This window comes from Acanthopagrus latus, chromosome 19, assembly GCF_904848185.1.
Source record: "Acanthopagrus latus isolate v.2019 chromosome 19, fAcaLat1.1, whole genome shotgun sequence".
Classification (NCBI taxonomy): domain Eukaryota; kingdom Metazoa; phylum Chordata; class Actinopteri; order Spariformes; family Sparidae; genus Acanthopagrus; species Acanthopagrus latus.
This window is the reverse complement of record NC_051057.1, coordinates 23073588-23144935: the sequence shown is the minus strand read 5'-3', so window position 1 is coordinate 23144935 and position 71348 is coordinate 23073588. Positions and strand designations below refer to the sequence as shown.

General features: G+C 46.2%; 3 protein-coding genes across 23 annotated transcripts in view; 1 reads left to right on the top strand and 2 right to left on the bottom strand.

Moving 5' to 3' along the window:
• The window catches only part of tnikb (TRAF2 and NCK interacting kinase b), a 41916-nt gene extending 12196 nt beyond the window's left edge, over positions 1-29720 (bottom strand). Inside the window, exons 1-22 of one of the 11 annotated variants that reach the window (XM_037080003.1) lie at positions 28544-29720; positions 24051-24116; positions 16518-16574; positions 16258-16383; positions 15292-15402; positions 15024-15114; positions 14614-14744; positions 13234-13288; positions 12209-12287; positions 11797-11972; positions 11623-11689; positions 11346-11544; positions 10321-10437; positions 8090-8287; positions 7119-7460; positions 5622-5786; positions 3956-4195; positions 2881-2987; positions 2412-2527; positions 2073-2164; positions 1298-1321; positions 3-184 (exon numbers count right to left, since the gene is read on the bottom strand). In XM_037080003.1, the coding sequence (XP_036935898.1) occupies positions 3-184; positions 1298-1321; positions 2073-2164; positions 2412-2527; positions 2881-2987; positions 3956-4195; positions 5622-5786; positions 7119-7460; positions 8090-8287; positions 10321-10437; positions 11346-11544; positions 11623-11689; positions 11797-11972; positions 12209-12287; positions 13234-13288; positions 14614-14744; positions 15024-15114; positions 15292-15402; positions 16258-16383; positions 16518-16574; positions 24051-24116; positions 28544-28651 (2849 nt within the window). In that variant the 5' untranslated portion in view covers positions 28652-29720. Of the gene's footprint in view, positions 1-2; positions 185-1297; positions 1322-2072; positions 2165-2411; positions 2528-2880; positions 2988-3955; positions 4196-5621; positions 5787-7118; positions 7461-8089; positions 8288-9268; positions 9356-10320; positions 10438-11345; positions 11545-11622; positions 11690-11796; positions 11973-12208; positions 12288-13233; positions 13289-14613; positions 14745-15023; positions 15115-15291; positions 15403-16257; positions 16384-16517; positions 16575-24050; positions 24117-28543 lie in introns of all 11 variants that reach the window. The other 10 variants (XM_037080010.1, XM_037079999.1, XM_037080001.1 and 7 more) reach the window with 10 other exon arrangements.
• Positions 29721-32777: 3057 nt separating this feature from the next.
• On the bottom strand, positions 32778-64645 carry pld1b (phospholipase D1b). 6 transcript variants are annotated; one of them, XM_037080038.1, is made up of 27 exons: positions 64524-64645; positions 48793-48963; positions 48555-48718; positions 47499-47641; positions 47195-47306; positions 47023-47088; positions 46858-46916; positions 46575-46667; positions 46341-46493; positions 46094-46243; positions 45351-45434; positions 44803-44884; positions 44607-44717; positions 44338-44520; positions 43315-43534; positions 42658-42750; positions 41474-41602; positions 41269-41387; positions 40715-40828; positions 40341-40451; positions 39883-39971; positions 39122-39235; positions 38663-38712; positions 37276-37410; positions 36348-36501; positions 35763-35880; positions 32778-35481 (listed from the first exon to the last, which is right to left on the bottom strand). In XM_037080038.1, the coding sequence occupies exons 2-27, from the start codon at positions 48929-48931 to the stop codon at positions 35257-35259; spliced, it is 3210 nt and encodes a 1069-aa protein (XP_036935933.1). In that variant the 5' UTR covers positions 48932-48963; positions 64524-64645; the 3' UTR covers positions 32778-35256. The 6 variants fall into 6 exon arrangements, with proteins under 6 accessions (XP_036935933.1, XP_036935928.1, XP_036935929.1 ...); XM_037080033.1 differs by lacking the exon at positions 42658-42750; XM_037080034.1 differs by lacking the exons at positions 42658-42750; positions 64524-64645 and adding an exon at positions 55447-55656.
• Positions 64646-70740: 6095 nt separating this feature from the next.
• The window catches only part of mynn (myoneurin), a 6742-nt gene continuing 6134 nt past the window's right edge, over positions 70741-71348 (top strand). For 2 of the 6 annotated variants that reach the window (XM_037080066.1, XM_037080064.1), the window contains exon 1: positions 70835-70970. The gene's annotated coding sequence lies outside the window, so the exon portion shown is untranslated. The other 4 variants (XM_037080063.1, XM_037080062.1, XM_037080065.1 and 1 more) reach the window with 4 other exon arrangements.

Here is a 71348-nt window from a genome sequence, read left to right as displayed (position 1 = left end):
ACATGATGCGCGGTATGTCGCTGACCGCCACGCTCCCGTCGTTAGCCCCGCCCTCTCCCTCCTCGTCCTCGCTGCTGTGAGAGTCCTCGCTGGACGACGAGTAGTCCGTCACTTTGACGGGCGGGCGGCTGGTTTCCTCGCCCTGCCGCAGCTCCCTCAGCTCTTTGGCCAGAGCCGTCAGGTCCTGTAATCAAAATAATCATCATCATCACAGATAACATCCTGTTCATAACGATGTGCGTCGTCATGATGAGTTCATCTAGTCGCCTTTTGATTATGTAATCGACTGATTTTGTTCTTTCTGAATAAAAGTTGTGGTTAAATATTCTCTCTCCACCTCCCTACACTCGTATTTTGAAGGTATCTTTATTTGCTCCCCCCCAAAAAGAGACAAAACACCCAGAAAACAAAACCTAAAGATTACATTTCTATAGATATCGCAGTAAAATCGTTAGTGTTAATTCATCTGGCTGCAGTAATCGTGTGGTGAAAGTCTACAGTGCTTACAAGGAATCATAATAATTATTACATTTAGGGGACAAACTTTAATAGAGTCTTTAATAGAGGTTTTTACATGATTTCTTTCAAGAAATAAAGGAAAAATCATGATGATGATCATCATGATGTGGGGAGGGAAGCAAGCAGTGCAGGGAGAAGAGGAAGAGGAGGAGGAGGAGGAGGAGGAAGGTCAGACGCCGTCATGCCTCGGTGCAGGAAGGCGAGAGGTCAAAGTTCAGCATCTGTGCGACATCTCACAGCAGAGAGAGGCTGAATGTGAGAGCTTAAGTGACAGGAAGCTGAGGAAATGAGGGTGATGGAGGGAGGAAGAGGAGGAAGGTTATCTTACCAACTCCTCCTGATGAGAGAGAGAGAGAGATGGAAATGAAACATGAGAGCAGAGATGTCTGACGTGACAACAGGAAGTCATGAAGAAGAAGACGTGACTCCTCCAGTAACTGATAACCATCGAGACGCGTGTGTGTCACTGTGTGAATCAGAGGAGAGTCGGTGCTGAACCAGAAGTTCTGGTCCGTTTGGTACATTTATACATCGTGCATGTGCAGGTTAACCAGGACTGTGTGTGAGTTGGTCGATTCTTTTGTGGACGATGTAACTGATTCGTGTGGGGACATAAATCAACTTGTGTGATGTGAGAAAGATCAGATAAATTCTTCTGAAGCATCGCAGACCTGCAGGTGATGAAACAGGTGAGCGTGAGTAAAAGTAAAACAAAGAGAGAGTTCATCAGGCGGTGGGGAGGCGGAGGAGAGGGAGGAGGAGGAGAAATGTCACTGACCTCGTCTACAGCTTTCTTATAGCTCTGATGGACGATGAGAGGAGGGATGGAAGAAGAGAGGATGAGAGGAGGAGAGTGGAGGTGAGCAGCAGCGTGGTTAGTTCAGAGAGAAGAAGAAGAAGAACTTCAGTTCTTCTGATCTCAGGTCAGCAGCTCGCAGCACTGACAGGAATCTGAACACATTCATCCCTGTGACGCTGCTCGGTGGTCAGAACAGTTCCTGGATCTGCTTCATGTATTCATGAGGCTCTTCTAGACTTTTCCAGACAATATCAGACTGAATGGCCCAAATTCTGACAGTCAAATGAGTCTGTGACGCTAAAACATACATAAATGAATCCACCGTTTTAGAGAAGCTTCTTTCACAACGTTAGCTTACAGGAAAACGTCTTTTTGGGTCAACGTTTCCTTTGACTCCACAGTCCCCCGACTGAACAACGTCTGCATCACTGCACACAGGATGAATGTGGTAACGGCTGTTTAACGGCAATGTAAAGAGCCAAAAATATTCAAAACAAAGTGTCCACTCAAACTGAACTGTGTGTTAAAGCTCATCAGAAGAACACGACCGTCACTTCAAGTAAAAGCACCAACACACGATCCTGTTAATGTCTCTGCTGATTAAACAGCAGAGACAATTCTAAACACTTTGTATCAGTTTATTTTTATGTTTGTATTAAAATTGTGAGTCTGCAAAGTGACTGAAACTTGTTAAATGCCTGAAGTAAAAACTAAAATGTGTGTGCGTGTGTGTGTGTGTGTGTGTGTGACTCACTGCAGGCCTGCTGGGTCGTGTCACCTCTCTGTTGTCGTCTTTGGTCTCGTGGGAAGAAAGTGTGGAGCTGTCTGTCTTCACGGCTGAGTTACCTGAACACACACACACGGACACACACGGACACACACACACACACACCATGAGGATATTTGACATTTATCAAACTAATTCTAAAGACTTTTGGAAAAGTGAAAACATTTTTGGAACGTCTGGACTTTTGAGGAGGGAGACATGAATAAATAAAAGTAATCTTCAGGAGTCAGGGAGTGTGTGCGTGGTTTGTGTGTGTGAGTGTGTGAGTGTGTGAGTGCGTGTGTGTGTGTGTGTGTGTGTGTGCACCTCGTTCGTTGGAGCCTCCCTGGGAGCTGGGCGTGCTGGAGCTGGAGGAACTGCCGCTGCTCGTCCTCTTCAGGGGCGTCTCCATGGAAACGTCAGTCCTCCGCAGGTCGGGGTTGCTACGGCAACACAAACACACATCCCAGTCTCATTCATGTGTGAAAAAAAAAAAAAAGCACCTGCGTTTCCACAGAGCTGTGTGTGTGTGTGTGTGTGTGTGTGTGTGTGTGTGGTTTGTTTCTGCCTCACCAGAACTAATTACATTATCAAACCTCAAACATTCAGACTTTAAGTAGCTTAATTATGTGCATATTCTCCATCTAACTTTATATAAATAAGTTAAATTAATTCAAATTCAATCAAAACATCAGGCAAACATGTTTTACTCAGTTATTAAGTTCAGGGGAACTGGACACAATGTGTTCGTTGTTCACTTCAAAGTGTGTGTGTGTGTGTGTGTGTGTGTGAGCACCTGGCCCGTATGAGGTGAGCTCCGGCCCGAGGTCCGAGGCCCGGTCCGTTTCCAGGAGAGTGCTTCCTGACCAGAGCAGGAGAGATGGAGGTCGTCCTCTGAGGAACCTGGACACGCGGGACAGAAGCGTCCGGGTCAGAACCTGAACGTGATTCTACACCAACACTGACGCTCACACAGACGTCTGACAGAGTCTCTTTTTATTGGCTCTCTGGTTTAGTTTCCTCTGGCCGGGACAGAAACACGGTGACGGTGTTGTTTCCACTGGGAGGAAGAATGTGATTAAATAATTTGAAGCCAGTTTTCGTTTCACTTTTATACTGAAAGCTTCTGATTCTTGTAACCATGCAAACTAAAACAAGACTCCACTTGCTGTTTCATTGGACCTTTAAGCGTTTAAACTTTAAACGTTACATGAGTCAGGAGACATCATGAGAGAGGCAGGTAGTGATAAGAAACGCATCACACATCTTCAGGCACACGTTGGATTTCATGATCTTGGTGGAACGAGTTTGTAAAATCTTCTTGACAACAATCGTTCATCACGTCAGCAGATTTAACTCTGAGAAGAGAGGAAGCAACAGCAACACCGTCGTCCAGCTGAGAGAGAGGAAGGTTTCTGTCTTAGAGACGCTTCAGACGGATTTATGATTTGTTTCTGGACTGATGTGGGTCACAGAGACACTGTTGGAGTTAGATTTACCTGATCACTTGTTTTAACTGATGAAAAATTAGCATCAGTGTGCTTCTGGATCACTGACAGCCGATTGAATTTCTAAAAAGTCAGCGAAGATTCACACATCAACAACCAGATCAGATTTTTTAGCAAAACTGCACTGAGGTTTTTGTCCGTTATTAACATGTGTTAGATCTTACTGGAGCTCGTGACCTTTGATCAGACGACAGCACATCATCTGTTTCTAATCAATAAATGGACAGAAACTAAACTTCACACAGACGAGAAAACAAAGACAGAATCAAGACAGAGAAAAGCTTCCAGCCACAGGAGTCAACACACACACACACACACACACACACACACTCGGACAACAACACGGGTCGGGCATGCAGAGACCTTCGGCGGCATGTCGTCGTCCTGCCGCAGCCACGAGCTGCGGTCCAGCTTGTCGAGGGGCGGCGCCAGGCGGGAGAGGGGCGGGGGAGGAGGGGTGTCGGAGGTGGGGTCGGAGTTCTGCCGGGGCATGGGAGGCCGGGAGGGGGAGGGCGACGCCGAGGTGGAGGAGACGCCGTGGGGGTCGTACAGAGACTGGGAGCCTGACAGACCGTGACTCTTCACCTGCACCAGGTGGGCCATCTGGACACACACACACACACACACACACACACACACACAGGCAGGAAACAAGCAGGGGGGAGGAGGAAGAGCCGGGTCAGGATTTGGGTTCAAACAATGTGATCAGGATGAGGGAGGACGAGCAGAGGAGGAGGAGGAGGAGGAGGAGGAGGAGCGAGAGGTGAGGAGAGTGATGAAGAGTGTCGGGCCTCAGGGTGCGTTCACAGCCGTCATGTTCACAAACCGACTGCTCGCTGCTGTGGTTCAGTGACAACTGTGACATTTCCGCCAACAACCCGGGAAATAAAAGTTCACGTCCTGCAGCGACAGAAAACTGTGTGTGTGTTGTAACAGAATGAAAACACACACACACACACACACACCTCCTGCCTCGTATCCTGCAGCTTCTTCTCGTCTTATTCACTGATACAAACATCTAAAATGAACCAGAACTCGCCCTGCGGATGGAGTAACGTCTGAGTGGTGAATCAGAAGCTGCAGCGTCATGCTCAGCTCCTCCTTCATCTCTCCCTCGTTACAGACGCTCTCAAGACGATTCAACTTCGTCACGTTGCAAAGAAACTCTCCCAAACACAAAGAAAAAACAGCATCACAGCTTCAGAGTCTGAGCAAACAGAGCTGGAACCCAAAGATCACCAGTACAGACTCCTGTCAGCATCCGTCCTGAGTAACCTGATTACAGCTCTGAGTCGGTCAGTTCTCACCTGACAGTGACGCTGACGCCGGGTCAGCCTATGATGATGTTTTTAAAACAAAGACAGAACTTCATGTCCAATATCTGCTGATTTTACAAGAAGGTCCAAATAATTAAGAACTTCACAGAGTTTATTAAGTTCTTCCTCAGGAAACAACTCACTTAATTGAGCGATTTTTCAAGGGACTCTGGTGAGTTTCTCCAGGAAGTAGCCTGGCAGCAATGATTTAGAAACAAAGATCGTTGAGTTTCTCCTCATCAAACAACTCTTAAAATCTGACGATATGTTCTTCTTCATGTTCTTCTTCTTCTTCTTCTTCTTGTTCTTCAGAGGACATCTGTTTGGATCTGGCTCTCACCACTTCTCTCTATGCTGACTGACGGGATCTGACATGTGACCTCAGTGCGTCTCGAGCACCTGATCAGCTGATCGTTTGACCGTCTGCTTTATCAGATGACAGGCTGCTGTTTCCGTCACCTCGGTGGAGCAGACGGACTGGAAGGATCCCGGCAGGATCAGTTCCCTCCTCAGCGACACTTCACCTCTGACACGGCACCAATCCACCTGTCCATGTCACGCTGCACCTCCCTGTCACCTGCCCACAACACCTACAGACACGACGTCTTCCAGCGAGAAGTCACGGCCTCGAGACCTTTGCTACTCTCACACCCTGAGGAATGTACACACACACAGACACACACACTGTCCACATGAAGACGCAGGACACACACCTGAGGTTCGACGGAGCGGTGCATGGGTGGAGTCCGGGCCTGCTGGATGCCTCCGCTGCTGAAGGACTCGGAGCGCGGCGGCAGCGACGGGTCCGAGATCCGGTTGGAGACCTTATGCTGCAACGCAGGAGAAGTCTGTCTGTTCATCTTATAATGCTCCTCCACCTGACACACACACACACACACACACACACACACACACACACACACACACCACAGTCACTCACAGTGTGTGTTTACGGTTTATTTAATGATGCTGATGATTCGTTTTGGTTTTCTGATTTTAGACGTGAACATTGTTTCTGTGCTCTTCTGGAGCATCGAGGAGGAAATCCTGCGAGGCCGAGGTGAGGGTATACCATCGCTACACAGCGTGTGTGTCTATGTGTGTGTGTCGCTGTGTGTGTGTTTCTATGTGTGTGTGTTTCCACGTGTGCTGTCCAGAGGGAGACGGACGGATTTAGCTTGAGCTGCCCTACATCAGTCCACCAGCAGCCACCAGAGGGCAGGCCTGGAGACATGGCCTAAATGTGTGTGTGTGTGTGTGTGTGTGTGTGTGTGTGTGTGTGTGTGTGTGTGTGTGTGTGTGTGTGTGTGTGCTCATGGCCTTAATTCAGTGTGATGAGTTCACATATGGAGCATTGACCTGCACTTTTACACTCACTGGATTCAGCATCTTAAAGAGGAAAAAGGACTCAAACGACCTGGAGTGAAAGAGTTAATGAAGCCTGTAAGTGAAGTTAGTTCTGATCCACCACCAGCACATGCAACAACACAGCCGCTCTCAACCCGTCTGTTCTGATGACTCTAAACCGAATCATCTCCAGAAGAAGTCCAGAGCGAGTTAATGTTCTTTCCTCTACAAGAAATGTCCGTCATCTCTTCTTCTGTGTTATATTAACGGTCGTAAAACCAGCAGGTTGAGAGCCGCTGCTGGGAAAAAAGTGACGAAGGGTCCAACAGATCATCCTGCAACACCTGGACAGAGTCAGTCACCTGTGAGACGCAAAGGGAGCGTTAATCATCCAGAAAATAAAGTGCAGAGGAGGAAACATGACGGGAGGTAAAGGGAGAAGAAGAAGCTGCTTCACAAATGTTCTGTGGGCTACAGAACTCCAGCTGACTCTCCATCAGCGTGGAGGGAGGAGAGGATGACTGACATTAGCATTTAGCATATTACTCGCTAATGTGCAGCCTCGCAGAGCCTCTCGCTCAACTTTGAATAAGAGAAGTGTAATATGAGTCAGTGCCGTTACACAGGAAGTGGGAGTTAGTGTCAGCTCTGGAGAGAAACTGAGTTGGAAGCAGCGACGGCGCCAGAAAGAGGAAATTAATGAAACGATCTCTGTGAGAAATGATAAAAGAGACGAGTCGACTGCCAGCCCAGAGTTAATGTGTGAGTCCGCCTGGTCAGAGACGTCAACATGTTAATAGAGGAAATCGTCTGCAGGATCAGACAGAAGAGGGAGTCGAGCCAATGTTCATCCTCCGACTGACCCGGCGGCCGGGGCTCCGACCCCTCGAGTCCGGGCTCCTGTCAGACCTCCTGCCGGGGCTCCTGTCTGAGCTCCTGTCTGAGCTCCTGCCGGGGCTCCGCCTCATCACCGGCTGGGAGGAGTTGGAGGCGTGTTCGGGGACGCAGGTGACGCGGATTCGAGGCACGTTCATGTGATCTCTGGACGGGCTGACGTGGGCCGGGTAGGAAGGGGGGCGGGCGCGTCGAGGTTTGTAACCGGGCAGTAGGAGCAGGTTGTCGAGGTTGATGTTTCGCGTCTCCCTGAAGGAGTGATACTTCTTGGGAGGGACACGAGGAGAGTTGCTCTGAGCTCGACGCATCACCTGGAGAGCAAGGTGAGTGTTTACGAGACAGCAGACACATCGACATGTTCACCACCAGCTGCACAGCCGTCATGAAGCTCCGCTCATCAGCTGACAACAGCTCAACACATCAGACACTTCAGACTTCCTGATTAGCACGCTAGCTAACACTGCTGCAGCCTAAACGTCTCATCAGACATTAAACCTTTATGTCCTCTAGTTGTTCAGCTGGCAGTTCAACAGTGGACCTTCAGGACAGCGAGAGGATCGTAATGAACATGAGACCTGAAAGAGATTCATTCCAAAACACTGAAGACGTTAAGAGTGATTCTGCTCATGTTGAAGCTGTTGTAAGATATTATAGCAGTGAACTCTGTTACAGACGATCGTTTCTGCAATGAAACACAGGAGGAATTCACATCTTTACGCTCCGGCTGCTGCACCTAAAACAACCAGGAAACATTCTGAGCTTCGTCTCCTGAGCAGACGACACCTGAGGGACGGAAACGTCACAGAGACAACGTGAACAAACACTCCGCTAACATCCAGCTGATCAGGACTCGTCATCGTGTCTGAGCTGAACTCCCTCTCTGCTGTCTGAAGGATCAGATGTTAACACTGCAGTGTGTGTGTCCGTGTCTGCAGTCTACCTCTTTGGCCCAGGCCGGCTTGTCGTTGCTGCTGGGCGCCTGGTCCTTGTAGTGGTACAGCTGCTTCTTGTCCTGCGGCGGTCGCGGCGGCTCCTGCTGCTGCTGCTGCAGCGACACCAGGTACGCTCGCTCCTGCTGCAGCTGCCTCTGCAGCCGCTCGGCCTGCCGCTGCTCCTCGATCTGCTTCCTCTTGTACTCCTGAAGCAGAGGAGAGACACGGGAAGAACCGAGCCGTGAGCGGGACTGAAGGTCCAGAGAACACGTCTCCATCTTAATCCAGCCGCCTTAAATCTACTCTATCGTCCACGTTTAGAAGACTAATATCAAGTGTTATGAGACGTTTTCACACTCTGGAGCAAAGCTTGATGAATGCCATCGACTGACCAGCTCGAGGGCTCCGTCTGAAACGGCCCTCACATCTTTCTCACACCGTGTCTTCAGGTCAGAGGTCGAGCAGCAGCTGACACTCAACAGCTCACCCAAAGATGATAATTCAGGTAAACAACTGAAGCAGCTGGAGACTTGATTTAAAATGTAAAAGACCAAACTCGTCTGCTGGAATCGTAGTTTCCAGAAGCTCAAAGATCACAAACTGATTTCACACCCGGTGACATGCAGTCGTCGAGCTCACGCAGCCTTTTCAGACGTGTGTTAACACTTTTAATGACTTCAACTTGAAAATGGGTGGAAATACCATAAAATCTGTTTGTGATCTCGGCGTCTCCTGCAGACTGTGATCACACCTGACGAGCTGTTTGGAGCCATTTCATGTTGTTTGGTTGTTTTTTCTGTTTTAAATCAAATCTGCAGCTGCTTCAGCTGTTGACACCAGACTTCATATCGTCAGAAGGAGGAGATGATGACTGAGTTTACTTTTTTGGGTGAACTGTTCCTTTAACTGTTTTTCTGATTCTGCCTCGTCGTCTGTCGGCTCGTTGCAACATCTGTGTGTAAATAACAAACGGGCTGAGACAGAACCGGTCCACGCCACGTGTCCTGGTACCGGTGCTGTTCTACACTCTGACACACACGAGCTCAGAGACGATTGTTCCGTCTCATTACTGAATCAGATCTTGTGTGTGTGCGTGTGTGTGTGTGTGCGTGTGTGCGTGCGTGTGTGTGTGCGTGTGTGTGTGTGTGTGTGTGTGTGTGCGTGCGTGTGTGTGTGTGTGGTGTTACCAGCAGTAAGGCCTGCTCCTGCAGGAGCTGCTGCTGCAGGATCTCCAGCTGCCTCTGCTCCTCCTCCAGCTGTCTACGGATATACTCCTAACCAATCAGCCCCCCAGGTCGGCGAGAGACGCAGCCAATCAGAGAGCGCCGAGGCAGGCGAGAAGCAAATTGGGAGCCCAGGCAACCAGTGACATCAGCAGCAGAGCAGGAAACAGGAGGAAGTGAAAGAGGAGGGCAGAGAAAAGTAGATTCATTGAAGAGGTGTGAAAGCAGGGATTTAGTCAGAAATAGACGAGCAGAGATAAAAAGAGAGCAGCAGCGGGGGGGCTGTAATCAGGAGAACAGGAAGACGCGCTTATGTTTGGAGGGATGACGTGAAAGATCAGCATGAAATCAGCTGTGCAGGAGGGAGACGGTCGTGTCGGAGAAGCAGAGCGTTAAAGGAGCGACGCACTGCAGGAAAAGTTGAGTGTCAGTCATGCAAAGTCTCCCGACTCCTCCGTTCAAACTACAGATGTGGGAGCGTCTACACTTCCTGTATCTCCTTAGAAACATGAGAAGACTGAATCCACCTGCAGCACCAACTTTTACTGCTTTTAGAAAACCTTAAACCACGAGGCAAAAGTTCAAAACTCATATTGTAATGTTTGTTTGTTTGTTTGTCTGGAGAATATTCTACTGGATCTTGACGTGGACTTAAAGGAGCCACTGAGACTCAGACAGAGAGGGAGGCTGGAATGTGGAGAAAAGGCGTGTTAGTGTCTCGTATCTGCAGAGAGTTTCTGATTTTCTCTCTTTGTTGCTGCTCGGGACGCTTTACCAACCCAACATGTGTCTATTTGACGTCCTGGGAATGAGACTCAACAATCAACTGTCTTTGTGGTGCGTTCAGGAGCAGCTGGGACAAATCCTACTGATTCTACCTTAAACTTTGATAGCCTTTGAATTCTACTAATATGACGTGAGCTTCAGTCATTGATCTGTGTTGTTGTTTGCCACGCCTCTCTGCGCGACACCTGCGGTGTGACGGTGCGTTCGAGGGCGACTCAGGTGTTTCCTACCTGTTCTCTCTCTGCGTGCCTCCTCTCCTCCTCCCGGCGCAGCTGCTCCATCTCCTCGTACCTCCTCCTCTGCTCTCGCTCCTGCTGCTTCCTCATCTCTCGCTCCCGACGTTGTTGCTGTAGGTGGAGGAGATGTCACACGACAACGCATCAGCTGTGTGTGTGTGTGTGTGTGTGTGTGTGTGTGTTTCCCTGGCGTTTGGATAAGTGCTCACCTCACAGGTGTGTTGGGGTTTTAAAATGGATGACAAGTCACTTTATAATCACAGCTGAGATGTTTTTCGGAGGCGTAAACAGCCGCGGGCTAAAACAGGCCGACAGTCATCCTGAGTGATCTGCCGTGATGCTCAGGTGTGTCTAACCTGCTCTCCTCTCAGCAGAGACTTTACAGAGAGGTGACATCATCCACGTACATCTGACAGCTGCTGCCTCACCTCACGTCACCTGTGTCTTCAACTTGAACTCACTCATAAACTCTGAGACTGCATGAGAGGAGATAACTCTCCATACCACCAGGTTTCCTTTCCTTTCCTTTCCTTTCCTTTCCTTTCCTTTCCTCTCCTCTCTCTGTATTCGTCATCTGAAAGAGGACCCAGAGGGTTCAGGTGAGTCGATGGTGTGTTTTGACACATGTTCACACCTTTTTCTCCTTTTAGCGATTGTAACCTGTACTGTGTCACCTCGTCCTCCGATTAACAGATAAAAGGAGAGAAGAGTTCCTGATTCTGGTGGAAAGTCTCAAAGGAAACACGTGAGCATTCAGTTGATTGAGGAGGTCGCACCGTGTCAGACTGATGCAGAGACGGTTCTGCTGTATTGTCCGTATTATTTTGTTCTTTCAGTTCTTAAAGGTGCAGGAAACAAATTGAACTCTATGAAGATGAGAGGTGGATGTTTCTGAATCATGACTGCAGACTGCTGCTGCTGTGGAGGGTTGTTTCCTCTCACGCAGCAGCAGAATATACGAGCTAGCTTGATGCTAGCTGTGATCATCGTGGTGTGTTCGAGTGCAAACCAGCAGCTACCTCCTCCAGCCGCCTCCTCTGCTCCTTCTGCTCCTCGATGCGTTTCTGCCTCTCGGCCAGCAGTTGGCGCTTGTGCTCCTCGTTCTGCTGCTGCTCCAGCTGCTGACGCCGGATCAGCTCCGACCGCTCCTTGTTGGCCAGCTGGAGGCGCAGGAAGTCCCGCCGCAGAGTGGACTCCCCGGGAATGTTGATGATGGAGCTGGAGGAGAACAGTTTCCTGGGGTCAGAGGTCACGGGCTGAGTTTTAAACGAAGAGTATCAGAGGTTGTGTTGTTACCTGGGCTCGCCAACATCCCGCTCCTCGTCCTCCTCCTCACTCCCGCTGTACTCGTACTCCGTCTCATCTGCAGGAAACACACAGACTTCAGGTTAACATCCACAGCCAGCCGAGCCTTCGTGCAGGTGTTTGCAGGTGTCAGGTGAGTGTGTGTGTGTGTGTGTGTGGTCTCACCTCTCTCGCCCCTCCTCTTCTTGGTGCGGTCGATGTGGTCCTTCAGCTGGATGCGGACCTGCCGCTCGTTGGGCAGGTCTCTGATGAACGGGTGCTTCAGGAGCTGCTCGGTGCTCGGCCGCTGGCTGTGGCTCTTCACCAGGCAGCTCTCTATGAACGACTGGAACTTCTTCGACCTGGACACACACACAACACACAACACACACAACACACACAACACACACACAACTTCCACGTTAAAGCAGCAGCTCACAACAGTGTGTGTCATCAGATTACTGCTGAATGAGGAGCAGAATCTGGGCTGGAGGAAGCGTGGGGTGATGCTGACACGGGATAATAACCACAGGACAGGTGTGTGTGTGTGTGTGTGTGTGTGTGTGTGTGTGTGTGTGTGTGTGCTTTCATGACTCACCACTTCTTTGACTTGAGTCTGGGGGCGGGATTTCTGGGGATGAGGAAGAGCGCTCTCATTGGATGCATGTCACACAGAGCTGAGGGGGAGAGGAAGAGGAGGAGACGTTAGAAAGAGAGAGGAGGAGAGGAGGAGAGAGGTGAGGAGAGGAGAGAGGAGAGGAGGAGAGAGGTGAGGAGAGAGGAGGAGAGAGGAGAGGAGGAGAGAGGAGGAGAGAGGAGAGGAGAGAGGAGGAGAGAGGTGAGGAGGAGAGAGGAGAGGAGAGGAGAGAGGAGGAGAGAGGAGAGGAGAGAGGAGAGGAGAGGAGAGAGGAGGAGAGAGGAGAGGAGAGAGGAGAGGAGAGGAGAGAGGTGAGGAGAGGAGAGGAGAGAGGAGAGAGGAGAGGAGAGGAGAGGAGAGAGGTGAGGAGGAGAGAGGAGGAGAGAGGTGAGGAGGAGAGAGGAGAGGAGAGGAGAGGAGGAGAGAGGAGGAGAGAGGAGAGAGGAGAGAGGAGGAGAGAGGAGAGGAGGAGAGAGGAGAGAGGAGAGGAGACCAATGAAATAAAGGTGAGGAAAGGACGAAAATGAAAGTGAAATTAAGGAAAGAAAAGAAAGGAAGTCAGTAAGAATGGTGAGGACAAGGGAGAGAGGAGACAAGAGGAAAGGAAGAAAAGGAAAGGAAAGGAAAGGAAGGAGGGAAGAGGAAATGAGAAAAAAAGGAAATTATGGAAAGGAAGGGGAAAGCAAGGAAATTAAAAAAGAAGAAGGAAAAGAAAATAAACAGAAAGAAAGGCAAGGGAAGGAGACAGTGAGAGGAAAGGAAACAGGAGATGAGTCAGGAAGGAAGGAGGAGAGATGACACAGCAGGATGAATAAATAAAGACGTTGAGAAAAGGAAATGAGACGATCAGAAAGGAAAGAACATAAAATGAAATTACAGGATGGGAAGAGACGAGGGGCATGATGAGGAAAGGAAAGGAAAGGAAAGGAAAGGAAAGGAAAGGAAAGGAAAGGAAAGGAAAGATGAGTCTGATGTTGGACACTTACGTGGCGCTCCCTCTGCCATCTCTATCGCCGTGATGCCGAGCGACCACAGATCACTCTGCAGGGACACAGACAGGAAGCTGAAAACTCTCACGTCCTCAACACGTTAGCGCCTGAACGCGTCACGGTCAGCGTTCGTGTTAAAAGATAAAAATACAGCCACAGAAATCATCCGCCTGCATATTCAAGCCAACAAACCGCTAATCAAAGTTGAGGTGAACGTGGCGGGATGAACTGAGTGTTTCCTGACACGTGAAGCTCCTGCAGGGTCGAGTTAACGGCGTCTGAACAGAGCGACGCATCCCGTCCTCCATTACTGCAGACTGCACACATTGTTTCCTCCGTCGGCTGTTTGTGCAGTCGTGTGGCAAATATCACGAGATTAAATGTCTCAAAAAAACAACAGATTTGATCATCGAAGCCTTTCACGGGTTTTTGAAGGTCAGCTGGTTTTCACAGCGACAACGTTTTGACTGTGTGATCGATGAGGAACTGAACTCTGGGAGCTCGACAAAAGCGATCTAATAAAAAAAACAGCAGCGATTGTATTTCTTTTAGCAGAGTCTTATTGTGTTGGGCCGTCGACAGAAAGCCCCTGACATTATTCTTCTTTATTTAATAAGTGCACTTTGTGTTAGATTCCTGAGCACGGCGAGGAAAGTGAAAAATGCTTCTGTTCTGGTCGCCTGATGAAGAAGGGCCAGCCGGTGACTAAAGATGGTGATAAAATATCTGAAACAGACAATTACAGGAAGGAGTTCACCCAAAAATAAAAGATTAATCATCCTCTCCTCCCCCGATGACGATGTGAAGTCAGTGGTTGTGTCTCAGTCCACAGAACAGTTCTGGAGCTTCACAGTAAAACAGAGTTCTGCTGAACCACTGAAGCAGCTGCAGACTTGATTTAAAACAGGAACAACATCAGACGTCTCGTCTGCAGACGCCCCGAGATACAAAACTGGTCTGAAAAAAGGTTCAACACCCTCCAGGTGCAGCTGAACTTGTGCTAACACACAGTGAAGAGCTCAGCTTAAAACAAACGACTTGGATCAGGCTGCATCGACCCGTTTTATGATTCTTTACATCTTAAATCAAGTCTCCAGCTCCTTCAGTTGTTCAGGAGAATGCTGCATCTCGCATTTTTGGGTTGAACTGTTCCTTTATCGTTCAATAAAACATGTGGTATCGACCCTGCAGCTCGACGGTGCAGCTGTTAGCCTCTTTTAGCTCGTTGTTTTGGTTCTCTGGCTGCACAAAGTTTCAGAAGTTTATAGTTCAGTATCTCACAGACGTCTAGTTTTAAACGAGCCGAGGAAATATGAAGTGTGTAATTTGGACACACACACACACACACACACACACACACACACACACACAGTGTACCTTGAAGTCATACGTGGCGTCGGGGTTCTCATCGCAGGCGATGACCTCCGGGGCCATCCAGTACGGCGTCCCGATGAACGTGTTCCTCCGTCCCACCGTGCGATCCAGCTGAGCGCTCACACCGAAGTCCACTGCACACACACACACACACACACACACACACACACACACGCGCACACACACGCGCGCACACACACACATACACAAAGAGTCAGACAATATAATCATGTATTAACTTGTGACGTTACACTCGTTCATTTTCTTTCGTCAAACCATATTTTTAGCTGCATAGTTTGCTCATCATCCGTGTGTGCGTGTGTGTGTGTGCATGTGTGTGCGTGTGTGTGTGTGTGTGTGTGTGTGCGTGTGTGTGCGTGGGTGTGTGTGCGTGTGTGTGCGTGCTCTCTCACCTAGCTTGACCTCGGCGTTCTCGGTCAGCAACACGTTCTGGCCCTTGATGTCTCGGTGAATGACCTTGTGCTGGTGCAGGTGGGTCAGACCCTGCAGACAGACACACGTGTGTTTATCAGTACCGGTACCGGACGAGTCCGACCGCACTGTGAGGACAAAACAACTGATCCAAGACAAACAGATCTCAAAAGTTTCTGTCGTCATTTCCTTGCATCAGTCACATCATGTCGCCGACACGATGAAGATGGTCTCAGCTGGTGTTCTCACCCTGAGGATCTCCCTGCAGACGTAGGCGATCCACTCCTCCTTCAGAGAGTTCCCTTTGGTGTTTTTGATCAGATCCGTTATCGAGCCGGCACCACAGAACTCCATCACCAGCTACAAACACACAGAAAACATCATTATTGTTCAGACTGTCACATGTTCTTCTTCTCTGCTGAACTCCAGGGGTCTCGATGTGCAGAACCGGACCGTCTGGAGGAGTAAACACCTGGAGTCTCATCTGGTTCTGATCCGGAGCCGTGAACACAGAGGACTTTGTAACTTGTGGGATTAAAAAGGTGATTTCTCTTCACTCCTGTTGATCAGCCTGACTGCAGCAGTGATCCGGAGCGGACCTCCACTGTCAGGTGGTTCTGTTCTGTTCTGTTCTGCTGACTGGAGCTGGAGGGGAAATGGACTTGACTTCATGAACGTAACGTTACAGAGAGGAGACAGACCAGAACCAGAACCAGAACCAAAGTCTCTGCTGAGTGCTGACTTCACTCAGAGCTTCACCTCAACTCTCTCATGTTCTAAAGAGTTCTTCTGGTTCTGTTGGGTCTGGTTCTCAGACTTCCTTCCTCTCTGACTCTCCTGAGGTTACAGACAGACGAGCAGATGAAACTCTGGAGGATTTCTCTGCTGGAACTTTGTTGGAAACATTTCGGATAATTTAGGACACAACTCGACACCAGATCCACTTATTGAGCTGTTAAATGTCAGGTGATTGTATCTACCAGCATTTATGTCCCTGTGTTTATTGTAAAGTTTATTGAAACATGCTAACGCTGCTTTTTATTCATGAACATAAAGCAGAAATCCACTCGGCTCTGTCGACAGTTACACAACTGAACCACAGCAGAGATCTGAACAGACGAGGAGAGATCAGAAGGTTGCGACACGAGTCCTGCGTGAGTCATTTTCTAAATAAAAGGTGTTACGTCGCTCTTGAGTTCGCAGACACGTACGTACCCACAGCTGGTCGTCCATCCCTGGAGGGTTCTTCTTGATGAAGGCTCCGTAGTAGGTCGCGATGTTCCTGTGGTGGCTGTACTTCTTCAGCATGTTGATCTCCGCTTTAATCTCCTCCTCCTCATCCTGGAACACACACACGACACAATACCAGTAAAATACTCAGGAATCAGGAGTTCAGAAGGAGGTGTGTGTGTGTGTGTGTGTGTGTGTGTGTGTGTGTGTGTGTGTGTGTGCGTGCGTGTGTGTGTGTCACTTACTCCTGTGACGTCCATGACCTTAATAGCAGCAAGCTGGCCTGTTTTGACATGGCGACCCTGAAAAACACAGAGGAGGATAAAAATGAGTCAAACGCTGGAAAAGGATTTATTTGGTTTAATGTGTGTGTGTGTGTGTGAGTGTGTGTGTGCTTGTAATTCTATCTTTGGATGGAGAGTCTTTACTTTAAATCATCATTTTGAGGAAACTTCTGCTTCATTAGGACATTTTTTGCTGTTCAGTTTAAAGGAACAGTTCGCCTCAAAAAAATGTAAATTCGCTCATTAGTGTCTCCGGCTTCTTCTTTTTTTTGGTTGTTTATCCGACTCTCCATCGGCGTGGAGGTGAGAAGGTGATGACTGAACTTCTCCTGTAAGGTTTAAGTATTGGGTTCTGCATTCAGTCCTGGCGGTCATGGTCCGGTCCGGTCCGGTCCAACTTCCCGTCCTCCGAAACTAAACTCAGTATCGCAGCTGTTAAAGCGAGAAAGTGGAAATTCACCCACCGCGCCACCAACAGCCCACCACCCCATCACACACACACACACACACACACACACACACACACACACACACCATCTCCTCATGGTAACCTAGCAACAGGGCTGCTGGCAGGTTGTTTAGTGAGGGCAACGAACGGGGGGTTGGAGGAGGCAAAGTGATGGCAGTGTGTGTGTGTGTGTGTGTGTGTGTGTGTGTGTGTGTGTGCGCGTGTGTGTGTACATGTGTGTGTTAGGAGGCCATGATATTTCACACTCTGGGTCATTTGCACACGCGAGCTGCTCAGACACACACACACACACACACACACACACTCTCACACTCGCAGCGTCTTGGTTACTCAGCGTTGCATCAGACACTGACTGTATCCGACAGGCTGAAACCACCTCAGAGGACGGAGAGTCTCTTGTTCCTCTTCACATCTTTGAGTCTGTCTCCCTCTTTGTCTGTCTCTCGTCTCCTTTTGTCTTTTCATATATCGCTCGCTCGCTCGCTCGCTCTCGTCCTCTCTCTTTGTGTCGGTCTTCAGTGTTTCTCTCAGTCGGTGGTGTTGCGACAGCAGGTATATGAGGGGACGTTAGAGGACGGATGAGCTGGAGGACAGAGTTGAAGCTTCGACGCTCGTCAGGTGTCTCTCAGGTGTAACAGTCACTCTGCATTCATGCTGTTGTATCAGTGAAATACATAAAGTTTGGTTTCTCAAAGCAGAACAACCACAGTTGAGCTCTGAAACGTCCCTGTTAGGTTTCACGATGCTCCAAATCTACAATGTAAACATCCATCAGTACTGACGGCCGAGACATTATTAGACTGTATCTCATCTGTATGTGTACAGATCAACAGATCATTGGTTTCATGCCCAGAAAAGTATCTGACAACAAAGAATACCTGCCTTCAAAAAACAACAAAAGAAGGAAGGTCAGTTTCTTACAGAGTTCAGCTGCTGAGATCTGTCCAGAGTGAACCCTCTTTACAAAGAAATCAATAAAGGATCTCTGAACTGATCACCCAACGCAGTGCAGCTGCAGGCTAACGCTAAGCTAGCTGAGGAAAGATCTCAAATCCTGCTTCTGATCTTCATGAAACACCTCAGACGCTGTCAGAGTTCCTGTCAGCTGATCATCAGCATCAACGCTAAGTCAGCCATGTCGTCATGATCTGATCTGACAGCTCAGTTCCATCAACAACAGGAATAAATAGACACTAGATTTATACTTTTCCTGCCTGAAAATATTTGAGGCTGTATTTACAATCCCACATTTCTATGACAATAACTAGTATGTTGAAGGTTCATTCAGGTCGTACTAGGTGCTGAAGATGTTTCACCTCTGAGCCTGAAACACCTGCTGTGTCTCAGTCCAGCGTCTGAATCCTTCAGAGGAGCATCTGAAGGCCAATTACATCACAATGCCACGTGAAGTCTGTCCCAGTCTGAAGGCTCCTCCAGAGGCTCCTTCTTCTCCCTGTTTCTGGAGGATGCACCGCTACGATCTTGTGGCCTCACATATCCCAAGAGTCTTTGCGTGGCCAAAAAAGAAGAACGCAAGAGAGAAAATGGCGACATCGCGTGGCGTAGATCGTCACTTCCACGATTTCTGCCGCCCAGGACTGCGAAAGTGATGATCTACGCCAAGCGATGTCGCCATTTTCTCTCTTGCTTTCTTCTTTTTTGGGTTCCTGGGATATGTGAGGCCACGAAGGATCGTAGCTGTGCGTCCTCCAGAAACAGGGAGAAGAAGGAGCCTCTGGAGGAGCTTCAGACTGGGACAGATTTTGCACGGCATTGTGACATAATTGGCGAAAGCAACTGACTGACATTTCTGTCAACCAACTAATCGATTCATCTGGTAAATAACTGACAGATGACTCAATGAGTTATTGTTAGTTGCAGCCCCGTGACTGATCGATGAAGAATCCTGGACGTTCTTCATCAGCCCATGTTCCACATTTGTGATGTGATAACTGAGTGAACCTGCTGCTCGGACCTTCAGGTTAAGTGTGTGTGTGGTGTCGGTGCGACTGCAGGACAAACGGCAGCGATCCACCGCGATGAAGCAATAAAAGGCGCGGCAGATAAAACAGCAGAGATGAGAGGAAGAGATACCGTCTCAGAGAGGCTCTTTGTTTTGCTATCTGTCTTCCTCCGACGCCGCCGGCCGGCCAAACAAATCTCCCAAAGGTGACACAGAGCTCCCAGTGTGTCAGAGTGTGTGTGTGTGTGTGTGTGTGTGTGTGTGTGTGTGTGTGTGTGTGTGTGTGTGTGAGTGTGTGTGAGAGAGAGAGAGATTATGGCAGAATCAAGATGGCATGAGGAAGCTGCATTAAAATACCACCTGAATCCACACATGCAGGGTGAGAGAGAGATAAAGATAGCGACAGAGCAAGAACAGAGGGAGGTGGCAGGTGAGGAGGAGGAGGAGGAGGAGGAGGATGACTGGAGATAGAAAGAGGGCAGAATATCCTTTTGAGGCAGCCTGAGGCGTAAAAACACACCTCAGGTCCTGCGTTCAGACAAGCCTCACATTCTTCACCTGAACACAAGCCTCAACAGAGAGAGGAACAGGCAACATACCGGCTTCTGTCACCGCCCTGTCAGGTTCAGAGAGCAGGGAGGCAACACACAAGATAACAAGAGTCTGTTGTTGTTGATATGTTACTGTGATAAAAATGTGTACTTCAACATATTTTGGGAGGTGACTGTATAAGGTTGAAAAGAGAAGCATTATTGTTTTATCTATGAACGGGTAGAAAATCACGTCTGGAGCTGCTCAGTGAGTCATACCCTTACTGGGGTTATGATTGTTTGGCTCGGCTAAGATTTGGGATTGATTAGCTAATTTCTCTCCATCTGATTAGGTGATTTAAATCTCTTGAGACCAGCATGATCAGACAGACTCTTATGTTAACGTTCGGTGTTCTTCCACACATCCCACAGTGAAACACTGCTCAGGTTCACACGGTGTAACTGTTTGGATTTAAGAAGAATCCTGAGCTCCATCAGAGCCATCTTTAAAAACATCTAATCTGAAGCTAAAAGTTTGATTCTGTTTCATCTGGAGAGCTTCCTCTCTCCTGTCTAGTGTAAAACTATGATGGTGTGTCCTGATCATTAAATTAACGTTATGATTAATAAAATATGGGATGACGGTTGCTGAAATAACACATCTGTCATCAGGATCCCCGTGTAGCAGAAACATAAGTACATATTTCTTCACAGCAGCTTAACCTGATTGATTAGATCAATTTAAATCTCTCGACAGGCCGACACAATAAGTCATCATCGACACTGTAATTGTTTCGACTAAAACAGCCAAATAAATCCTGAGCTCCATCAGAGCTGTTTTAGAAGTTCGATTCTGTTTCATCTGGAGAATTTCCTTCTTTTAGTTTTGCTTAAATGTGCAACAAAATGTATTCCAGTGGCATTACTGCATGTATAGAAACCTTTAAAATGAAGGAAGGCAGCCTCTCTTGTTTTTTAGATATCTATTTAAAGACATAAATAAACAATATACAGCTGTTTCTACTCGTCTCCTCGGTTGGTTTCATGTGATTATTTTGAATGATTTGTGCGGTTGAGTTGTGAACATATTGTGTAGCTCAAGGTCATTAAAAACAAGCATGATATCAGAAAAGCAAACTTGATTTTAATCCTGATTCTGTGGTTTTATGTATAGATATATTCTCAAAACACAAACCCAAGTAAACAAAAGGCAGCGACATCAGAACCTCAGAGAGACTCAGAGTATTTCTGCATTTGGAGCTAAATCAAACACTTCCGTCATGTGTTTGCATCTGATTCAGAGTAAAAGCCTCCAGCTGACAGGAATGTGATGAAAGTGAAGCCTGAATGAGGAAGGAGGCGTCGCTGGAGGGCTTTTAAACCAGATCTGTGCTTCACAGCCGACGCCTCAATGCCTCCAGCAAAAAAAAACCTAATCATCTCCAGCGCTGACAAATGAAGACTGTAAATGAAGTTATCATGTCATTCTTCTTGCACACGAACATGAAACCGTCTAGTTCTAAATCTTTATCTGGTCTATTGTTATCAAGACCATCCTGATGTCCGAACACGTCATCATACAGGGAATATTTCCTCTGTTTCAAGCACTCGTGTCTCTTAAACGAGAGAGAGTTTCAGAGACGACGCTCGCTCAGACTCTGCGTTTCAATCAGTGCAACAAATCCAATAAACTCGGCTTTGTAAGCGCCGATGAATCAAATCAGACGGCTGCCGCTGCCTCGTCGCGGGTCAGAGCTTCTATCTGAGCTTTAACACACGTGACACGTGACGTCAAATAAAACAAGAAGTCACAGGTTTGATTCGAAGCGTAACCCGCTGAGACGATCAGATTCCTGCAGTAAGATTAAAACGTCAAGCACATTTTTAACGCTTTCACGCTCTCAGAGAACTGACAGTCTTCCACCATCACTCAGATATTCCTCTTCTGCTGCCTGCTCGCCGTCTGTAACTGTGAAAGATTACTGAAAAAACAGGATCCAGGAGGAGAAGACGTCAGCAGCCCCGAGGGGACGGAAGCCATCCGAGAGCAGCTGGAAGACGTCGGCTGATGGGGACGAGTGAAAACGACTCAAGAAACCAGAGAATACGAAGTCTAACCACAGTTTTGCATTGAGGATGATGTTTGTACATTTTACAGTGGAAGATAATGACGAATGCTTTCTCTTACAGCTCGCATGGCTTCATGGAAATTTCCTGGAAGCAGCTGACATGTAATTGAGAATTTCTGATGAAGTTCCCTTGAAAAAAGAAAAAAAGAAATGATGTAATTTGGCGCTAAATATAGGCAAAATGGAGACACTCGCAATTAATGAATTTCAGTTCATTTCTAACGGAGCCTTGAGAGCCGAACGCTGAACAAGTCTGCTGACACGCAAAAATCTAACAAACCTCAACAACAGCCGTCGTCTTTATCAACACAGCGAGCACACGAGCTAGCTGGTTAGCATGCTAACGTCAGTGACATTTCTTAATGTTTTCAACAGAAACTCTCACATATAAACACCTTTAACATGAAGCATTTCTCCCTGTTAAGCACTTAACATGTTCAGACATCAATGAAAATCGACGTGTGTGTGTGTTTGTGTGTGTGTGACGCTTGTATTGATACGTTAATCCTGACTGGAGTACTTGATGTCTGATCGATCTGATCGGCCTGCTCCTCTCTGGTGATGCTACTGGACTCTGGATGAGAGTGGATCTCTCTCTCTGTCTGTGTTATTACATTATAACGCGAGGTCTTAATTTACCCACCATGCCTTGCGATCGACCACAGTTTGTGTTCATTTTGTTCCATCAATCATTTTTCGCTCAGAGAGGCGTCACCTTGTTGAAACAGCAGATCAATACCCAACATCCAGCAGCCGGGAGGACGAACGCGGAGGCTCAGTGTGTCTCTTTGTGTATCGACAGACGTGTGAGTGTGTTAATTGCAGTGAGAGAACACACACACACACACACACACACACACACACACACACACACACACACACACACACACACGCTCTGCTGGGTTGTTACAGTCTGCGTGGGCGTCTTCCGCTGCAGAACAAAGGAGAAAGTCGGTTGTAACTTCAGATTTGGTCAGAAATTAAACTGTGTGGTTTCTTGGAGCCGGAGCAGGAGGAGAGGATGGAGTGACTTCACACTGAGCCCACAAATCACAGCTTTTTTTTTTTTGTCCAACATCTCATGAGCAGCAGAGTCCAAAACACAGCATGTAGCGTCTGAAATGTCCGGTGGAGCTCAACCAATGCTTCATTTAACACACGAACCTCACGCTGTAGCGGCAGCACCAGGCTAACGGCGGCCTGCTCCTGCCTGTTTCAAGCTATTTACAGGTTCTATCATTTCACAATATGGCCGACATCCAAACCACAGGAGCTGCAATTTGTTTCTGCAGTTCTGACATCGAGTTTGTCACCACTTTGTGACAAACTCTCGCTCGCTGTCCAACTTCGTTTGACATACTGTCTCATCCCTCTGCTACACATCTGGCTCATGAGTCAGATGTGCGAACCTGTCGTGCTCATTGTTTTCTGTTCTGGGTATGAAAACCACTAATCCTCATGGCAAACAGAATCCAGCCAACGTTTTCCCCCCAGATCAACAACAGAGTTCAGGTTTCCTGTAAGACAAGATGCTCGGTTGTGAAATTGTGGTTTTGCTTTCAGGTCTAAAATAAAGTCTGAGCAACTAATCTGAAGTGTGTTGCTAATCCTTTGGAAACCATTTACAGCTGGAGTCCATCAATCCACAAGTACCAACACATCCTCGTACCTCAACGACAGGTCAGGTCCTCGTTGTAAACTGCTTCCACAGTCATCGTACGCTCGCCTCAGGCTGCAGGACGTCCTGAGCAGCTGAAGCAGAGATTCAACTGTTCAGCTTTTCTATTTTCAGTCTTCATCAGCACAGACGACTGACACAGAGCTTCATCACACAACAACAATCACCTGAAGATCGATATCAGCAAATCGTGTCGTCCCAGAGTTAAAGACACTTTCTGCAGACATTCCTGAGATGTTCACCAGAACGGGGCTGACGTGAGGTCACAGTGACATCTGACCACCAAATTATAATCAGTTCTTCCTTCAGTCCAGGTGGACACTGCTGCTGAATTTGAAAACATTCCCTCAAGATGGACCTGAGATATCGTGTTCAACAGGCGGATAATAAAGTCACGGCCACCGGCACACCTGTCGCGATCACCAGGTGAGATGAAGACGTTGAAGAAAATTAACTAATAATGTGAACATGGTTTATAGAAGTAAGTTTATTGGCATTCATTTTAAAAGGATTTATTTGTGTCTTAAGTCGTGAAAGGCCAAAGAGTGAAGAGATAATGATCAAAGTCAAACAACCCAAACTGTTTTATCTGTTCCTTACAGAATAAACTGGGTGTCACAGGACAGCATGTGATGTCAGTGAGGCTTGTTTGTGTTCATGTGTTCGTGTCTTCAGGAGCTTCACGAACACGTGGAAGCGAATGACGTGAAGATAACGAGTCTCACCTTGTAGACCTGCCCGTAGGTTCCATTTCCAACCAGTTCCACCAGCTCAAAGATACCAGCCGGGTCCTGAGAGGAGACAGACAGACAGAGAGTTAGTCAGGAGGAAACCAACTGGACTGAGCTGGACACCAGATGGATGTCGGACTTTGTATGTCTGGAATTTGACCTTCACACACACACAGACACACACACACACACTGGAGGGGTGAGCGAGCGCTGCATACCTGTGGTATTACTGTGTTAAAAGCCTCTCAGTATCACCACACTGTTATTACTCCTTCCACAGGTGAGCAGAGTGAGCAGCTGTGCTCCTCTGGACCCGAACAGAAACATCGACCTCACTTTGACTGAAACAACCAGCAATAATCTGGATTCATCAACATCAAGTCCACCAGTTTCTCACCAGCAGAGCGGCCGATGAAAGTGTTATTGTAGCATTAAAACAAGTGTTAAAAAGCTGCACATCCCAACAGTTCACACAGCTGCAGAGTGTCTCCCTGCACACTTTGTCCAATCAGGACAGAGAGCGCCACGAAGAGGCGGTGTCGTCTGCACACGGTCGGTTTATACAACCGAAAAACTCTGGAATAAAAGAACGAGGCAAAGAGAGCCGACGCAGGACAGAAGGAACGATCGCTCACTGCAAATCAGACAGGAAGTCAGCTAAACAGATAACAGCGCTCACTGCAGCGTGCTTTGTCTTTTACACTCCTGTTTTTAGACGGATTAAGCAAATATATGATTTGTTAATTTGTGAGATTTAAGGTGCACACAGAGGATAACAGTCAGGAGGTGCTAAAGATAAGCTAGCTTCAGATGCACACAAGTAGGCGGGGAAAAATCTGACCTGCTTCATATAAAAATTATAAAAACATCCAGAGTTCAGTCTCTCAAATGTGTCCAGAGTGACTCCTCTTCTCAAAGAAAACAATAAAGGATCTCTGGAGAAGAAAATAATCCCAACACCTCGTCACTTCCAGTCAGCTGATCGTCTTCCTGCACCAAGAAGTCAAGTGTCTGGAGGAGCTAGCTTAGCATTAGCTGCAGGCTAATGCTAAGCCAACTGTTTTGTCTAATTTGATTCAGAACTGTTTTTTTTCTTCTCCGTCTCACATCAGATCAGTTTGAGATAAAATCACAGCAGCTGAATCTTTTTTTGTGTCAAAACTATAAAAGTTCAGTCGTCTGTGTGTTTTTAAATCAGACGTGACCGCTGACAGTGACCGAGGAAAACCCCGACACAAGGCAAGTGTGGACGGTCGGAGGCCAGCAGGAGAATTCAAACACACACAAACAGGTAAAACACACACAAGACTACACACACACACACACACACAGGTGTCAAACTGCACACAAACACACAGCAGATAATCTAATCTTCACACTGATTAGAATTCAATAAATCTCCCAAAACAGATCAGCATCTTTAGGCATACGTGTGTGTGTGTGTGTGTGTGTGTGTGTGTGTGTGTGTGTGTGTGTGTGCAGACAGCGGGCCCCTGGAGAGCGTTATGGACTATTACAGCAGAGCCTCCTGACGGGGATTAGCTTAAAAAGCAGCGTTCCTTTTCACTCAAGGTCAAACAGAAGCACGTCTCATCCTGGAGGACCACACCTCACACACACACACACACACACACACACACACACACACACACACACACACACACCTGTGCCTGCTTATCCCCCTAACAACCGTAGGACCACACGCATTAGCAGGCGAGCAGCGGCGGAGACGAGGAGCTGATGCAGAATTTAACCTGTAACCTGCTGGAGGCTCGTTCATTAACATCAAGTACACAAACTCTGCATGAACTCACAATCAGAGCGCTGTCACACCTCAAACCTTCATTTACAGCTGATATAATACAGAAGACTTTTAAACTGCAGAAGACCTAAACAGTCACATCATTCAATCAGCTGGTTTATTTTGTCATTGTCACGTCGTTTCACTCCTCGACATCTTTAATTGGACTGAATTCAGTTCTGATTTGATTTATTCCTCATCTGTTTTCACGTCTACATGTTCCCGTATGTTCCAGCATCTGTGCACGGCGAGCTGATGAACCTAATTTCCCAGGTGGGATTAATAAAGTTGTCTCAATCTGAATCTGAGTCTGAGGACGCCTGACGCTTCCCCGCTCGGCACGCCTGAGCAAAACAGGCCACGCCCCCCCGGCAACCACGCAAAAAGTGACTGGCTGCACCTGATTGGATGAACATCGACACGGCGACTCATTTTTCAAAGTTTCTCGTCAACAGCTCAGCAAAATGTTCGCCAAGATTTCGTCTCGTCTCTCGTGACGCGCCCAGTGATTTCAAAATGTCCCTACAGGCTCTGGATGAGTTCTGGGCCCGTCCACCCGCCCGAGCCGCCACCTGAAGAGGTTCTGAAGCTTTAAAACAACATCCAGCCGTCTTTACTTCCTCTGATCAGACCTGAGTCACAGGAAGAAGCTGAAGCTGCTGTTTGTCTCTGAGGGATCGCTGCTTTCATCTGGAGAGGAACAAGAACTGTGATCCGTCCGTCCTCCTGCAGCGGTTCTGTATGCAGGGGACGGTTCTGTCGGAGCCTCGTCCTTCTGACATGTCGCGGCACATTTCCACTTCGGTGGTTTGAACAACACGAGCGCTGGTTTGTCGTTCGCGACCTGACTGATGGTCTCGCTGCTCCTGTTTCTGACCTGTTGCTGGACGTGTCGCTGTGACGACACACAGACAAGGTTTTAAATAAAAAGCACTCATTATCCTCCCGAGCGATGGAACGGGACATTAAGTCGCTCAGAATAAGGACACGGCCTCTCTAACAGCTATTAATAGTGTTGTCAGAGGATAAACCCTCCGTCTCTCTGACGCGCTGCAGAATATCCTGCCGCTGTCGAAGACGACGAGTCTGACAGGAGGCGCAGCGAGAAGAAGAAGGTGGAGACGGGTCAGGAGACACGAGGACGCCATCAGAGCGGATCATTAAGGACTGGACGCGCTGCAGAAGCAGGAAGTGTGTGTATGTGTGTGTGTGTGTGTGTGTGTGTGTGTGTGGTTGCGACAGGCTTTACGTCACGTTGAAATGTTTCCCCCCACAGCTCTCTGCTCGTCCTGGGTGACCTAATTTCTACTCGTCATGCTGCTGAGGGAGAGCAAGGATTCTCATTTTTACAAGAATCTGCCCTGATCTGTGTGTGTGTGTGTGTGTGTGTGTGTGTGAGAGAATCTGTAAAACACACACACACACACACACACACAGTCCCACCCGGTCGATCATGTCCAGACTTGATTGTTGCTCTGCAGGTACGACTGTGTTGCATAAGCAGCAGGAGAAATGTGGAAAAGAGAATCAGGCACTGTACACACACACACATTAACACACACACACAGAGTCACACACACACACAGAGTCACACACACACAGAGTGACACACACACACACACACACACACACACACACACACACACACACACACACAGAGTGACACACACACACACACACACACACACACACACAGAGTGACACACACACACACACACACACACACACACACACACACAGAGTGACACACACACACACACACACACACACACACACACACACACAGAGTGACACACACACACACGGTGTGTAGGTCTTGCTCTCCACCTTAAATCCAAATCAGTAACTTGGTTTCTCTGAATGTCCCTCACTCATACACACACACTCACACACGCTGACACACACACACACACACACACACACACATTCCTGCACTGTCTCCCTCTGCACACCACTCACTCAATCTCCGCGCACGTGCACGCGCGCAGACCCACAAACAGCCACTGCGATGCTGCTGTCGCCACAACATCACGAAATGGCGGAACTCGCTCCTGTTGCGGTTATCACGCTATTATTCACGGCGTGTGTGTGTGCGTGTGTGTGCGCGCGTGCACGTGCGTAGCCTCGGTATGTGTGTGATGTGTCTCTGACTGTGTGTGTGTGTGTGTGTGTGTGTGTGTTAGTGAGCAGGCAGCTTAACATCTGCCCCACATACTACAGACAGTGCGGCCTCTATTATGCCGTCGGACGCACGCGCGCGGTGCTGTGTGTGCACGCGCGCGGCGGCAGCAGCGGCTCGCGCTCAGGGCCTCATTACGTCACGTCCCAAATGTTGAGAGAAAAAATAAACATCAACAACAACAAGAGGAGACACACAGGACCCCGCGAGACCTCAGGCCCTCAATCACTGGCCGCTGTGCACGAGCACTACAGCCCACACACACACACACACAGAATGGCGTGCATGCGTGCATGCACGCGCACGCACAGCACCGGGCGGGCGGCAGCCAGATGAAGGCGCAGGGAGACGCATCCCTGCGCGATGGAGAGGAAGGAGAGGAAGGGGGGAGGAGAGGAGGAGGAGGAGGGTGGACAGGTGCTCAACAGCAACACATAGACACAGACACCACATGCACGTTCACACACACACACACACGCTGACACACACTCACGGGGAGACATTTACCCGTAGTGCAGACAGGTCTATCTCGTCCAGACTCCGCGCAGGGGAGTCGCTCGCCATGGTGCTCTCGGTGTGTGCGGGACTCAAGATGGAAGCTTCCTCAACGACCATCGACCGAGAGGTGCAGAGCGGCGCGGATGAACACACACAATCACTCCTCTAAAATAAAATAAAGCCCCCCACCCGCCCCGGCACCGAAACCCCGCGAACGATCCGAGCGCAGGCGACGACAAACGAGCTCCAGCAGCAGAAGACGGCGGTGTGCGCGCTGCTCCAGGTGCTACATGCTGCTCGGCTCCGTGGATCCGCCGCTACATGCCTCCACTTCCACCCGTCAGTGAGTGAGGACAGGACGGGGAGACGACTGAAGGAAGGGGGGGGGGGGAGACACGCGCGCACGCGCACAGAGAGATAAGGACAGAAAGGACAGGCGGCAGCAGAGAAGAGAGGACCGCAGCCGAGCGCACCGAGGGCGAACACGCTCCGTCCGTCCGTCTGTCGGTGAGGCGGAACAGCAGCGCGCTTCCCGGGAGTGGCCTGAGAGGAGGCTGCGCTACAGACAGAGACGCCCACAATGACACGCGCACACACACACACACACACACACACCTTCAGTCACACAGCTGTCTGCTCCTGTACGGCAGCTGACTGAGGACAAACCTGATGATCCGTCTGAGCTGCAGGTCACTGAGACATTTTAAAATATAAAACCATTTCCAACAACGCTGATGATGTAAATTGGCATCATACACATACAGACTGATTGATTTCACATCAGAAGGACACTTTAATTAACATTAAAGCAGAAACACATCTGAAAGAGGCCCAGTGAGCCTGGACCTGCTGCAGGAGGCCAGTACTTCACCAGGAGAGCATGTCTGATCCTCCAGGGCTGAAATATGGTTTTAATAAAGCTCCTGGTGAAGAACACGCCTGAGGTTAGTTATAATATGCTTTAAAATTCAAGTTTAAATCATAAGAGTATATAAAGTGTCTCTCTTGGTGTGATCTCTCTCACTGCTACGCTGACGACGTCCAAGTTTACGTCTCCAGCAGATCCGTCACCGAAACTCAAAGATCAATACTTTACTTTCACTCCCAACTAGTTTTCTCTTTATTTTTTTGTATTTCAGCAGATTATTTTCTGCCCTTGTTGCTGTTTGCCATCAAACACAAGTTCATAATGAAGAATCAAGTCAAATCAAATCAATCACGTGACTTTTCCAGCTTTTGATTTTAGTCTTGTTTCTTATATGAGGCTCTTTTCTTAACTTCAACATCAATATTGTTTTTCACTAACCACAAAACAACAAATTATCTGCATTTATATGGATCTAAGCTTTAGGAGCGTTCCACCTTAACTGTCCTCCAGGTTACGTCTCATTCTGAGGTCGACTCTTCTCCACTGGCAGGACGGCGGCGAGCGGAACAAGCTGCTGCTAACATGAGCTGTTCAAAAACTTTCTTTTTAGTAACTCTGTGTACACAAACAATGTTGTCAGTGCTGGTGTTCATGTGTAGAGACCCTGGTGATGCTACCAGCAGAGTTTCATGTTGTGTCCAGACTTCTTACTGTTTTAAAAACAGAGATTCTGATGCTATCGTGAAAGTGCCCGTAGCACTCCCACTGAAAATGAGTTTGACCTGAAAACAAAAATAAGGTAAATCTTAAAAGTGCCTCTTTCATCGTAACTATGCTTTTACACAAAGTTTTGACTCATATAATTCACAAATAAAGCCTCGGTTGCATTTTAGTGAGAGTTTCACCTTTAAGTAAAAAAGCAACACACCTGCTGAATCAGAGGTCGACCTCGAGGTCGTCTCATTGTAAATAACCTTCAAACTGTCTCTGCTAACACGCTCAGTGATGATATTAAAGACACGGCTCCTGGTGTTTGTAGGATGACGCTCCTCCTCTGGGCCCGACAGTCGCGCTGATGGTCGCTCAGCTGTTCACGTCCACTTTTATCTCCTTCCTGTTGTGAAATCTATGAATTTGATTTGTAATATTTGCGAGCGTGACCCACTGCACTGAAAACACACTCAACAAACTCACAGACAGAAAAATCTGCTGCTTCTGCGACTTGAATGGTTCTGATGGTGGTTCTGACAAACCCGGTGAATCTGGACCTGAACATCCATCCACAGGAGGCTTCTCTCCCACGACCAGGATTAAGCTTTACACATCAGAGCGTGCAGGAACAGATATTAAACGTGTTTTGGGGTTTTCACACGCCCTGCTGTCACTCTTTCCTACAACTGCTGACAGATTCTCATCACCTGAGATTATTGGAGCCAGCAGGTTCTGACTCACCTGCAGGACACGCCCAGAATCTCTTCTGAGGATCGTGTCTGTTACTGCAGAGTGAAACCATGACAAACTGCCAGCAGACGTGTTTTCTGCTTTAACATGTCATTATGAAGTTAATACAGATTGTGCTGTGTAATGTCTTCACAGTAATGACACCATCAGCGTCTATAAACTTCACTTTCACTGTTCTGTTCTGTTCTGTTCTGTTCGCCTCCGGGCACAAAATCTCCTGCGAAAATGAATGTGACAGTTGATCCAGTCCGACCGGCAGCTTGGCTCCACTCTCTACCTGTCTGCATGACTCAGACACTAAATTAACTAATGAACTTGTCCTCAGTTGCTGTCGTGACTCTGAGGAAAACAGAAAAGCGATTATACACGTAACAGTCACACGACCTGGAAACACCAGGACTGGAAACGTTGTGTTGCTGCAGCTGCTTCCAAAAAGCATTAAAATAAAAAGGTTGGATGTGTTTAAATCATCCTCGGCGTCCAGTAGACGAGCTGAGCGCTCGTAGAAAACAAAACACTTCTGCCAGGACACGTCAGCAGCAGCAGCCGTGTTTGTGGCGTCCACACCTGCTAATTTAATGCAAAACTTGATCGTGTCTAAACAAGCGGGTGCAAGAGAGCGTCAGACTCTGAGCCTACTGAACAGTAAAGATGCAACATAATAAATGTAAAGTAAACATTTCTGTGGTTTTGCAGAAACGTTCACTAGGAACATTTATTCTGCTGATCCAGCTGGAAAAATACAAACACAGACTGATGACACACAGTTTGAGGATCAGACTGCTGCAGCTTCAAGATTCACAAAAGACCCTAAAAACACAGATGAGGACGAGGAATCAGACTCTTGACAGTCTCAGATTCAGAGTTTGTGTCTGCGGCGCCGCCCGGTGGCACAAAGGAGGCCGGCAGGAGGGCGAGGAACCTGAGACGGGAGGTTTTCTGAGGACAAACCTGTTTTCATTCTCATCTGTGAGGAGGAGGAGGAGGGATGATGGCAGGTGGAGGTGTGATGAAGATGTGTTTCATTAACTCTGTTGGCCTCCATCTTGGCTCTGAGGCTTCGCTGAGCAAATCAAAGTGAAGTTAATTTTACTCTCACATGTTCGACAGCTGTCACAGCTGCTCAGTCAGGTGAGTCCTGGTCTGATGACTGTGTTGTTGATTCACATTTATCATCTTTAGTCCAACAACGCTGATAAAAACTTCATCTTCTTAAAGTCAAACTACAAGAACACAAGATATGTTACAGTCCTGATTATCTTGAAATGAAAAGCTGAAGTCACGATGCCTCACGATGCTTTTAATGACTTGTTAACACTTCATTTATTTACTCCATCATATCACAAGACACGAGGTGGTGCTGCAGATCACTGAAGGGGGTCGCCACGAGAATAAACAACAGTCTGTGTGCAAATAGTGCATTTTTATAGAGACACAGTGATTAAAGCCGGACAGAGAACAGAACGTCAGGGTGTCCACACCTCTGCAGCTCAGGTTCACCTGGGATGAATCCACGAGCAGTTAGTCAATAATCTTCAGATCATTTCTATCCACGTTGTCTGGTCGTGGATGTAAACACGCTGGTATTGCACAGAAAAGCACATTTAAAAAACAAACATTTTCTTCACGTGGAAGCTGCAAATATTCACTGAATTCATCCCCAAAGATCAGAAAACATGCAGAGGAGCTGGAGGTAGAAACACAGGGAGGTAGAGAGCCAGAAGAAGAAGAAGAAGAAGAAGAAGAAGAAGAAGAAGAAGAAGAAGAAGAAGAAGAAGAAGAAGAAGAAGAAGAAGAAGAAGAAGACATTTAAGGTCCCACTTTTTTCCATGACTAAGACGAGTAGAGAAGGTTCAGGTGGTGGACAGGCACGCTGTGGAGCATCAGGGACGTTCATGGCTTTAAAGGCAAACATTCATGCTTTTATCTGTTTTAATGGCAACGAGCTGCTGTCATGCTGTCAGGATACAGGATTCAAGAGTTACAGCACAGAACAGTGTCATGCAGATCACAGACCAACGAGGAAGACACTGAGGAACACTGACGCTGCGTTTCAGGAATATCAGAAAATGGGAAAATCCAGAGACAACTGATGATCTGATGTTGGAGTTACAATGCAGACCGTCGATTTGACGACTATCTGCACTCATCAGTATCTTTAACCTGCAGTAAACTGAGCTTTGGGCCACTTGGGGGCAGCAGAAACAAAGTCTTTTGATTTAAGGTGTCATGAGGTTACTGAGAGGATCAGAACCACTGAAGACACAAAACAGAAACTGAGTTCTGACTTTATTCTCATTATTTAGACTTTTTTTTTCTTCTAGAAAATAAGTCAGAACCGTCAAAATAAACATGCCAGAGGCCCGAATCCTCTTCTGAGGACTGACTGCACAACGCGATGGCTACAGAAAAATAAACATTTGTGTTTGAGATCGGTTCCCCAATAATTTTCACTTCCACTCTGCTCTTCATCACGAAGTCTACGAGGACGATCTGCGTCTCCATCACAGACGACATGACTGAGTAAAGTCTTGTTGTGCTCTGTGTTGTTGTTATTTGCGACTCTGAGGAAATCAGAAATGATCCAGTTGTCTTTGCAACACCAGCGCCAACAACAGAATAATTCAGAAGTTAGCATTCATGTAAAGATGTGTCTTTTAGTTTTAAAGCGCGTTGGTTTGTGTGTCAGCGCTGTTTCCAGGTGTAGCCGGACAAAAGCCTTTAAAAACTTCCTGAACTCCATCAGCTCAGAAGCCAACAGCAAACAGAGACACTGAGAGAAGAGCTGGTGAATTCAGAGGAGCGATTAGCAGCTAAAGAGGCAGATATTTACTTCAGGAGGTGGTGGAGACCAAAAGCGGAGCTAAAACATTCAAGAATGAGGTGAAAGAAAAAAAGTTCTGATCTGCGTCAAATCGTACTCACCAGCCAGAGAAAGACACCCGATTATTTTCACGTCCCTACACTGTTCCCTGAAAAATTAACAAAAGTATGGAAAGACATCCGATCTCGTAACATTAAAGAACGCGAGAAAAAGGTTCCAGGATCCGTCCCGTTACGCCAGAAGGTAAATGGGCTCCAATCTCATCTGAGACCGGTCGTCCATCCAAGTGTGGTGGAAATGTGTGTTTTCAGGTTGTTCTGCTGCACCCAACTAGCCAACAAACCGATTAGTGATGCTTTAAATGCACAGAAACATCCAGGAGCTGAAGACGTGACACTAAAACTTCACCTCACAAACCAAATACCGTCTGTTAATAATCAGCTTTCTTGAGAACTTCCCACCCTCTGACACTGAAACGCAGCATTGTAAAGAACTCATCATGCGTGAACGAGTAGTTCATAAACAGAGCGGCAGCGCTTCAGTCAAAGTCCGTCACTCCTCCTGGAAGGTGAATCACCTGTTCAGAACCTCGGGGACGTTCTGATGGAGCGCTGAACGAGCCCTGAAGTCCAGGTCACTTAAGGCGTCATGTAGAATCCACAGCATGAGGAATGTGAATGAGTGTTTCCGTCGTGTTTGGCACTTGTGATTTCTCGTTTTGACATAAATATTAAAAGCAGGAGTTCAGAGATATGATCCCGTCTTCTGCACCGCCGAGTCTTTAGTGTCTTTTTCTCTCCGCACAGAACAGTCAGAGCTGCGTTCGCCGGCCCGGGACGTTGCATAGTGTTTCTCTAGAGAATGAAGGAGCGAGCCGTTTAAAAATAAAGGAGAGTATCGAGCGATCGCTCGGTGGTGACGTCCATTTTAGTCTTTCTTTGTCTTGTAAACACGAGGCCGAGTGTGAGGCACTGAAGAGTTCAACGCTCCGGCTGCTGGTCGGCTGCCCTCCATGTTTGTATGTACATGAGTGTGTGTGTGTGTGTGTGTGTGTGTGTGTGTCCAGTGGCACTGCTGGTACAGAGGCTTTGCTCGCTGCCGCCATTTTGGAGGTCGCTCTGGACGCTAATGCTGCTAACAGAAGAGAGAACTGTCTCGTACTCCGGCAGAGGACACTAATGACTGGATTTACATTTTAGGGTGAACTGTTCCTTTAAGAACATCAGCTGATCCCGGCTGTTTCTACGTATTTTCATATGACAACTGAGATAAAAGTTTGGTTATTTGCATATTCCAACCACAGGTGCAGCTTTTATCTCCGCAGCTCTTTCAAACGAACTTCTCTGCTCTGATGTTTCACTCTGCAGTTCAGCACCGTGTTGTTGTTGTTGGTGAGACGTGGACTCTGAGGTTCTGTTCAGACGACATGTGACTACACAAGTCAGATATTATCATCAATATTATTATGTTTTTTGAAGGCTGTGCAGCAGTTTCCCTCCAACATGGCAGCAGCCGGGGCCTCCGCGCTCTGTCAGCCCTCCACATGCTGCCTGAGTGAGTCTCTCCGGCTCAGGTCCAGACCTCCATGGGCACCATGGCCTCCTTGGAGCCGATGGGAGGAAGCAGGTTCTGCTCGCACAGGAACTGGAGAGGAAACTGGACGAGGAAGCCGCGGATCTTCTTCAGCTCCTCGTGAGCCCGGGCCGGGTCCTCCTTGTCCAGGCCCTGCTTGGCGAGGTAGCCCTCCAGCTCCAGGATGTTACGGACGTCGCTGGACGGCAGACAGCGGAACACCTGAAGGACAGAGAGCGGGCGGGTCAGAGACAGAACCACGGCTTCATATCGAGAACTGGACCGGTCCTCTGTGGAGGATCTCTGAACATGAGCGGCAGAGTTTACAAGACGAGCTGGACGAAGTTCTGGTGAATTAAAATAGTTTGAGAGATAAACACAGTTCATATTTCATGATGTGACAGTAACATCACTCGTTATCATTTTTATTGTTGGAGTTATAAAAGGTTGCGACTAAACAACCCTGAAGTTCTGGAGCGTACGAGGTGAAACACCAGACTGACCCTCTGGTAAATGGTGGCGTTGCGGGCGCAGGTGGTCATCCACACCTCCTTGTAGAAGTGGTCGCTGACTGGATCGGACACGTCGATGGAGGGATCGGTGTGACCGCCCAGGATGGTCCTGATGGAGGGAGCGAGAGAGAGAGAGAGAGAGAGAACAGAAAGTGTGTGAAGCAACAACGACGGCACCAGAAAAAGGAAACGCCACATAAAATGCAGGAAATTGCGAGCTGTGATGTTTGGAAACGGGAAGCAGACGTGATGATGAAATGTACAGTTACTGGAAGAGTAAAGAAGAAGAGACGTGTGATGTTCTTCCCACTTTGTAAGGTTTTCAAACTGGGGTCTACGGACCAACAGAGGTCCCTGAGTGGGGTTTCAGCGGTCACCAGCAAGACGAGGAGGATCATTAACTTTGTTTTTTGTTGGAGCGACGAGAAAAGATTTTAGATTTAAGTCTTGATCACTGACTGCCTGTAAAGACTCTTTAATCTCCAAAAACCAGGTGAACTGTTCCTTTAAGTCAAACCTAAAAGTGCATTTCACACAGATGGAGGTTTAAAAACAACCAGCAGGAGGTTTCAGTACTTGAAGCACTCGAGCCGGAGCTGCAGGGCGTATTTCCCAGCCTGGTACTGCTGCCCGTCCATCACCGCCGTCACCATCTCCGAGTCCTCCACGATCACCGCCACCTCGCTGTCCCTCTTTCCCAGCATGCTCCGGTCGTTGATGTTGGCAGAACCTGCAGCGACACCAGGGAACGAGACGAGTCGGATCAGTTTGCACCAGCAGATGGAGCTGCAACACCAGATTTACTGGAGAACATAAGACACTCTGCAAGTGTTGTTCACAGAGGTGGGACCTTAAAAATACCATTTATCTGTATAACTTGCTGCAAAACTCACCACTTTCAAATTAAGAGCATTAAGTTTATGATTTATGTAAGTATGTGTATTTTTATGTCACCGTATAAAAAACATATGCAGAAACACATTTAATCTTATTGTAAAAAACTCAAATATGAAAGTGACGAGATGATGAAAGAGGAAATAAAAAAACCCTCTAATTAAAATGTCAAACTTTCTTTTACTCTGTTTCTCAACGAGTCGACACAGATCCTATAAAAAGGGAACAGCTGCTTTATGAGAAGCAGAGATCAAACCTTCAAACGTTCAGTTCACGAGCAGAAACACTGAAATTATGAGGTTTTAGAAAAACCTGAACCAGCGGAGAAAAAAAAAAAGATGTGGTTGCTTTAATCTGCAGCTCAGTGAAACCTCCCCACCGCCGACCGTCTCTCCGGTTTGTGATATTTTCTCGTCACTTTCCGTCTGTCAGCAGCTCTCGTTTCTTTTCTCCTCTATTATACATGTTCAGTCCGGCGTCGGGGGAATATTTCACTGTGTCCGTCATCTTTTTAATCTTGTAATGGAGAAACTCAAGCCGCTGCCTCGACACCGGCTGAGTGTACAGTACAGGTGAGAGAGAGCGACAGGCTGGAGGTGTGAGAGTTTACCGATGATGACGGTGTTGTCGTCGGCGATGAGCATCTTGCTGTGGACGTAGATGAGCTCGGTGACCAGCTTCCCCTCCAGGTCAGCGTGAGTCCTCAGACCGGCGATGGAGATGTAGTTGATCCACTGATCTCCCACTGGGAACGAGAAACAGCCGGTCAGAGAGTTCAGGGATCAAACAGCCTCCCTCTGTATTCACAGCTGACTACAGATCTGATATTAACGCAGTGAAACACGTAGAAACCAGCCGCGTGATTACAGACTTCTGTAAAAACACATAAAACCAGATGCAGATGTGCAGGTTTTGTTTCTGGCTCTTGTTGGTGTATGTGTGTGTGGTTTTGTGTGTGTGCATTTTGGGGTGAAACTGGGTCTCGGTTCGGTTCTGCTGAGCTTCAATGACAGACTGAAATAACCAGTTCCACATTTCAGCTTCCACATCTGGTTCATACGTACAGAGACGCAGCTCAAAAAGCTCTTTCGTGTATTTATGAACAAAAAATAAGATTCTTTAAAAGTGTTGTTCAGTGAGTTAGAACCTTACAAATGTTATTTCTCTTTAATAATATAGAAAACTCATGTAACATTTGGTATAAATACAATTTTAGACAGTCGTTAAATATTTTCAGTCCTTATAACTTACTTCAGAACAGAACTCTTTCAAATTAAGGGCGTGAACTTCATGGTTTTCTTTGTATTTTAAAGCCATGATTATTCTTTAGCTGTGTTTTCATATTTTTATTATGAGTGAGGTAAACAAGCCTTGAGGAGATAATTATTTTAACCTTTTAAAAGATTTCATCCTGGATGATTATCAGGTCTGATTTTGGATAATATGGAATCAAACTTCGAGACTTTCACGGCTCCGACCAAACTGCAAAAGTACCGTGAACATGTTGTCATCCGATACCAAATTTCAGTACTTGAGGAGAGAATCCATCCACTTCATTAATCATTTTCTCTCAGTGTTTGGGAAACATTTCTCCCTCTTTGTCTTTCTGTTATTTTCTCCAAGTCCTTGATGGAGTCACGTGGGAGGTCGTCCGGTGTGGTTGGGTTAGGATGTGACCCTGAATGTGACGCTGGGAAAAGATGCATGAGAAGTGACGGCTGCGACAGAGAAGGCCCAGCCGGACACAGATACTGAGCGAGCTGCAGGGAACTGTGACTGATTGTGACTGATTCAGGTGAAGTGAGAGGCCTGCAACTCCACTTTGGGAGACAGATGCCACACGAGGGAGAAAACGGTAAAACAAGATGTGAAAACTGTGAAAACAACTTCAGCAGGACGCTGTTACAACGTTCGCTTAGTTGGTGGTTTGGAAAAGTCAAAGGTTGGAGGCAGGTTTTGGTCTGAATACGATGTGACCGTGGTCGCCTCAGACTTACTCTCTCTCCGGAGCTGCGAGATGATGGCGTGGTCTCCTCTGTTCATGGTCCTGCAGGGAGCAGAGAGGCGGATCAGCTGCACAGCCACATTCCTCACAATACAAGCTGTGTGTCGCCGTGTTTGCACAGGGAGGGCCGAGTGTTTACTCAAGTATGCAGGATCGACAATGAATGTTGGCCTCAAAAGGAACGGCATGCACACACACACACACACACACACACACACACACACACACACACACACACACACACACACACACACACACACACACACACACACACACACACACACACGTACATGCTGTTCGTAGGTTTACAGCTCTGTGGTTAATCAGTTAAGGTGTGGCGTTAAGCTATGAGTGGATTTAACCCTCAACAAATAAACTCAAACAGCAGGTGGGTGCATTACAGCTTTCTCATCAAACACACAAACACACACACACACACACACACACTCACCTGTAGTTGAAGTGCATGACGGCCTGGATGGCGCTGCCTCCTCCAGTGTTGATGTCTCCTTCGAAGCCCGGCAGCAGAGGCGTCACCACGTACACTCGGTACCTCTTACCCTCCCTGAAGATTGGAAATCAGACGATGATGATGATGATGATGATGATGATGATGATGATCAGCAGACAAAAGTGTCCAAGTTACTGTCAATTTCCTAGCATTTGATCGTACAAGATGGTGGAGACGTACGCTTTGTGTAAAGTTAGCAGTGTTAGCTTTGTAGCTTAGCATCAGCTGTTCTTCACTGTAACACACTTCATGTTTCCTTGATATCAGCCTCCAGAGAAACTACTCGATTTACGACGGCAGCCCTGAGCTGTTTGTACAGGTCAGGTGTGTGTGTGTACCAATGTGTGTGTCCACGTGTGTGTCCGCGTGTGTGTCCTCTGATTGGCTCACACATCTCCGATGACAAAACTGAAGCAAATATTCCAATAAATCCTCACAGAGTCCAAAACAAACACGACTTATGGTGCGGAAGCAGTCTATCAGTCACACAGTACACACAGCAACAGGATGTGTGTGTGTGTGTGTGTGTTTCTGGGAACTCGTGTCAGTGTGTGTGATTGTTGTGTATGTTATTCTGTTGTGTATGTAGCTAAACACACACAGCAGCCCAGAAGTGTGTGTTCATTAAATATGTGGTAAAGTTTGTATATGTGTGTGTGTGTGTGTGTGTGTGTGTGTGTGTGTGTGTGTGTGTGTGTTACCTGTATGCTTTGATGATGCGTTCAGCGATGGCGTCTCCTATCTTGTTGAAAACGTGTCTGTTGTCTGCACAGCTGATGAAGAACTGATTCTGAAAGAACGACAAACAAACAAACACACAAACGTCTTTAACGATCAGGAGCTCTGATTTGTTTTCTATTCGCAGCCAAACAGAACAGAACAGAACAGAACAGAACAGAACAGAACAGAACTAGTCCGACTCCACGTGACGGGCAGAACTGGCCCTCGGTTTTGCATATTTACTAGGAAGCTGTAATCTCCCAGCTTCTGTGAACTACCCACCAGCTCTCCAACCTCCAAAGGATAGTTCCACCATCCTCCCTGTTGCTATGGTTACCTGGTTTTCGATTACCCGTTAAACAGCCGGATCAGAACCTTGTGTGAGGTGTTCTGATGTGTGATTTGTTAACATTCCCCCTCTGACACGCGGGTCAGTTACCTCGATGTAGACGAAGTGCTGGCTGTTCTCGATGACGTGCACGTAGGCGTTGTGGATCGACTCCTCGTGGTATTTGATGCCGGCCGACCAATCAGAGGCCGAGCGAAGGATCTGAGAGCAGACAGACGATTGGTCAAGAAGCTTTCACGGCATTCTGCATGTTTTCAGAAAGTTCAGTTTAGTCCTCATTACGTACGACATGCAGAATCTACAGTGTGAAGTATTTCAGTCAACTTTGTCCTGCAGTATGAACGCAGACTGAACGTCTTGTGTCTGACGCAGCAGCTCGACTGTGACTGATCAGGGACATTAACAGAATAAGGAAACATTTTATCACTTCCCATCCCGACACGTGAAGCTCAAACAGAACCAACCTGCACTTTGGCCGGGACGCAGTTTGGGACTTGGTATCGCTGCTCTCCGGCGGTGGTGTGAGACTTGGGCAGCAGACACGGGTACGACATGGAGCGGTACTTCGGCTTCACGAGCTGGTGAGAAAACAGAGAACAGAGATGAACACAGAGTCCCGTCAGCGCTGCATGAGGCTCCGGGTGTGTTATTCTTACTGATAAACGCTGAATATGAAAATGTTTTTAGGCATTTCTCTGGAGGAGCTTGAAAGAAAAGTCGCCTGCCAGCTAGTTTGAGAATCAATGAATCGTTTCAGTTATTTTTCTGGCTACAAATGTCAAGTATTTGCTGCTTTTCTTTGTTTTTTTAAGAACTGCAGATGAAAATACAGTCTGAAGACGCCACTTTGAGCTCTGGAATATCGTGATGACAGAGTCAGCATGACCGCTAACTGCTGCAGTGACAAGCTGCTGTTAGCCAAGTTAGCTAGCCGGTTAGCATGCTAACATCTCTGCAGCATGACACACAGAACTCTTTAACAGATCAGCATATCATCTGCTGCTGTGTGACCTCTGACCTTGGTGAAGTTCCACCGCTGGATGAAATGTCTCGCCACATCTCGAGCCGCCTTCCCATGAACCACGGAGGCGATGTCGTGCCAAGGCATTCTGGGAGTCGTGTGTCTGTCTATGAAATCTACAAAAAACCAGCAGGAGCGTGAGGATGATGGAGGACGTTAGATAACAACATTCCCCACTCGTGTGGAATCGCCGCTCGCTCACCATCGAATGGTTTGTCCAGCTGGATCCAGTCCTTGTGCACGAAGTTGCAGTAATCTTTTCCGTGCCAGAACCGCGTGTTCCCGAACAACTCTCCGACTCCCGTCTGCAGACTGCGAACAGAACCGCTTCCTGCAAACACACACGTGAGTATACAGTCATTTTAAAGTCAGGACGAGGCGACTGGAGGACACTGCAGTCGATCCAAACACCGTCCATGCACCGATACGTAGCAGCATCGTGGTGTGAAAATGAAGATGGAGGCTGAGAGCTGAAGCGTCTCCACCGGGCTTTACAGAACAGAACCATGCTGAGTTTGACAGTGATGGAGTGGTGTTTGGAAAAATGCTCTGACGGCACTTTTACAGGAATTAAACAGCAGCTGGAGGAGACGCAGAACTACAGTCAGCGAGGAAGCGGAACCCAACACACATTCTGATTGTTTTACTCACCTGAAACACGAGGAAACAAACTTTAATACTCTGATTTGAACAGCTGGATCGTGGAGACGGAGAGGTTTGTCTCTGAGTTTATAGCAGCGCTTGTTTTTCTCACGTTATCTCCGACACTTCCCGTCCGTCTCAACAGCAGGATCAACAGAGACGAGCTGGGCGAACACACAGCGGATCTCCTCAGGGCTGTTAAAGCCTCACACATCTGTTTTACTGCACAAGTCGTTTCTGTGAGCTCACAGAAATATCAGTTTGTTTTTAAAAAGGAGGGAAACGTGATTACAGGCTGCAGCATCTGATCAAATAAAACCTCAGGCCGGTCTGATGTGTGTAAGGCCACATGGCAGGCGGGTTGTTTCTTGGTACTGGTCCAGTTCAGCTAATCTGATCCTTGTTTTCCATTTCTGCTGCTTGTCAAATCAGTGTTTTAATGTTGAAGATCCAGAACTTCTGGAGGGATAAACACTCAGAGTCACATCAGACTCTGTTCTGATTGTTTTTCTAACTGTCAGGATTAAATCATGGATTTATCTTCACTCCTGTTTATCGACCTGACTGCAGCAGAGTCGACGCTTCCTGCTCCACATTTTCCAAACTGATCTTTTGTCTCATCGGAGGAAAAAAGAAGCTTCAAGACTCGCACACAGAGAAACAAAGGTTGTTCACTCCAGATCAGAACCACAGCAAAGCACTCTGGGAGACGGGGTTTCAACACTGCCGCCGCCACCGACTCACCAGCCTGACACTGGCCGACAGGAGAGGCCGTCCGGAGCTCGACCAGCCTGCTGGGGATCAGACTGTGCTGGCTGCTGATGCTGTTGGACCATCCTAAACACAACGGCCACAAACACTGAGACGGCAGCACACATCGAGGCTGTGGCTGCTTCACGAGGAGCTTTAAACACCAACGAGTCAGGACCAGAAAACACATTAGCTTCCATTAGCTGCTCTGCTATCGTTAGACTTTCACATCCGGATCAGTAAAAATCAACAGATGTTTGGTTTTATGTCATTTACATTTTCAGACTCTCATTTATAAAGATTTTTCACAACAACAGTTTGACTTCATCTCGGTGGCATTTGGCAGGAGAGGGTTTGTTTGTTACAAAGTTCAGTTTCTCAAATCTGTCCAGAGTGACACCTCTTCACAAACAAATCAATAAAGGATCTCTGACGCAGAAAATAAACTCAGCAGGTCTGGGATTGAAGCTACATGCTAACAGTGAGCTAACTATGCCATCTTTTAAGTGTTGTTGTTTATTTTATCCTTAAGTCGACTGTAAATACTGTGAGAATCACACAATCTGAATCTAAAGATCATTTTGATTGATACTGATTAAGAATCTAGCCGCACATCACTGTTCCATCATCAATAACATCTAAAGAACTCACTCTCGTCGCTCTCCAGGTCGCTGTCGCTGTCGGCGTGGGCGAGCCCGTGTTTCTGCAGGTGTCTCCTGATGCTGAACCTCGTCCTCTTTGTCCTCCCCTGTCCTTTCAGCTTGGGCTGGTCCAACGAGTCCGTCACCGTGAAGATTCCCTTCCCGTTGGTCTGAGGAGCGGCGCCGCGGCCGTTGGACGGGGACGCCATGTTGGCGGAGGCCGATCCAGCCTGAGGGGGAAGACAAGTCTTTTTAAAAATAAAACATCAACGTCTGTGTGAAAGAAAATCTGACGGTCGGTGTCAGGTGCTCTCTGTGTTTCATTTGCATCATCAGTGTGTAGAAATCAGACATTTTTAGCATTAGCGTCGTGATTAACAGCTCTTGTTTAAACGGTGTTATTGATGTCAGAGTGTTTTTGTAGATGCACTACAGGTGCAAGTCAAAATAAAAGCAAACGGAAAACACAGAAACAATAGAACATGTAGATGAAAATAAAGACTTTTAAAAACAAGTTTGTGTCCATTAAAATGATTCTTTACAAATTAAAATAAATCCAGCACAGTCAGTATCACAGGACCAAAACTGAATCTTTCACAGTTTTTTGATTAAAATCTGAAGGTTGGTCTGTTTTGTTCTTTGTGTCAATGATTTTTATAGAGAATTCAATGTTATTTCTAGAGTTTCTTCATCAACACAACACATGAAGGAGATTTTAATCCCTCAGTTCATTTAAAAAATGTAAAATCAAGGAAACATGAAGATATGTGATTTTTATCCGGGCGGCGCTGTGACGTTTGGGACGACATGTTCAACTGTTATTTACTCAAAACATGAACGAATCTGCCTGATTTTAAACCTTAAACACTTTCCTGCTCGAGCTGAAATTAAAGACCTAAACGGGGAGGCGGAGGGCAGAGAGGTGGTGCAGGTGGTGCAGGTGTCCTGTCCTCACTACATGTTGGACAACGATCAGGTGACACCAACAACGTCACTTCAGCTGTGTGTGTGTGTGTGTGTGTGTGTGTGTTACCTGCTCCATGTGTGACAGTGTGACACTCCCAACGTCCGTCAGCCGGTGCTCCCTGTCGTCCCAGCGACCGTACGCCAGGTCGATCCCACCGACGAAGGCCACCGATTGGTCGATGACGATGATCTTCTCGTGATGCGCCCACAGGTAGACGGCGGAGGAGACGTGGTCCGGGTGACGCATCACCTTCAGAAGGGAAACAGTCAAGCGTTCAGACAGGAAACGCGTCTCTACGTACGATCGGACGGGTGGAGGCGGAGCTGGGCGCTCACCTTGATGTTGGGGTGCAGGTGCAGCAGCGTTCTCTTGCTGTATCCTGAGTTGATGCCCAGCGCCAACTCCACCTCCTTGTACAGCATCACGAAGATCCGCACTCCTTGTTGCTGCAGGAAACGACACAGATACCGACAGTCAGTTCGAGCGGTTGGAGACTCGAAGAGATGAGTGAAGAAACAGTTTCCTGCTCACCGCTTTACGTCGCAGCACGTTGTCCAGGCGCCAGCGGTTGCCCTCGACAACAGGCCTCTTCAGGAAGATCTCTGGACTCAGCCTGCAGACAAACACACACACGAGACGTCATGACGTCCTGCTGATCTCCACTTCTGTTTCCTCTCTTTCATCCTTAAATACCAAACGTCTCTGTTGTTTTCTGCTTCGTCTTCTGTCGTCTTTACATCTTTCTACCAGACTTTACTCTCCTGTTTCTGACTGCAGGACTTTCAGTTGTAATGGAGTATTTTCTGACACGGTAAATCACTGAGAGAGACACACACACACTCTGCATGTAAATGTGTGTGTGTGTGTGTGTGTACTAGTGTGACAGTAGTCTGAGCCTCAGACTGTAACAGATCTGTTTGACCAGAAAACCTCCTGAGAGGTGACCGCCGACTGCACTCAGTGCACTCTGAACACACACACACACACACTCACACACACTTCATTATTATTCTGCCAGACCTCTTCTTAGTGCGATCGCATTTAAAGACACACAAACAACACACAAAACACACACTTACCACCAGTCTGTGATGAATATTTCCTCTTTGGCTTCTTCAAGAGCATCAGCAACGTCCTCCATGTATGTTTTCCCATTCACATACCTGTAAAAGACACACACACACACACACACACACACACGCACGCACACACACACACACGCAGGCACGCACACTTTTAGACAGCAGGAACACAAACAAACACTTCCTCCTCTCACTTTTCAATCAGTCCATCTTCTGTTCTTTCAATATGCTTTTTATAGTGGACCAGTCAGCTGCGCACACACACACACACACACACACACACACACACACACACACACACACACACACACACACACACACACACACACACACACACACACACACACACACACACACACACACACACACTCAGTCTGTCTGTCTCACAGACAGTATAGTGTTGCCCAGCAGGGAGACAGGTGATGAGCAGGTGAGGCTCACTTTCCCTCTCTTTGTGTCAGATTACTCCAGCGAGAGACACACACACACACAAACGCACACTTACACACACGCACACACACACAAACACACTCTCTGCCAACTGGACCGGGCCTCGTCTAGACTTTTTTACTGACATCTGGCTCCGATGTTCAGCTCTAATTAGCTTCGGTTTAACAGGCGGGAGGTTTTCCTCGTTGACACACATTATCAGAGGGTCACTTCACAACTCCCAATAAATAACACCTGAAAACATCGACAGCTGCTGGATGTGGATGGTGTCGGCTGGTTGCCGTGGTTACCATTTGGCAGGGATGTTCACTTCCTGCCTGGCGAAGGATCCGAAGCGGTGGTCGGTGAGGAAGGCCGAGCCGTGCTTCTGGACGAAGCCCTCGATGGCCTGACCCCACCAGCGGGCGTGTCTGTAGCTGCTGCACTTCAGCACCAACGACCTGCAGACACACACACACACACACACACACACACACGTCAAAGGGGAAAGGTTGTGTGTTGTAGGTAACATCTGTGTGAAGGACGAGCGTCACTCACCTGGACAGGCTGTCGATGCGGACGCCATGTTTGGTCTCCGTGTCTTTGGAGTCCATCTTGATGTTGAACTCTTTGTCCACCAGCATCACGAAGGAGATGGCGCCCGAGTCGGGCTTCATGTACAGCAGGAACGAGTCCTTCACCACCAGCCAGCTGCACAGAGACACAACACGGTCAGAACTTTAGGAAAACCTCCTCCCTCCTGAGTCTTTGTGTCGGTCGGTGTTCACAGACCGTTTGGACCAGTGGTAGCACATTTTGCTGCGACCACAGCAGTTCATCCCGGGGATTCGATGGCCGCCGGACCTCTTCTGCACCATCCCTTCTCTGAAAGACAAAGAAAGAAACATACAGATCATCTGTGTCACTGACGAAAGTTTTGTTGTGTCACGTTCTGGTTTGGGGAACTAAAACTGAAGAACCTTTGTTTATCCAGCATGAGGCAGAACTTGATTTCATTATCGGATATCAAAGATTTGCTCTTATTTATATAAATGTTTCTAGAAGTTGTCCTTACAGGCCTTTTGGTCCCAGGTCATGGATGAAGGACAGCTGGCTAACATCGATGAACTCCATCTGAGAGAGAGAAACAAGTGTTTAAATACAAAACTAAATCTTTCACAGACGTTTTCACAGTTTTTAAGGTTTTTTTCTGGCTGTGTCAAACCCCTGTGATCCGTACCGTCGCGTGGTAGTTCCTGTACATCGGCATCTTTAGAAGGTTATTCAAGTAATCTTCAAGTTGTTTCTGGAACAAAAACACATCAGAGGAATATATCAACCAGCCAAAACAATGAAAATCAGACATCCAGCCGTATAGAAGCAGGAGAGATGTCGGCGGAGGAATCGAGTACCCTGCGACTGGAAACTTGCTCCTCTCGGCCCAGTTCGTCTCCTCCTCCTCTGGGGAGGTTCGGCATCTGCCTCACCTCGCTCCTCGTCACCGTCTGCCTTTTCACCGTGTGACTGCAGAGAGAAACGAGGACCAGTTTGAGCAACATAAATGGAAGGTTTCGATGAAAAAGGCAACGAGATGCCACCAAAGACAAAACGAGGCTCGCTTGTCTGATGTGTCACTAATCTGAGAGTCGGAGGCTCAAACTGAAGCCAAAGTCAATCCAGAACAAGAAAAGATGGAGAAAGTCCCGCAGTGTTTACCTGCGTGACGGCAGCGGCAGCCTCATGAAGGTCTTGTAGGTCCTCAGGTCTCTGTGGAGATCCATGAAGTGTTTCTCCTTCCTCTTCACCAGCCATGTAAACTCTCCGTGCTTCAACTCGATCTTAAACACCGCCGGCATCGACTGAGACGACAGAGACACGAGACGTTAAACACCAACATTTAGGAAGCTTTTCCTTATTTTCAAACTGTCCGCTCACTGCTGGTCACGTTAACTCTTTGCTCTCGGTTTCTTTAGCTGCCATTAGCAAGTTAGCTTAATTTGCCGTGAAGCTAAGTGACAATTAGCTGATAAGAGGAAAACCACCTCAGATGGAGACACAGAACTGAGACTGAACATTCAGAGAGACGGAGGTCAGTTTAAAGACATGAGATGAAGTACAGAGGCGATTTACAGCGACTCCGACCAGGATGAGATGACACGACTGATGAGGATACGAGAGACAAAGTTGGACATGAGCAGCAGGTTATGACAGCTGGAATATTTATTTTGAGACCAGAGGTGATGATGGAAGGACAAACCAAGCCTGATTTGGTGAGTTTGACTTAGTTTCTGTCCAGTTTGAATGAAGTGTGCTGTACGATTTGTTAACGAGCCGATTAAGCTCGTCTCAGTTTGTATAAGAGAGGAACTTGAAATCAGAAGGTGGGCGGTTGTAGTTGAAAGTTTAGTCAACAAAACAGGTGTCAAAATGTCTCCTTTCTTTAATTTTTGGGAGTTTATTTTAGATGGAAAATGTGAAGAAATGATCACACATCTCCGACCTGAAACTCAGGGACAATCACCTGTTTAGGTACAAAGTGGGATCAGGATATTTGACACTGTTGATAATGTCTAAACTAAAATTCTGGCCATATCTCACAGAATACACCTTTAAAATTAACATATTAGTCATTTAAAACCAGTTTGACATTTGTGCGCTGAGCCTCCAGACTGAAACATCAACAGGTTGGCATGTCGCCTGACACTATTGATAACTGTACAGAGTGAAATGTCATGCAGGTGTGTGTGTGTGTGTGTGTGTGTGTGTGTGCACCTTGCTGACGCTCCTCTGGTTGGAGACGTTGAAGCGGTCCTGGGCCGAGGTGAACCGCTCCACCTCCAGGATCTTGGCGGTGATCGGAGAGGACAGGAAGACTTTGGCTGTGGGCTCCTTGAAACCCACCGTGTGGTAGATCGCCGTCAGAGGCAAACGCTCCGCTGCAGACACACAAATGTCGTCAGATGACGTGACAGACGCTCAGCGATGACAAACAAACACAACAGGTACACACCTGCAGCGTTGGAGTCGGTGATGTCGTACTCTCCGTCCTCCAGGTCGAGCTCGCGGGTGTCCAACTTCTCCATGATGCCGGTCATGTCGTTGGCCACCAGCTGCAGCGTGCTGGTGGTCGGCTCGGTCTGGCGCAACATGGCTAGCACTCAGTGTGGAGCCCGGGGCTCACCTGGAGAGACAGGTAAGAAGGGGAAGGCGGTGTTAAAACCAAAAAATAAGCCTCAAACTTGAATCATATCCTTTTATTTTCATACTCCAGGCCTGCGTGGTCGAACAGGGCAGCCAAACATCGTCCTGTTCTTAAAAGACGTCTAATCATTCGTGATCAGCTGCTGCAGGAAAACAACGTGAGACTCGTACCTGGAGGTTAAACCTGAGGAGCGCTTCACCTCAGCTCAGTTTCCAACAGACTGTCCAATCAATCTGTTGATTAATCTGATCATTTCTGCTCCACTTGCACAAACTTTTGGGTCGATTCCCAACATAATATATAAACTCTTGAGATGTGAAGATGAACTGTAGTGCAGCAGGACGGGTCATTAAAAGAAAAGATTCAAGTAAGACGGAGTCGCTGCTGCAGAACCCGAGTATCTCATCCATCATCGGTCTCTTCACGTCTCTCTGACGGAGCTCCTCGCTCTGTTTTAAACCTCCACCTCTCCTCCTTCCTCTCCCAGCTGCCTCCATCAGCTGAGCGACACTAATCCAAACAGCAGGACGAGCAGAAGAGAAGCACAGGAAGCAGAGGCCTCAAACACAAAGGAAGCAGGTCAAACACAGTGTGTGTGTGTGTGTGTGTGTGTGTGTGTGTGTGTGTGTGTGTGTGTGTGTGTGTGTGTGTGTGTGTGTTCGCTCATGAATGAAGAGAACTGACCCAGAAACATGAATGTGATGGTAGATACTGTGTGTGGGTGAGACGGAGTGAGAGTGACGATGTCTTCAGGTCAGAGAGACGCCCGAGTCATTGATGATGTCATTAACCATGCAGCCAATCAGACACAAGCAGCTACAGAGAGCTCTGGTCCTTCTGAGCGTCTCTGTAGTAATTTTAAGCATGTTAGCAGTTGTTTTGTCTAGAGTCTTTGTGGTCGATCTGTGTTTTTTTGGATCATTTCGAGAATCTTTGTGACCTTTTTCATGATATGTTTTGTGTGTTGTTGGACAGTTTTAACCATTTTTGATGTTGTCTTCACTGTGTGTGTTGTTTGAAATGTCCTTATGGTCATTCTGAGTCTCTTTGTGGTCATTTTTGATTTTTTTTTTATGGTTGTTTCCAGTGTTTTGTGGTCGTCTTGAGCGTCTTTCTGGTCAGTTTGAATGGCCATGTGGTTTTTCTGAGCGTCTTTGTGGTCGTCTTGAGTTTGTAGTTGTTTTGCGTATCTGTGTGATCATTTTGAGCGTCATTATGGTTGTTTTGAAAAGCCTTGTGGGTATTTTCAGCATCTGTGGTCCTTGTGAGTGTCTTTGTGGACATCTATAGCATCTTTGAACTCATTTTGAGCATCTTTGAGGTCATTTTTATCATCATCATCGTGGCTGTTTTGTGTGTTGTTGGGCAGTTTTAACCATCTTTGAGGTTTTCTTCCCTGTGTGTGTTTGAAATGTCCTTATGGTCATTCTGAGTCTCTTTGTGTCGTTTTTGAGCATCTATGTGGTTTTTTTGAGTGTCTTTGAAGTTGTTTTGTGTGTTTTGTGGTCGTCTTGTCTGTCTGATAGTTTTGAGTCTGCAGTCGTTTGAGCATCATTATGATTGTTTCGAAAAGCTCTGTGGGTATTTTCAGCGTCTCTGTGGTCATTCTGAGGGTTTTTTTTGGTTTTTCTGAGCGTCTTTGTGGTCATTTGTTACCACAGTCACTTTGTGGAACAGTGATGAACTTCTAAACCAGTGAACAGTTTCTTTATGTTGACTTTAAACTAGAAAACGAGCAGAGATGAAGCTGCTCATTATATATTTGTGATATGAGCCTCAAACCCGCCGTCACATCTGAACTGGTCCAGAATAAAATGAATTAAATTACATCTTCACGCTCTGAAGCTGTGGCATCGACACACACAACTGATGTCACACTTTAAAGTGGGGCGAGTATCTATAAGAATAAACTGTTTCTCGTTAGATTAAGTGAGTATAAGTAAGTAAGAAACGAGCTGTGAGAGGAGCAGAAGTTTCTCCTGAGGAAGTCCGAGTCCATCGTGCGTGAAGTGTTTCCTGCCTCACAAACTTTACAACAACTTTCTAAAGTTCACTTCTGAGGAAACGTCAATTTATGTTTTGGTTCTGCAGACGGCTGGACTGCGGTCTGAATGCGGTCTGTCTGCTTTCACTTCCTCCTCCAGGCGTCACCGCTGCCGACACCGCCAGCCACAGCCGGCCGGGACACCAGAACACCAAACGGGTCTGAAGCCCACAGACGCAAATCAGCAGCCGCGCATTTCCATAAACGTGCCTTTGAGCAAGACACTGAACCCTCCACCTGCTCTTTGGAAAAAAACGCTACGAGCCAAGAATGTACAAGGGAAGAGATTCATGTGTATGAAACCACCTGAATCCCCAGAATATCTGCTCCACATATTCAGTACCATCGACACCGAGACATCACGGGACGTTAAATCTCTCAAACGTGACAAATTCTGTTGGTGTAGCTTCTCTAAAATAAACTGCACGACTTCCCTCATACAAAAAGTTATTTCAGCCCATGAACCTTCATGTAAAGTGACCTGGATGATGAAAAGCACGTCCAGAATAATCCAGAATCGAGTCAGTTCAGAAGCTGATATCTGATATGAAATCTGATCTGTCAAAATAAATACAGCGCTAGTTTCACCATTCAGCTCACTGATGAATCCACAAAGTGTTTCTCAGTGGAAAGAAAAACAAATCACATGCAAATTTGAAAACACACATTTGTATACTCAAACCAGACAACCACACACACACACACACACACACACACACACACACACACACACAGACACACACACTGTGTACATAACCTGTAGTATGCAAACCATCCCTGGCATTACTGTCCTGTGTGTGTGTCTGTTTGTGGCACTGATGTGTTGAAACCGTGTGGCGGTGCGTCAGACGACGACCAACAATAGATCCTGGAGGAACCGGTGAGACGGGGAGTTAAAATAATACGCTGGAAAAAAAAAGCTGCAGAAATAAAAGTGAAGGGGAGACAAACGAGCAGAAAACTGAGATCATGAAGAGATTAAAATTAAAGCGCAGCTTCAGTTACAGCGGCTGTGTTTTGTCTGCGAGGGGAGAATAAAGTTATCAGCTGTCACACAGAAACACCAACCGTCTGAACACTAAAGAGTCACAGAGCTGAAACACGTGAGCTGCTGGAGATTTAAAGACTCTCAGGGTGGAAACTAAAAGACCCAAACTGTCACATTTAGTGGTAAAGAAGCTGGTTCTGATTGTGGTTCTGCTTAAGAATCTACAGCAAAACAAAAGACAGTGAGATCATTTTCTTGTTTGAATGTTTCAGTTCCAACTTTCTTGCTGTGAATACTTTTCCACAGGAGCTCTAAATCTCTTCCATCGAGACGTGACGCCGGTTCAGAATTAATATCTGAAGTTTATTTGAGCATCTTTTGTTCGTGGTGGACACTGTGGAAGATCGAGCCGACAGGAAATGACACAAAACCTCTGGCTGATGAATATCAGGCGGATAATCAATCGGTTAAAAGAGAATTAAACCACAGTTTTTATAGTTAATTAATCATTTCAGGGATTTGTTTCAAGGAAAAGTGTCAAACATGTGCAGCTTCCAGATCCTTAACTGTGATGATTTGCTGCTATTCTTTGTCATTTTTGACAGTAAACGAAGAGTTTTGGAGCCTGACTGATATCAGGGAGTAAAGATGTTCTGATGTCAGTATATCAGCCTATATATATCTTATCACACCGACTCTCTTCCAGCTCTGTTTCTGGTCTCCACCTCCTCCTGAGGGAACATCATCTGACTCGGAAGCTGCAAAACCAAATTTCTGTTGTTCAGAATTCAACTCTAATCTGATACGATGTTTAAAAAACTGACCTACAGATTATCGGAGCTGGTGGATGTAAATTATTTCTGCTTAAAGATTTTTTTTCTCTGAGGACGAATCAAATCAACACGACTCAAAATAAAAGAGGAAACGTGGCGTGAAGGTTCATTATTGACCTTGGAAAATAAACACCAACGATTAATTCTGGCAGTGGTCGGCGTGTGTGTGTGTGTGTGTGTGTGTGTGTGTGTGTGTGTGTGTGTGTGTGTGTGTGTGTGTGTGTCTTCTTATGAAGCAGCCAGTGAGCACTCACATTAATTGGGTAGAGTGTGGACCAATCACCCCCCCGCCTGCATCACTCGCCAGCCAGGTGGCAGGATGTTGAGCCCTCACACACACACACACACACACACACACACACACACACACACACACACACACACACACACACACACACACACACAAATGCCAATGCAATCAGGCTGATTGACACACACAAACCTCTTTCTTCCTCTTTTGTTTAACTTGTGAAACTTCTCTGTCACATAAATCAGTTAGAAATGACACAGCTCTCTGTTAAAAGGCAGAAATGACAAATATCTGATGGTTTCTGCCTCTTAAAGGTGCAATACGTAACAATTTTAGGTCGAGACAATAAAAAATTAACTAAAACTATCAACAGGATGTGAAGAATTACCATCTGCGTGCTGCGCTGAACAGACCTCCGTCTGCCCGCTGTGCTAGTCCAGCTAGCTGTGCAGCTAACTGAGCTAACGAGCTAACAGAGGCTACAGTCATGGAGGTATACAAAGAGAACAGCTGTTACATTAAGTTACATCAGATGACTTTATTAATTACCTGGGAGGAAACTAATGATCAGTCACAAAGACGAAGACGTGACAGTCGGGTCGCTGTGTGGAAAACACTGACGAACCTGAAGCTGAATCACAGTCGTCACTGAGACATCTGATGTGTGTGTGTGTGTGTGTGTGTGTGTGTGTGTGTGTGACTGACAGGAGGGCAGCACCTGTGGCTCAGGGGTCACCTGGCAACACAATGTGTGTATGTGATTGATCAGGTTATTGATAAAATGCCAATCATGCGTGAAAAGACCAACAGAGACAGGCGACACAGACGCACAAATCCAACCTGTGTCTCAGGACACAAGCAGAAAGATCACAAGTCATTTATCAGTTTCTTTTTCATTCTTCTGTCGAGCATTTCATCATCAATAACCGATCAATACAAATACACTGAAACAGCAACAGACAGCAGTGATTTTCTGGTTTTCAACAGGGGGAGTCACTGATTTTGAAAAGTCCACGAGAAGAATCTAAGAATCTCGTTTTTGTGTATCTGTCAAATCAAAAAGCTAAAGCTGATACACAGATGTGATTTGCCGATTGACTGATTGATTGATTGATTGATTGTTCCTGATCAGCTGGAAAGCCGTAAAGTTTGAATTTCCAACTAGGATTCACAACCTTGAGATATATCGATGTTTAACGCCACGCTGGGGAAACTCCATCTCAGTTCATTCACATCTGGAGGAGGAGGATTATCTTAAACTTGTTTTTTTTCAGATATTCTGATCATGTTTGGATATTATTGATAAGGATGGAGTCTGTGTCTGGACCTGGACACAGTCCGCCTCAGAGAGCATGGAGAGGGACTGCAGGTTACAATACTGGTACCAACACCAACAGTGTGGCGTCTTTTAATAGCTTTTAATGTTTCACGGTGGGTTTTACCTATTAAAGCTATTAAAAGACGTCACATTGTGATTGTTAACACTTTACAGTAGAGCTCGATCAATAACAACAGACGATATCAGTCGATATCATCCAGGAATTAATCCTAACAGAGCAGCGCAGAGAGGACGACACAACACGCCGCCTGTTTTTTATTCTTTGCCACAGATTTTTAAGGTTTTTCTATGTTTTAACTGTAGCCTGATCATAAATCAATAAAGTGGCAGCCGTGATGAAGTTTTATGAACAATCAATACACTTTTCTTTTTTTTCCTTTAAATCTTTCAGCACCAGAATCGGACTCTGTGTCTCGATAAAGGGCTCCTGGAGAAAAAGTTACTTTGAGCTCCGAGAAAGAAACTTTTTGACATTTTACAAAAACTTAAATCAAACTTAAAATTGATAATTAGAAGGAAAAAAAGGGGCTTGCAGTAACATTTAGTAGCACACACAAAAACACACACACACACACACACACACAAACAGACTCACACACACAAACAGACACACACACACAAACAGACACACACACACACAAACAGACACACACACAAACAGACACACACACACACAAACAGACACACACACAAACAGACTCACACACACAAACAGACACACACACACAAACAGACACACACACACACAAACAGACACACACACAAACAGACACACACACACACAAACAGACACACACACAAACAGACACACACACACACAAACAGACACACACACAAACAGACACACACACAGCCTGGAAACTGGAGACTGGCAGCGGCTGCAGATCGCTGGATTATACAATAGCAGGAGGAGCATGAATTTCCTTTCTGTGCACACACACACACAAACACACACGCTCACACACACACACACACACACACTTCTCTGCAGTGATGGCATCCACTGACCTGAGCCTGTGGAGGCTGAGGGAATCCTGTCTTCATCATCATCATCATCATGTCTTCACCTCCCTGAACTGTCTCTCCACCAACAAACCAAACAAAAACAAGAAGCCTCCTCCTCTGCTCACACACTCTCTACAACACACACACACTCTCACACACACAGGCACACACACACACACACACACATCCACAGAGCCCTGACAGACAGGCTGGAGGTCGAGCGCAGAGTGCAGCAGCTCTGCAGACGGAGGAGGGGAAGAGTCGGGCGGGCGGGACGCAGCGCGGCAGGGACAAGGTGCGATTGGCCCGAGTGACACTCAGAAGCCCGGAGACAGCCAATGAGAGGACAGCAGGGGACTTCCTGTTTGAGGCACCTGTCTGTGTTAAAGGGGATTTGTGCCATTTAAAAAAAAAACTTCCACCAAATTCTCAATTAAACTTAATCGACAGAATCTGAAACATTTTGATAATCTGTGAACGAACAACGTGATGAAATCAGCCGGTGCAGATAAATGAGTTTCAGGGTCGACAGGCACCAATATATTCAGAGATATAATGCAGGAAAAGATGATTTGGGTATTTTTGATCAACACTTTTATAGAGAACTCCTTCTGCAAGTTGGATGTGAAGATCAATATGACTCTCACGTCTGTACGCTGAATATGAACCTTCAGCTCGCAGCCGCTTAGCTTAGCTTAGCATAAAAACAGGCAGAAACAGCTAGCATGGCTCTGCCTGAAGTAATACAATCTGCTTACTAACTTATTTTTTGTTTCATTAATGTTTTATTAATTCATGCAATGATCTCATCTGGGTGCAGACTTATTATATAGTATTTGTGCTAAGCTAAGCTAACTGGCTGCAGCTCAGTATTCTGCAGAGCCCGACCGATGCTCCATTTCTGGGACGGATGCTGATGATATCGTTTCTATCGATCTGAATATTTCTGTGACTCGGTCTTGGTTTTGGAAACAGGCTGTGCAGGGATGAATCCTCCTGCCAGCGAGTGTGTGTGAGGCCGAGAGGAGACGAGCCGGCTGACGTGACTCATTGTTGACATTCCAGAGACGAACCAAAGCATTCAAGCTCCCACCCACGTGTGAACGCAGCAACACACACACACACACTTTCATAGATAAACTCACACACACACAAAGACAAACACACAATCCTGTTTGAAGGGGGAAGAATGAGAAGCAGTGACTGAGCTCAAAGCTTAAATTGCAACATTTCTCTATGGAGTCTGGTAGGCGTCACGAAGGGAAAGCCGTTATTGCCCTAAAACTACAAATTATTTCCTAAAACAACTCATTTGTCAACTTAATACTCCCTTAAATAATTATTACCCTCAATTACTGAACTGTGTCCTCACTCGACTTCCATCTCTGCTGCTCATTCACCATGAAGAGCTGCAAAACTTTACAGCCGAGTTCATTATCAGTGAATCCTCGAGGGGGAAAGGAAATTAAAAAGTAGAATAATAATGTGTGATTTCAGTCCAACATCACCATACAAAACAGTTTCAGCTGCAAGTGGAAGCCAGTTTAACTACAATTACCCATTATGAGGAACGGATCGTTCGGAGGGTATAATGTTTTCCTTTTAAACATGTTAGCATGCTAGCATTTAATTTGTTCCAGCAGCTATCCATAGTGTCCGTCTGCAACAGATCTACTTTTGGTACAGGAAAACAAAAACATCTGCATGTGTTTGGACCAATCAAAACCCAACTGTGACTGCACATGTGGAGGAGAGTCCTGTTACTGCTAAACCCCAAGAAAGAAAAGGTGTGTGTGCTGCTAGCTCGGAGGCTGTTGCTGTAAAATAAATCAGTTTTTCTTGATACAGCACGTCACCTAACAACGCTGGATAATCTGAACCTGAATAGTAACTAAAGTTATCAAAGAAAAGTAGCAGATCCTCATTAATTACTAATAATCAGTTTTGTATCGGCCCTGACAGTCCACCAGCAGTCTGCACCTGGTCAGTCACAGAAGTGTTAGCATGCTAACATCTGCTAGTTTGTCCCAGCAGCCATCACTCAGACGAACAGTGATGCGTGATTTATGAGTTCCCAGTCGACAGTCTCGCTCAGATGATGTCAGATTTGTGGTGAGATGCACTTCAACGACCCTGACCACACAATCCAAGATGGCTGCTCCACTCACGCACAGTGTTGTCTCAGTAAATCACTCTTACACACTCGCTGTCCAACTGTCTCACTGCGAACAATGACTGAACCTGATTTTAACAGCCATCCCGACTTCTCGCGCTGAAATCTGGTCGACTCCAGTAACGACTGAAGGTGAAGAAGCAACATGACGACATCTCATCCTGAACAGCACGTGTTTCAGCACTAACCAGACCTGATGTCTGATAATCAAACAGTCAAGTTTTTTAGTCTATATCCAGGTCGAGATTTTGCCCAACACAGAAGAAAATCAAATTCACAGGTCCACAGTAAATATTCCATCATCTACGAGAGGTGGAAGACCCTAAAAACTACCAAAAAACAGAAAAAATACCCCTGAAGTTGAGGAACAAGACACGATCGTCACTGTAGACGAACATTTGGTGTGATGACAGGTGAGTAACTCGCTCTGTCGTTGCTGCTCCTGATCAATACTGAGCATCGACTCGTCTTTGTGAGGCTGCTCATTAAGTAACAATCACCATCATTCTTGGCTGACGTCTTAATGACGGCTCGTCAGCGCTCCTCCAGTCGGTGTGTTTGTCTGTTCATTCAGCTGAGCTGAGCTTAAAGGATCAAACATTACAGATCACAAAACGGTCTTAAATCACAGAGCAGAGACTTTTCTTCTGAATCGTTTGGATGTTATCACGACATAAGTGAATTTTTACATAATCAGGGTGTAAAAGAGTGAACTGTTGAGCTGATTAACCTCCAGAACAAACATCACAAACATGAGTATTAATTGTGTTACTGCTGCAGAAGTCAGAGCCGACAACACTCACACAGAGAGGAAACTGATTCATGATCGATCGCTTTCTCAAATCCACCAAAAATCTAAAATATATCTCTGATGATGAGGCGCTGGACACGACCACAGTAGAGACACTGTGTTCCAGCGCCACCTGGTGGTCGAAGGAAAACAACACTCCAGACAGAAGTCATGATCCGGTTCCTCAGGATAATCCTCAGAGCTGCCAGCAGTTTCATGTAGGAACTGTTTTATTTATTTAAGGAAGCGTGCGTCTACGCATCAGGATACGAAGGTGCGATTGAGTTCTTACAACTGAAATAACAAAGAGTTGGTTCCAGGCTTTAATCCAGGCCCAGCAGAAACAATAAAATGAACACGTTCAGATGAATATGTGAAGAATGCAGATGACCTTTTGCACGACAAAGTGAGATAAAGAGACCTCAAACATTCAAAGAAGGATCCAGAGTAAAGTTTACTCTCACTACCGGATTAAAACCTTGTATTTCCAGTTTGGAGGAGTTTCATCAGGATTTACAGAAGGAGAAGTGATGACTGCAGGAAGGAAGAAAGGAAGAGAAAATGAAAAAGAAAAACTTATCGCCGATTTATCTCGTGTTAAAGTTCAGGAGATGCAGACTAACTGGAGACGGCAGCTGTCAGATAAATGAAGTAAAAAGCAGAATATTTGTTTTTAAGCTCCAGCTGAGAAGAGCGAGAACAGGAAGTAAACGTCTATATAACACAAATCACTGCAGCTCCATATACAGCTACATGTGTCAGTATAGCAGATATTCACTGATCACAACTCATTCTTGTGTTTTTGCTTCTGATCGGGGAAACGACCTCAGTGAAGTGTAATCCAGGTCTGATTCCTGTGAAGCTCAGATACGTCAGAGCTCGACATGTGAGCCCATCGTGGTTTATCACCATCAGCTCATGTGAGTATTGGCTGAATGGTTATGACAGCCAACATGGCCGACACAGTCCGAGTCATCCCACTGGACACTCACGGGATTGTCTCCACCTCACACTGTCTCCACCTGTGATGGTGGTGATGGTGTCTGCGGTCACTTAGCTCTGTGTGGAGATAATCTGAGGTTGTTTTTAGTCTCCGGCTGCTTCAGTTCTGCTGAGAAGCTCCAGAAATGTTTTGTGGACGACGATGCTTCTCCTGACTTTCACCATCACAGAGGGAGGAGAGGATGATGAGACTACGTGTGTGAAATGTTCCTTTAATGGTTTCCTATAAACCTTCTGTGTTCTGTTTCGTAGGCGACTGGACTCGTTTCAGTCTCTTGAAGATGTTCCAGCTCTCATCCGGGACACTGAACTACCACGACCCGGATGAGTGTTTGAGTTCACACTTTGCTGTTATTGTTTTCTGTGCGTCTTTTTCTCTTTCAGTCTGGAGGTCGTGCTCGTCTGAAGGAGGGCTGTGGTGTCTCTGACCCGGTTTAAGCTCCCGGGGGGCCCGTTGTCTCACGGCCCGACCGTCTCAAGTGTTTCCTGACTCGCGTCTTGATATTTGTAGCAACATCGGACAGTTTGACAAACGCAGACTGACATCATCCAGCACCATGTGACTGCCAGCTTCAACCACACTTCCCCCTCTTTCACTATAAATGTGTGCAAATATGAGTGTGCAAGTGTGTGTGTGTGTGTGTGTGTGCGTGCGTGTGTGTGTGTGTGTGTGTGTGTGCGTGCGTGTGTGTGTGTGCTGAGGTTACACAGGAGCCTGATTCATTAATAGATCACCTCTCGCCTCTCTCTCTTGGTCGAGTGTTAACCTCCTCTCGTTGTGTCGCACCAGGAAGTCTCTGTTTCTGTCAGATGATCATAATCTCCTGATCCGCGACACGGTGACGCGATGCGACTGCTTCCACCAGCCAAACCAGTGGCACAACAGGCTGAGTGTGTGTGCTCAATTTGCTAAGACATGTCAGGCATTCAGCTGACAACTCCCACAACATCCCAAATCACCATTATTTATCAGCAGCAGGACGGAGCTCGTGTGTCGCTGAAAATAAAAAACACACACCAGCTCATTCACATCCAGCATTTTATTCCACTGACAGATTAACGGGCCGGTCAGAGCCTCCAGCAGAACACACGCTCCTGTTCTGAACCCCACTTGATTAGTGAGACGACAGAGAATTCTCTGGATTGTCCAGAAGCCAATAAGAAATGATACAAACAGCCTTCACAGCAGCATTTCCTGTCGACCAATGTGAAGTCTTAGTCTTTACTTGCTCTGCAGCTGATGCTGATCCTCCGTATCAACAAATCAGGCTCATATATAAAATTTTAGAAAATCAACACACCCGTGAAACGTTCCCGAGGCAAAGATGGCGTCTTCCAGCTGCTTATTTTATCTGAACATCAGTGAAGCTGCATGTTTCTGTGTCTTTTCTCAGAACAACTCAGGCGAAAAGTTTCTGAAACCTCCGTTTATATCAAAGTGATGGAAGATAACACGTTCGTCTAAAATAAGCCGCCGGCTCACTTTTAAGTAAAAGCCATGAATGCAGCCCAACAGGACGGACCTGTAACATTCCCACAACGGTCTGAATGTAACTCAGCACGTTTGAATATCTTTAACATGAACCACGGTCAGTTTTTGGGGGACGATCACGTTTTCTCTCACAGGCTGATCTCAGCGGCTGTGTTGCTGTCAGTTTGGTTTCTCTGGTGATTCTTGCAGTAGTCCATCACTTGTTGGACGTATCACTCACGTTTCCGAGCAAACAAATTCAGCTTCGTTTTTGCTTCAGCTGCAGTTTTTGTTGGTGTTGTGCATTCAGGCAGCACAAATGATAAGAAGCCGCCGGTCTGTAACGACATGATGTGAACTAACCAAACACACTTTCAACAGAAGTAATATTCTACCATACAGGAAGTGTTTTCACGGTTGACCTGTCGTAACGCGTCTCACGTCATGTGATCTCCGTGATGTTCGCTTGTTTCCAGGAGATTGTGGATGGATTTAAGTGCTGCAGGCGTCAGGAGGAAGGTCCCTGATTGTTAGACTGAAGTATTGTTTGCTCAAGTCGGAGTGCCAGATTCAATAAACTGTCTCAACGCCCTACAGATTACTGACTGAGAAGAATGCAAACAGACATATCCTACTGTTGTCGAGCTGTAAATACTTTCATGGTCATTTATTTCATCTGAAATGTGGAGATCAATGATGCTCATGTAACTGCAGCCGCTTCAGATCGTGACATGATGAAGAGAAGTGCGAGGAAACGGCGTGAGAGCTGCTTTTATCTGGCGGGGAGGTTTTTTTCTCCAGAGATCTAATTCAAGCCGACACGCTGCTGCTGCAGAGAAACATCAAACCTGTGACCTTCTGGTTACACAATAATCTCTTTAAACTCTTGTGTGCCTGTGAACCGCTCAGAAACAAGCTGCTTTCTTCCTCTTAGATTAAATTTCAGCAGCATTTTGGGGAGGTTGAGGAAATATGAGCTTAATATCAGAGACGGGAACGACTTTCTTTCCGTCAGAGGAGTTTTGTGTTGTTTTGCGATGAAGGACTCAACTCTGCAAACCTGTGTCGTCTCTCCCATCAGATCTGATGGATGGACTGTCTGCAGGTGATCAGATCAGATGTTGGAGTCCAGACGTATCCGTCTATACGCTGGTGAAGTCTGATCGATCATCTCGCTCTCCAGTCGTCTATTGTTTTCAGACTTCCTTTTGCGTTTTTCTGTAAAATTTGAGGACTGAAGTCCCGCTGTGCTCTCAATAATGACCTGTAGAGGAATAATCAGATTGTGATGTGAGCCTCAGTGTGTGTCTGCTGGGTCTCGCTGTCACTCTGTGTGTGTGTGTGGTGACATTTCACTGCTGTCAGTTCTGATTAATGGCTGGACCTGTCAGACCAAACGACCCGACCGACCGCGCCCACTGCCCCTTGAGCTCTCCGATCAGTGTGTGTTTGTGTGCTGGAAAGAAAAGCGCACACACACCCACAAAGTCAATTAAGCACTCCCATTCTGAGGAGTTTGCTGGAAGAGCCATTACATGAATATATAATCACACACACACACACACACACACACACACACACACACACACACACACACAGTATCCTACCCACACAACACTAGAGCCAAACCAAAACCTGTCTCTAAGTGACGAAGCAAGTAGGTCAACTTTAACCCATTTTATCATGACAGAAGAATTACACACACACACACACACACACACACACACTGGCAGAGCAGGTTCTGCTACAACACACCGTCTCACACACACACACACACACACAAACACGTGTACACGCCCATCACTTACACACACAAGAAATCCGGGGGAGACGTTTTACATTTTCTCCTTTCTTCTTCTTCTCTCTTTCCTCAGACTTCCTGTCTGGGCTTCCTGTCCATCAGTGGCGTTACCATGACAACATTCACGCACCCCAAACCCGGCCTGTCGTTACCCCACATGTGTTACACCAGCGTTTACAACACAACTACAAGCCGGACCTGCATCAACATGACAACGTGGAGCTGTGATGGAGTTCACCTGGCTGATCGCCGCCGTCCAAAACAGCTGGCACAGAAACTAGATCACTGGGACAAACGGATACGACGCTGTTTACATGTAAATGAAGAAATATATTCATGTGAAACATTCGCCGAAGGAACAGTTAGGCCCAAACAGATAAGACAGTGTTATGGACAGTGATTCATAAAGTTTTAACAGTTCATTATACTGAACAAATCTTAAAATCAAATGTTTTTCTAAGGGAGTCTGGTGACCATCTCCACATTCTTCACCCCCCAAAAGAAACTCGAGCTCAAATATTAAAGGAGCACTCTGTAGTTTTTGGGGGCATAAATGCTAATGAGAAGACAAAGATCCTCATTGGCTGATATTTTTTAATCCCTGAACAAACAAACTCTTGGATGAGGTGACTCTGTTTACATGTGGCGGACCCTGCCACCTGTCTATCTTCAAACTAGTGTCCTGGGACTTTATTTTCCTCTGAGAACAGCTTGTTTATTCACTAATGGAACAAAGTTTATATCATTACCTCATTAATATTGTAAATATTGAAATTCTGAGTTTGTATTTCTTCTATAAAACTACACAACAACCCTTTAAAATCTGTGAACAACACGTGAGGCAAAGTGTGTGAACGAAGTGCAACATTCACCCACACCTCTAAATGTCATAAAGCGCCTCTCATTATGAGCAATCCCATAAGAATCTCTCGTCCCACAATGCACGTCTGTCCTCAGGTGACGCTTCACCTGTTGGCTCGTGGTGACCCGACCTGCTGTGACAATGTGACGATGCAGAAACTGACAGAGAAAAAGAGGAAACGCATGAGGTGGAACAATCAAGATCTCATGCGGTGATACAGACGGAGTGAGAGGGTTCAGATTTGTGTGCAGTAAACATCTGATGAGCTGCTGCAGGTGGAGGAGGAGGAGGAGGTGCAGGTGGTGCTGCAGGAGGAGGAGGAGGAGGTGCAGGTGGTGCTGCAGGAGGAGGAGGAGGAGGTGCAGGAGGAGGAGGTGCAGGAGGTGCTGCAGGTGCAGGAGGAGCTGCAGGAGGTGCTGCTGGTGGTGTGAACTGTGTGGTGGACGGGTTTGTTTGGAGGAAGTGGTTTCATCTGACTGCACTCTATCGAGGAGTGGAAACAGAAGAAGGAAGAGGCGAGCTGTGACAGGCCAGCAGCTCGGTACAGGTCGGACCGGATCCTCCCCGGGAACCCTCCGTGAACCCGCCTCCGGGCCACGGTTCGGCTCCTCGGACCAGATCCTGTTAATTCACCCGAGATTCAACATCACCGACACCTACAGCGGAACACACATGGCTCGTCTCTGCCCACTGCAACAGCAGGATGCTGAGCCCGACCACTGCAGAGGACGGATGCCTTCACATGCCAAAAAACACCAGCAGCAGCAGCAGCAGCAGCGCGGCGCGGCGCTCATCACGCGTAAAGGCACGAACACCACTAATTACGCATTTACGCACCTGCGCTGCGGCAACACTAGCAAACTTTACCAAACACCGACAGAGTTAACTCTCCACACACACACACACACACACACACACACACACACACACACAGAGTACAGGTCACCGTGAACAGAAACATGGAGTGAGTTCGGTTCTTACCTCCTGATGTGAACTGAAGCGACAGCAGCTGATGTCTGACTGAGAGGAGGCGCGGCGAGCCAGAACCACCGGAGAGCTGGTGACAGCAGCAGTGACTGACGACAGGACTTCCTGTCACCTTACTTTCAAAATAAAATGATCTTTGGTGTCCATCCAGAAGGCTGGAGTTCCCCCACGTGTCTCCTTCACAATGTCATGAAACTGCACACTGGATTTTTACTTTAATATCATGCTGTGTGCATAAAATATTAGATAAAGAGTAAATGTCTAATACCTCACCAAAGGTTAGTGAAAGGTACAAGATACATGTATTATATGAAATACATATGATTATTATTTTGTTTTACAACACTAAAGGTTTCATAAGAAGAAGAAGAAGAAATACATTTCACGTGTAGAAATGAATCCTCACGTGTAAATCTTTTGGATATGATGCTGTTTACATATAATTAAAGAAATATATTTATGTGAAATGTTGCTGAAGGAAAAATTAGGCCCAAATGGATGAACATGTGTTGTGGACAGCCTTTCATAACGTTTAATCAGTTCATTCTAATGAACGAGTCTTAAAATTAAACGTTTTTCTAAGGGAGTCTGGTGACTTTCTCCGTTTTCTTCACCCCCCCAAAAGAAGCAGCCTACTAGTTAATGTGTTCATGTAACTTTACATATATTTGTGTGGTGAAATTATTTACATTTATAAAATCCCAAAGCATTTTAATGTGAAATTAAAAGATGCATTCTCAGAGTGAGTCGTGCATTTCAGCAAATCACTCCAGGCAAATGAAAACAGATGTTAGTGGACGGTAAAATGTTTGTGCGTCATGTTACACATTTGTGTGATTGTGGTCTGTGAGTTATAAATACCAGAGTCCACAAAAAGCTTTCATAGAAGCAGAACGTCAGCTGTGCTCAGACATGTGGCGCTGCAGTCTGATCTGCAGTATCAGAACTTTATGAAGAGGAAAGAGAAGAAATGAGCTCCTGTCAAATAAAGATGTTCAGCATCAGACGGGTCCAGTGGGCCTGTTCTCTGATCCAAACTGAGGATGTTGTTTGGTGTTTCAACTGGAAGTCCCTCTGACACACATGTGACTCAGAGCTGTGTGACCGACGTTGACTTGACAGTGAACGCAGCTCTTCACTAAGACAAAAACAAGGTTGTGTGTTTTCCCCTCAGGGCCCCGACAGACAGGTTGATCCAGACTCAGGTGTGAAGACCTCCACAGCCCTCCGTCATCAACCTGTAGTGAACAGGAAGTCAAATCACTCTTATCTTAACAACTCATAGTTAGATTTATACAAAATACTGAGCTAGATTTTCCTCAGAATGGACCAGTGATAGAATGTAACCAGGCACATTTACTCAAATACAGCACAACAGGAGTTTCATAATATCCTTTTAAAACACATGATAAGTAAACTATGTTTCTCTGAAAACGGAAATAATCAAGTAGAATTACATTAAAATTGTGCTTGATTATTTCCATCTATCTATCTATCTATCTATCTATCTATCTATCTATCTATATATATATATATATATATATATATATATATATATATATATATATATATATATATATATATATATAATTTATTTATTTATTTATTTATTTTTTTATTTTTTTACTTTTGCTAGTTATATACATTTAATATCAGATTTGTTTGTATTCTCAAGTAATATTCAAGTAATATTCTTACAGGTGACCAAAGTAGTAATTTAGCATGATATTTTTTACTTACAAGTATGATTTTTTACAACACTGTTAACAGTTTATATATATAAAAAAATACAGTCTTGTCTAATTTGGGATTATAATAGTGTGTATATATATATAAATCTTAACAACAACACAACACAAACATTTTCACTGTCCCTCGCTCTAAACTACTAACTCTAATTTTTTTTTTAATGCATGTAAACTGATAAACTATATATAACTATATAACTGATAAATATATTGATTATAATCAAGGTTAAACATTTAGATAATTACATTCCTGCTCGAGTTTTAAGCACATTGGCAGGTTTATTTTGAAGGGTAATCCACTTGACTTCCGGTTGCACGTGCTTCCTGTCGCTGTCTTGACCCAGCTGATCACAATCAGCGGCTTCCTCTGTTAAACCACGCCTGGAAGCCTCCCAGCGTTCTTCACAGAGGAGAAACACTTATCAAGTGTTCCAAGAGGATTTTATAAGAATGAAACAGGAAGAAGGTTTAAAAAGTGACAGAAACACCAGAAACTCTCCAACTTCAGGTCCCTCACTGAGAGACTGTTACAATGATTTATGGTCTGATGCAGGAATCTAATCAGTCTGAGGCTCATGCACACGCACAGACACACACACACACACACACACACACATGCACACACACATTAATACATACATGCACACACACACACTGATCTTGCTTTCCCTGCAGAGCTGCAGTCAGCTGAACCACATAATCAATGTGTCAGGATCTGTGTGTTTATGTGGGAGGGAGGAGGAGAACATGGAGTCAGAGTTTCTCCTTTATATTCTGTGTCTTGACTCTTCTGTCCCAGTTCTGTGGGCGCCTGAACAACCCATCACCGGGTTTATTTATAACTATTGTCAAACCAAGTGCTGCAATAAACCGTACAGGACGATGAACCAACAGGACGATATCAACCTTTAATTCCAAATATTGGCTTCAGCTGTAGTGGATCTTATCTCGTGGTGGACGACTGGAGCAGACAGAACAGATGAGTCATTTACAAACTGGAGAGACTGAAGAATTTATATTGATTAACAGCGTTACACAGATCAATAATCACCTTTAACAGAGCTGTTGTTGACTATGGAGCTGTTCATCCATCTAGATCAGCACGGCTGTGTTGCCTTAAATCCACCCATCATGCGTCTCTAGAGAGGAAAATATACATATTTAAAGGTGCAATATGTGAGAATTTTGGTTTGAAACAATCAAAAGTTAAAGTGATGATGAGGAGAGTTCAGCTCTAGCGACCCCTCTGGACTAAAGTGGTACGACAACACCAGCACCTGCTGTCGTAAAGACGTTCGCTTTTTGTTTGGAAACGAGAAAGACGGCAGGATGGATCATGAAGAGGCCGTGTGAGGAGGAGAGGAGGACTTTATATTATCAGGAGAAAGAGAGGAGGACTGAGTTCTTGAGTTCCTTTAACATTAACATCAGAATTTAAACACTGTGACATCTGACTTGTAATTGTCGCCTAAATATAACCAACTTAAACCTCTTTGTATCTTTAAAAGCAGGCGGACAGATTTGCCTCTTTGAGCCACATTAGCAGCCTCCTCCCTGACATGCTGCAGCCTTTATCACTGTAGAGAGGCAGTTAAACCTTTCTGCTATCACATCCCTAAACACACACACACACACACACACACACACACACACACACACACACACACACACACACACTAGTCTTAATAACCACCCACACACACAATCTCTCACCAAGCCCATCCGACCCCTGAAGGCATCTGCACAAACACTGACACTGACACACCCAGACACACACACACACACACACACACACACACACACACACACACACACACACACACACACACACTGACAGACACACACACACGCACACACACACACATATACCACAGCTGGAGCACGGGGCAGAACACAGAGGCGTCAAACTGAATTACGCAACATTAAAGGAGCAGCACGTGTAACTGACTGACCGTTGGCCTGCTAACAGACCGATTGATCATCAGATTGATGATTATTTGATGTTTTACATGTCAGTTTGTGGTTGGCGTCACCTGAGCGCCTCACCGGCCACACGACTGATCACACGTTCACGACTAAAGATGCAAATATAGCTTTTAACACGGGTCACGTGTTGCATTTTATAGTAGGTCATGTTCTCACTTTACTTGATCGTCTATAGACCTGTCAGCCTGCAGTAAGCTTGTTGTTAGCATGCTGTTAGCATGTTGTTAGCCTGCTGTTAGCATGTTGTTAGCCTGCAGTTAGCATGTCGTTAGCCATTTTGCATATTAGCGTCTGCACCTTGTTGGACCACTGATACTGAATTGCGTAAGTACTGTACGGTGCTGAAGCATAATTACAGTATTTCCTTGTAATGTCCCATAATTTACTTCAAATTCAAATTCACAGCAGCTTACAGTTATATTCCAAATACTTACCCATCATGCATTGCAATAGCATAGTTACAGTAGTTCTAAACCTGGTGTGTGTTAACAGTGTACTTCTCCACATGCCAGAGTGAAATATCATGTTTCTATTACACTTTTTAACTGACAGCCACAGTAACTAGTTACTTTGGTGTGTTTTGCTGATAGTACTCGTACTTTAACTCGAGTACAACTCCCACGTATTGTAGTATTTCTACAATCAGGTATTTTAAGTACTGCAGAGCTGGAATGTAACTGAGCTCATCTACTCAAGGGTCACATTCCTCAGCTGTTTGAACTGTTTTCCGCCAATAACCTGCAGGTATATATTGGTGTGTGTGTGCGTGTGAGTGTGTGTGTGAGTGTGTGTGCGTGTGTGTGTGAGTAAGAGTGTGTGTAAATTTCCTTTAGTTTGCCCAACTGAGACTTCAAGTGTTTTTTCATCAAACATTTTAAAGCCGGTGCAGCAGCGTGACGATCAACAGAGTCTTGCGTAAAACATCATGGTGAATAAATTGATATGAGGCTTTTAAAAGCTAAATGTGGTGACTTGTTAAGAAAAGTTTCATCACGTCTCAGTAATAAATACAGGTTGTTGTGTTGCTGCGGCTCTCTGCAGGATCACAGCGAGGGAAGCAGAGCAGCGTTATTGACTGATTCCATGAGCCACAATGATTCCCTGGGTGGCTTTTTTCTGGTGATAAACACCAAACTGACACTCCCGGTGCAGATTAATGAGGCTCGTTTTAAAGGAGTAATGATCCTCTGTTCACATAATGAAGGTTTTGAGGCGACGAAATGATCAGATCTTTGTAACATAACAGTCGATGATGAGAGCAGGATAATAACGTGAGGACGCCTCCTGGCAGGGAGAAGCTGAAGGTGCAAATCAGGACCAGATTCAGATCACTTATCTCCACATTAAAGTCCTCCTGCAGAGATCTAAGTCACTCTGGAATTTACTGGAATGATCATAAATCACATTTATCCAGTTAGCAGATATAAACACACAGTTCAGCTGAGGATACAGAGGAGGTGGAAGAAAGTGTTCTCAGTTAAATGACTTGAGAAGGAGATTCACATGATTTGTATTGTGCAAAGTGACTCCAGCAGTCAGATAATTACAGCTGAGTAAAACCTACAATACAATATTTCAGCTGGATGTGAGTGTTCAGCCTCTGGAAGTCAACACAGACAAGAGATTTTAAGTTATTTGATAGAGATTGTTTTTGTTTTTACTCTCTTTTTACATCCTTTTCTGTTTAAACCTTTCAGTTGCTCTTCTCAGGAGTGAATACGCTGCTTTTTAATTTGGCGACCCGTTGTAGCTTGAACTGTTCTCACTCAAAGTGCAGAACAAAAGTAGGAGATAAACACTTACAAACATTTAACAAAACAAAAAAAATATAGGTTATATCACAGAGTTGACCATGTGTTGCCTGTACAGTGACACAGTTGTGTTTGAGGAGGTTCAGTATGAAGCATGACAGTCAAAAATCACAGGAATACTCGACAGCTTCATCACACAGCTGACCAGAAGAGATTCCTGACACAACAACGAGGCATGTAAACAGCACTGATATGGCCTCAGAGTCTTTAAAGCTCAGATTAATTCCTCTGGCATCAGAAGGGTTTAAATATGAGTGGACTGGTGTTCAACATCCACTCATATTAAAACAGCTGGATTATAATTTGTGTAATTTGTTTATAAATTCAGCACTGATATAAAATAACTCAAACAAAACCTGGAACATTTTCTACACTCATATTATTGACATATTGCAGCTTTTTCACCATGCAACATAAATTCATCTTGGATTTTGTCCTGGTATGATGAAATGATAATAAACACTTTAACTCTTCCTTGTTTGCCATTTAAAATCTCTTGACAAATATTCTAACAAGGTGATAAGTGGAACAAATTAGTGGATTATTTAAATAAACGGACATTTTTAGATTATTAAAGGAAATACCCTTCTGTTTGTGTTTTGCGATAGCAATCATCATTGACTCCCGTCCGTTGTATGGCGGCGGCGGTGTTCATCTTGACTGAGACGAATCTCTTCGCTGGTCCCGCGACGTCTCGCGAGAATTCCTGACGTCACGAGGTAATGGCTGGAGATCGCGGATATTCGAAGGTACTTTTCTGCTTTTATTTACTTTGTGCTGGATTAAAGTGGTGCATTTACGCTAACTATTTATTATAACCGACGACGCGTTTGCTCGATCCGTCTTTGAAATCAGCGTTTCCAACAGTTTTGTACCAACTTACGGCGACACCGCCGGTACAAACCGTCAAACCTTCGAAATAAGAGCACAATGTTTTCCGCGCTCTTTACCACTACAAAAACAGCTAGCTTTAGCTTCGCACTGTGTCCGCTCTGGTTACACACCGGAGTGTTATAATCGCTTCTGAGGTGGTTTGTACTGTACACACAGTATTCATAAATGTATATGTAACAACAAACGAGCGCCAGGAGTCATTTAAAGCTATCTACGACACCGCTGTTAGCATTAGCATGTCTGTAAGGCCTGCTCAGGAAGCAGGCGGGAGCTTTTATTTTCCAAAACTGCTTCTGCCTTTCACCTGTCAAGGCTGCTGATTCAGATGAATAAATCTAATCACAAGTGTTTCTGCAGATTATTAATGGTTACTCAGACCG

Bases quoted from the DNA above. Each gene is read 5' to 3' on its own strand.
- pld1b (XM_037080038.1), bottom strand. From the start codon at position 48,931: ATGTTGCGCCAGACCGAGCCGACCACCAGCACGCTGCAGCTGGTGGCC. The intron at 44,718-44,802 runs GTGAGCAGGAAA...CGTTTCCTGCAG, and splicing joins ACGTGCTGCGACGTAAAGCG to CAACAAGGAGTGCGGATCTT. The intron at 36,502-37,275 runs GTAAACTCTCAC...GTGTCGCTGCAG, and splicing joins CGACAACACCGTCATCATCG to GTTCTGCCAACATCAACGAC.